At 39.8% G+C, this 72,089-nt stretch overlaps 4 protein-coding genes across 8 annotated transcripts; 1 reads left to right on the forward strand and 3 right to left on the reverse strand.

The window, feature by feature from the left end:
• Positions 1-3,604: 3,604 nt before the first annotated feature.
• On the reverse strand, positions 3,605-28,709 carry LOC140486367 (PEST proteolytic signal-containing nuclear protein-like). Its single transcript, XM_072585402.1, has 5 exons — positions 28,576-28,709; positions 25,885-26,123; positions 22,877-22,951; positions 14,263-14,318; positions 3,605-8,006 (listed from the first exon to the last, which is right to left on the reverse strand). Exons 1-5 carry the CDS (start codon positions 28,619-28,621, stop codon positions 7,883-7,885), a joined length of 540 nt encoding a protein of 179 aa, XP_072441503.1. The 5' UTR covers positions 28,622-28,709; the 3' UTR covers positions 3,605-7,882.
• A 14,434-nt stretch (positions 28,710-43,143) lies between these two features.
• LOC140486368 (tRNA methyltransferase 10 homolog C-like) lies at positions 43,144-46,841 on the reverse strand. 3 transcript variants are annotated; one of them, XM_072585404.1, is made up of 2 exons: positions 46,778-46,841; positions 43,144-44,720 (listed from the first exon to the last, which is right to left on the reverse strand). In XM_072585404.1, the coding sequence occupies exon 2, from the start codon at positions 44,635-44,637 to the stop codon at positions 43,324-43,326; it is 1,314 nt and encodes a 437-aa protein (XP_072441505.1). In that variant the 5' UTR covers positions 44,638-44,720; positions 46,778-46,841; the 3' UTR covers positions 43,144-43,323. The 3 variants fall into 3 exon arrangements, with proteins under 3 accessions (XP_072441505.1, XP_072441506.1, XP_072441504.1); XM_072585405.1 differs by lacking the exon at positions 46,778-46,841 and adding an exon at positions 46,311-46,414; XM_072585403.1 differs by lacking the exon at positions 46,778-46,841 and adding an exon at positions 46,174-46,411.
• txnl4b (thioredoxin-like 4B) lies at positions 46,110-56,958 on the forward strand. 3 transcript variants are annotated; one of them, XM_072585410.1, is made up of 3 exons: positions 46,110-46,218; positions 51,168-51,319; positions 54,958-56,958. In XM_072585410.1, the coding sequence occupies exons 2-3, from the start codon at positions 51,198-51,200 to the stop codon at positions 55,121-55,123; spliced, it is 288 nt and encodes a 95-aa protein (XP_072441511.1). In that variant the 5' UTR covers positions 46,110-46,218; positions 51,168-51,197; the 3' UTR covers positions 55,124-56,958. The 3 variants fall into 3 exon arrangements, with proteins under 3 accessions (XP_072441511.1, XP_072441508.1, XP_072441509.1); XM_072585407.1 differs by lacking the exon at positions 46,110-46,218 and adding an exon at positions 46,928-47,078 and having other exon boundaries at positions 54,958-56,948; XM_072585408.1 differs by lacking the exon at positions 46,110-46,218 and adding an exon at positions 47,038-47,148.
• Positions 56,959-59,364: 2,406 nt separating this feature from the next.
• LOC140486369 (putative protein ARB2BP) lies at positions 59,365-61,122 on the reverse strand. Its single transcript, XM_072585406.1, has one exon. It carries the CDS (start codon positions 61,120-61,122, stop codon positions 60,097-60,099), a length of 1,026 nt encoding a protein of 341 aa, XP_072441507.1. The 3' UTR covers positions 59,365-60,096.
• Between the last annotated feature and the right edge of the window lie 10,967 nt (positions 61,123-72,089).

A 72,089-nucleotide genomic window follows, 5' to 3' on the forward strand; every position in this document is an offset into this window, starting at 1 on the left:
GGTGGGGGCATGGAATGCGCTGCCTGTGGGAGTGGCAGAGTCAGAATCATTGGTGACTTTAAGCAGCAATTGGATAGGTACATGAATGGATGCTTAAGCTAGGATAAATGTTCAGCACAACATCATGGACTGAAGGGCCTGTTCTGTGCTGTATTCTATGTTAAGATGTTGTAAGACATGGCTCAGGACAGTCATGAAATTGGATTTTGAACTAGTGACATCTGGATTTTGGTCTGTGTATGAGGGAATACACTGATTAATCTGTCCATATTTTTTGAGCTGTGATTTCTTTTAAGCCTGTATGAGACACCCTGGTGTGTAATAGGGCTTTGTCTGCATTTAAAGTTTTACAAAGGGACAGTAAGTATTGAAGATCATTAGGCTGTCGTCATCAGTAGGACCAGTGATTGATTTTGTTTCTATTTAGGAGAAAACACCCATTATTGGAAAGCTTTGTGGTTCAATTCATAGCACCATAGAACCCTTAAAATGTGGCAGTAAGCCATTGAGTTCACACCGACCTTCCAAAAAGCATCCCACCCAGACCAACCCCATCCCAACAACCCTGCATTTCCCATGGCCAATCCACCTAGCCTGCACATCTTTCAACGGAGACAGAAAACCAAAACACCCGGAGGAAACCCACACAGATACGGGGAGAATGTGCAAACTTCACATAGACAGTCACCTGAGGATGGAATCGTACCAGGACCCTGGTACTGTGAGACAGCAGTGTCAAACATTGTGTCACCCTAAAGTGCATAAAAAATCTGGTGGAAATTATATGAATGAACGTTTCTCCTGAAGAAAGTAGGCAGTTCAGAGCTTTTCTGAAAATAGCCTATGGCGATGTAAAATGTTTTGTTTGAAAATTACAGCCAAGATGTGTATATTCAAACCCTGAAGAAGTTATTTCAAACTGGGAAATTCTAAGTTCAATTGTGTGAATGGCCAACGAAAAGGCTATCAAATTCCTAAATCAGGAACTAAAAGAAAGTCAAAAATAAACTTGTAGATGTGATAGAGAAGGGAACTTTCTCCGGTGTTTGGACAGTGAAGACTTGATGGGATAAATGGGAATGTGTTCTGAAATCTTTACATGGAAATAACTTTGTTTATTCTATTTTATCCTTTCTTTTGTGTAAATTTATTTTATTGTTAAAACCAGATGGCAGCACTGCATGTTTTTGTTTCCATGGGGGGGAGACCATCTTGTAAAATAAAATAGTCTTTCAAGCCAGAGCTCAGTCTGTAATGATTTATCTAGTGCTAACATCAGCAGGTATCATAACAAGCTTATCATTTACGAAATGAATCTGCAAATCTGGAATGGAAGTATTTTTCAATTTTATGTTCCATTTACAGGTAGTTTTCCTACAATGTTGTTGCTGCATTCCAATGAAACCTTGCTTAGTAGACATTTGCTTCATATGGGGCCTGTGGGAAAAGTGGGGTTAGGGCAGCCCAGCAAAACAAATATCACTCACCATCACTCAAAAATCTAACAAAGTATCACACATCCTGAGTGAAAGTTGAAATCATTTTTATTAATGAAACAAAAGTAAATTTAACACAGTACATTTAAAAATGTAAGAAAGCTGCTCCCTGTGCAGTATCTCTCACAGAAAGCTGCTCTGTCGGCAGCTGACTGCATGCACAGAATGGAGCAGACTTCAATGTGGACATCAACGTGTGCTCAGAATGGCGTGAGGATATCGCTGCATGTGCAGAATGAAGCACGCGAACCGATCCACACTGGAATTATGTTATTAAGAGGTAAGCATTCTCAAAAATACCATTCCCTAATTCTTCAGTGACATTGCAGCCAAATCGCGCTGTCAAAAAATGCGTTATCCCAGAACTACTTGTACCATGTTCTTGCCCACTCACTAAGCCTTTCAAAATCTTTGTGAAGCCACTACTCTCATTCTTCACGACAAAATCAGCTTAGCTTTGTGTTGTCCTCAAATTTGGAAATATTACATTTGTTCCCCAAATCATTAAAATTTTACAGTTCAGGCCATTCAACAAAATCACTGATACATATTTTGAACAGCTGATGTCCATGTACTAGCCCTCAGCCTGCCAATATGAGTGACCCATTCACTCCTGCTCTATTTTTTGCCTGTTAGCTAATCCATACTCCAGGTAGCATCTGAGGAGTAGCAAAATCGACATTTCGGGCCGGAGCCCTTTATCAGGAATGAGGCTGGGAACCTTGGGGGTGGAGAGATAAATGGAAGGGGGTGGGGCTGGGGAGAAAGTAAAATGTCAATTCTCCCGCTCCTCAGATGCTACCTGACCTGCTGTGCTTTTCCAACACACTCTCAACTCTGATCTTCAGAGTTGAGAGTGCAGACTTCACTTTCTCCTAATCCATAATCCATGCTAATCCATAATCTCCTCTCCCATATGCTTTATATGCCCCTGATACTCCATGGAGTCTTTACAAAAATGCACATTGCTCCCTGCAACCTTTTTTGGATTTCATAGAATCCTCACAGTATGGAAACAGGCCCTTTGGCCCAACAGGTCTGCACTGACCCTCTGAACAGTATCCCAACCAGACCCATTCCCCTACCCTATTACTCTACATTTACCCCTCACTAATGCACCTAACCTACACACCTTTGGAATGTGGGAGCAAATCAGAGCACCAAGAGGAAACCCATGCAGACATGAAGAGAATGTGCAAATGCTACAGTCGCCCAATGCTGGAATCAAACCCAGATCCCTGGTGATGTGAGGCAGCAGTGCTAACCACTAGGTTTTTCAAATGTTTCTTTTTAGAGGATCCAGTAACAAAAATGTTGGCCCGACAACACTGAATACCTGGCAATCCACTCAAAATTTGGTCCATGGCCTCTGGAAAAGACCTGACACTGGTGTGATGCCAAAAGGAAGTCGCTTGTAGTGGAACAGTCCCGTGTGTCACTATTGTCAGCAGTAGCTGGGACAATTTCACGACCCTTGTTGGCAAGTAGGCCTGCAATCCATTTTTGGGAATTTCTTTCCCAGCCAGTCCACGGAACAACCAGTCCATTGATGTAGATCAACTGTCAATTTCAAGCCTGAGACAGCTGGATGTTTTGTAAAGCAGAGGCACTGAGGAACTGGAGGTTAGGAAAAAAGTTAGGTCATAGACTATCCAGAATCTTAATGGTTAGTGGAGCAACCTCAAAGAATTAAACAGACTTCTCTTACAGATGGCATCAATTATTTAAGTGTTATCTGCACAGCAAACTGGTGAGAATGTATCCCTGTATTCGACTCAGTCTTTCATGATTCTGGACAGTAAAGAATTATACTTCATTCACAGGTCATGATGCACGACTGCTGTGATTTATCTAACAAGACTAGCAACCAGTATTAATTTGGACAAGGATATGTGGAAAAATCTAAAAGGTTGTTAAATTAGCTAATATACTGAACTCTGGACATGGATGCGGGCCTCTGATCAAAAAGTGGTTGGAAGAACATTAATTGGTACTTTCCAAACAGAAAAGGCTGCCTACTATAATTTCTGGTACAACATATTGCATGACATTCAATCATCAACTTACTAAACACAAATTATGCGAATTTTTAAATAATGACAATCTGCTAACCCAGAAACATTTTATTTTTCCTGCCCAACTTGCAAAATTTTACACTGTCAATACAATTAAAAATCACATTTCCTTAACAAAACCTCATATTGAAACAGACAACCAGAAGCTTCTTTATAAACAACACAAATCTTAGAGAAGATGAAATAAAACAATAACATACAAAAATACTCCAAGTCTTAATGTTCAAATCCTGCATATAGCTTGCGTTTACAATTGAGATTCCTTGCAACTCAAGTCATGAACTCATTTTGGTCATGCAAAAGGGGGCATGATTCCCACAGAATAAAAAGGTAACCTTGACTGTAGATTTACCATTGCTGGTCACAGCAACAGAGGATTTTAAAACAGATTACTATAGATCTACCTCAGTAATTATGAAATCATGCACTGTTTCAGTGACAAGGCAAAAAAAAGGAAAATTTATGAGCAGGTCAAGGCAACTATATTAATAAAGTTTGACCATATGAAGTCATTCTTCAATGGACAGACATTTGAAACAATCTGCTCACTTGGCACTACTTCAATTCCCATTTCATTAACTCTTACAAAGTAAAATATATTCTGCCTAGTATCAGTATAACACTCAAATTTGACCTCATAAGTAATGCAAGTAATCTTGTGCATTTACTACATTTTAAAGCAAATTGCATTTTGTAGGTCAACATTCAATATGGACTCCTGCCATAACAATTTCAATTATAGCTTTTCAATGTTGAATGATTTCCAGATTTGTTAAGTTCCTGCATTTGGTGGAACCTGGAGAATTACAAGAAACTGAAGAAATTTTTTTTCTCTCGCTGGGTAAAAACTTTTTCGAACAATTTACCGATTACCTGTTTTGGGAAAAGAGAAAGACATAGAAACATGTGCACACATATCTATCAAGGCAAATCAACTCAAACAGCCCACAGAAATATTAATATGAACAGATTGTCTAACAGAACTTCCACCAAAATTCAAATAATTGTGCTCAGCCCAATCTCAGATTCAGGTCTGTGATGTAGAACTTAAGTCATATGAAGAGATGTCTTTATAATGATAATAAGCACTGTAAAGCAATCCACTAAGAAGGCTGTAACCAACATTTTAAGCTTGCAGTAAAGAAGTTTCTATATCCACAAGAGTGCTGAATTGGAGAGATTGTTGTTGACAACGTACATGTTTCTGATGCTTTTGAGTGATCCAATTGATCCCATCTTACCGAAACAAGCGAAGAAAAGTTTTCACTACCTTTGATACTTCCAGAACAGTTCACTTGTTAAAAAGAACTTTAATTGTAAGAAACAAGCTCTTCCTGTAGTGTTATTTCCCTTTTATCAAATTTTCTTCCCTCTTTTCGACAATTCATGTGTGGTCATTATTCATGTGGGAGTTGACAGTGAGCATCAGCATACTATTGAATGGCAATGTATTTCAAAGCAAACCTGATTGTTTCCTTACCTGACATCCACATGTACATGCTTCTCAGTAGGGTCCATGAATAGTAATCCACTGAATCAAACTGATATGGCTAATGCAACATCCTCTATTGAGTGTTTTTGTACCAATTTATACCTCTCAGGCTGATTACTCAAGTTTGCTGACAAAATGTTCCCAGAGTCACATTATTAATCACACTGAAGATTATATCTCTTACACTAACATATGAGACAACTTATGAAACTTTTACTTGAGTGGTTTTAAAGTAAATACAAAGGATATGGAAAGGTTCTTAGAATGAGAAATGCCAAATTTCTTAGAGAGAACATTAGTCAACTTTGTCTCTAGTTTCAATGAACGACTAGAAAAGATTTCATTCAAATGTATGGTTATTGCTAACTCTCCGGTACATTCCCCAAGTGGATATTCCTTGTGTGAGTTCAGTGAATGTTGATAGGCTGACCAATAAGAGGGTAAATCATTGGCAAGCCTAATATTTTCCTCAAGTCACATCAATATAGTCAAATATGCCAGCATAAGCCACTCATTAATGAGCATAAAGCTTTGCTAATTCCACTCCTTCAGTGGTGGTACCATCACATTCTACGAGTAGCATTTCACATATCATGCAACTGCTTCTGACTTACCAGATGCTATGAAGATAATTCATCCCCATTGTATGCTACCCTGGCTACAAACTGCACTCAAATGGTCTACGAAAAGCACATACCCAGCTCTGAAAGAATGCAGATAGAGATATAGACCTTTTTGAGACACCATATTTTGATAATTAAATTAAGTCCTTTATATGTATTGGGTGAGAAAAGGTTATTAATCGCCACAATTACTATCCTAAAACTTGGCAATCCTGGTTTTCAAAATGTAGTGAAGCAACTATCTCAGCAAAAATTATTTTGCACAACCTTGGTATCAACTTAAATTCCAGAAAATTTTCCTCACATTAAGTGCAGAAATTTCAGGTACATTTCACTAAAAATGGCTTTATTAAAAAACGTTATGGCATGAACTAGGTTGCCCAATTTTAAATATACTTACACAATCCTATCAATCTTATGTAACGAGACAGTTTGTAGTGCCTGTAATGTACAGATTTGCAAAGAGAGATAAATATATATTTAGGTGTTGCATTGTCAGATGTTCTTATCGTGTTATGGCCTTCAGACTAATCAAAACAAACATTATATTGCAATCAGGTGATATCTTCTTGGTCAACCCCATACCATGAAAGCACAGTCTACTGACATGGGAAAATGACTACTACCCATATCACTATGTACAAATTTTTTTATATCACATTCAGGATTGTGAATAATCACAATACACTTTCCCTTGATTCATAAATGCTTAAACGGGAAATCATTCTTCACTTTTTGTAGCAAACTAACAAATGTAATTCTAGATAATCTATCAGAATTTTACTACAAATAGCAAACAGATAACATTTTTGGAGATCTTATTTATTCTCCAAGGATGTTATTCCTAACCTTCATATCTCTGGCAGATTTATACTACTTAAAATATTGAGCTGGAAAGTGGAAGAAAATAAATTGTTATATAGAACTTACGACAGATAGACTGCACTACAACAGATACAGGAAGGCCTTCCATTCTAATTTTTAAAGAGTCAATCCAAAGATAGAAATGAATGCTTATTTTAAAATGGGGATTAAACACACTAAAGAATAGCCTAAACCAAGTGCATTAAATTACTTGATTCAGCGAAAGATTAAGAGCACAGACATGAGCCTTCCGAACCTCTGATGTTTGAGTTATCAATGGAAGAATGCCACTTGGTGTACTGGGAAGAGTAACAAATCCCAGATTAGAATTTATTATTTATCGTGGGTGTACAGAAGAACTAATACAAGACTTGCAAAGCCTGAGAAAAGACAATAAGAATTTCAATGAAGCTGTGGATAGAACCACTTCAGTTAAATACAGGTTGAGCTTCCTAATTCGTATCAAATCGGCACTTCTACAGTTGTTGTCAACTGTTATTTATTAGACACGTCTTTTGGGAATAGAAGTGAAGATACTTACCACACACTAATGTATCATGCCAAAATTTGAAAGTTAGGTTAACATGACTCCGTTAATAATAATCTGCAATAAACAAGTTCAGTATATTGTAATATCAATGGGATTGAAAATAAAGGATATAGTTTGTCCTTCCCATTCCATACATACCGATTGCCTGTGCTGCACTGCTAGCAGGGAACAGTTGCCTGGCAAGTTACATTATTCCCATTTGAGCTCATATACAACCTAGGAATGCCTCACTAGACCATGTGTTTGCTGGAAAAAGGTGTGATACTTGGAAATCTGAGTCTCGAAATAATTCAGACAGGTTTTGAATTTTTTTTGAGTGACATAAAATTTGCTTAAACCAAAAGTACTCTCCTATTATAAAATGTAAAACAGTTTTCAGGAGCTTCGCAATTAATGACCATGAACTTTTCAATGAAGTGAAATTTAACTGAACTTTCCTTTCCGATTTTTAACTGATATGTAGATACATTACTTTACAGGACTCCAAATGAAATAACCACAGTGGCACACTGAAAATAATCAAATATAGCTACTAGAGGTGAAAGATCTTAACTGCAACTTCTGTGTTGAATATTTCTGAATGAAATTTCTCTGAAGGGGTCACCTACTGTTTACTAAACACATTGCACTCATTACAAGTTATAGTGAGAAAGTCTTTAAGTATACATTATACACATCACTGAAAATAGTTTCCATTTCAAAGCAATCTAGAATGTATCTCAATCCCTACAATTCGTTTCCACTTCCCACAGCTCACAATTCTGCATTTTCAATAATAGCATTTAGTCCTCATCGCCAAAGTTCCGCAGCTGACTTTTCATTTTCCGCTCCCACAACCTCTGGTTGTCAGAAAATCCTTGTTTTCCCTTGTTGAAAGAATTTGGTCCTGCTGATGTCGGTGTTTCTCTGAAGAAAGACAACGTAAATTACCAAAATATTTAATTTAAATATGTGCAAATGCAATAATCTGCTACTTCAATGCATAATGGAATGTCACCATCTCATTATGGGAGTTTGTAAACATTTATAGAAGTCACAGCCTACATTTTGCATAATTCATCATCCTTGAAACACTGTTTAGTAAAACAAAGGCATAAGATTAGATTAGATTCTCCACAGTGTGGAAACAGGCCCGTCGGCCCAACAAGCCCACACTGACCCTCCAAAGACTAACCCACCCAGACCCATCCCCCTATTCCCTACTAATGCACCTATCACCGTGGGCAATTTAGCATGGCCAATTCACCTGAATTGCACATCTTTGAATTGTGGGAGGAAACCGGAGCACCCAGAGGAAACCCAAGCAGACACAGGGAGAATATGCAAACTCCACACAGACAGTGAGGCAGCAGTGCTAACCACTGAGCCACAAGTTAATTATAGTATTTTAAAATTAAAGCATTTTAAAATTAAAGCGGCTCAACTGATGGCTTGAGGTAGCAATTTTAGCTATTTGTTTATCTAAACATTCAATTGAATACAATACGCAAAAATTGCAAGACAGTTTATCCTACACACAACAATCATGGTACTAAGCTGAAACACTCTGCCACACACAACAACCTGACTCAATTACAAAACCTAGTGACTCCCACAGTTACCATGACTATAGTTCCTCATTCCTTGCCTCTGGTACAGAGACTATTCCAGTCTCTCTATTTCTCCATTTCTGTTGTATCCATGTGAGTGTTTTTAACTATTGATTTATAAGATTTATTGCCCATCCCGAATTGCTTTCAAGTAGTTGGCTGTGAGTTGCCTTCTTCAACTGCCGGATTTAATGCTGTCAGGGAGGGATTGCAGAAATTTTTCCTAACAGAGAACTAACAGTGACATTGTTCCAAGTCAGGATGGTGCAGGAACTTGCAAGTGGTGATCTTCTCACGTATTTACTATGCGTCCTTCCAGCTGGTCCGGTTCACAGGTTTGGAAGATGTTGTTGAAGAAGTCTTGAGTTTTTGTTCTGCATCTTGCAGATGATTATACTGGCACTGCTGCAAATGACAGTCAGGCTCCCGATGTGGTCTCCTCTACATTGGGGAGACTGGGCGCCTCCTAGCAGAGCGCTTTAGGGAACATCTCCGATACACCTGCACCAATCAACCAAACTGCCCCGTGGCCCAACATTTCAACTCCCCCTCCCACTCTGCCGAGGACATGGAGGTCCTGGGCCTCCTTCACCGCCGCTCCCTCACCACCAGATGCCTGGAGGAAGAACACCTCACCTTCCGCCTCGGAACACTTCAACCGCAGGGCATCAATGTGGACTTCAACAGCTTCCTCATTTCCCCTTCCCCCACCTCATCCTAGTTTCAAACTTCCAGCTCAACACTGTCTCCTTGATTTGTCCGACCTGCCTATCTCCTTTTCGACCTAACCACTCCACCCTCTCCTCCTTGACCTATCACCTTCATCTCCTCCCCCACTCACCCATTGTACTCTATGCTACTCTCTCCCCACCCCCACCCTCCTCTAGCTTATCTCTCCACGCTTCAGGCTCACTGCCTTTATTCCTGATGAAGGGCTTTTGCCCGAAACGTCGATTTCGCTGCTCCTTGGATGCTGCCTGAACTGCTGTGTTCTTCCAGCACCACTAATCCAGAAGTCAGTGGTACAGTATATGCTGAAGGTGTTGGGTGCCAACTGAGCAAACTGCTTTGTCCTGAATGATATTAAGCTTGAGTGTTGTTAACCTCCGTTTAATTTCCGTTAACCTCAACCTCCTCTGCTCCAGTGAGAAAAGTCGCAATATTTCAAGTCTACTTTTATATCTCAAACCCTCCATTCCTGATAACACTCTGGTAAATCTTTTCTGAATCACCTCCAGTTTAATAATATTCTTCCTATAACAGGGTGAACAGAATTGAACAAAGTACTCCAGAAGAGACCTCACCATTGTCCTTTACAACCTCAGTATGACACCTCAACTCCTGTACTCAAAGGGCTGAGTGATGAAGGCAAGCATGCTCAACACCTTCTTGACCATCCTGTCTACCTGTGACACAAATTTCAAAGAACTATGCACCTGAACCTCTCCGTTCTACAACATAACCTAGGGTCTTACTATTAATTGTATAAATCCTGCCTTTGTTTGTTTTACCAAAATGCAGTTTCTCAAATTTATTCAAATCGAGCTCCATCTGCCACTCCTCAGTCCACTGGCCCAATTGATCAAGATCTCTTTGTAATCTGAAATAACCTTCTTCACTATCCACTATATCATCAACTTTGGTGTCATTTGCAAATTTACTAACCACTCTCATCCAAACATTTATATAAATGACAAACAAAAGTGGATCCAGTACTGATCCCTTTCAAACACCGTTGGTCGTAGGTCTTCAGTCTGAAAAACATGCTTCCACCATTACCCTCTATGTCCTACCATAAAGCCAATTGGCAAGCTCACCCTGATTCCCATATGATCAAACTTTACTAATTAGTCTACCTTGCAGAACCTTGCCAAAGGCTGCAAGTAAACAACAAGTACAGGACCAGTTTGCCCTCATCAACCTTTTTGGTTACTTCAAATTTCCCACATTGTTAGATAGATGCCAGTATTGTAGCTTTACTGGGACAGCTTGACTAGAGGTGCAGCAAGTTCTGGAGCACATGTTCTCAGTACTACTGCCAGAATGCTGCCAAGGCTTAGAGCCTTTACAGCAGCCAGTTCCTTTACTCATCTCTTGATATCACGTAGAGTGAATCAAAATGGCTCAAGACTGGCAACTGTGATGCTAAGGATCCAAAGAAACCATTACACTGTGGAAACCAAATGAAGACTGAGTGTCTCCTTTGTGGAATATCCACATTCAGACCATATGCATAACTGCAAGCTTCCAGGAGCATCTTAATTTAATTCTGCACACACTCCCACTCTGACCCCATTGTTCCCAGCCTCCTCTACCATAAGCTTGAGGAATAGCATAATCAATGTAATGGACCAAAACTGTCCTGAAAATAAACTTCTAAATCTCCTAGAAATGCATTATTTTCATATTCTCAAATATTTATTTAATCTTAAAATGAGCACCTCCTTTAGAGGAAATCTCATTTCTATTGATTTTTTAAAAACTTAATGTGATGTGGGTGTTGCTGGCTCACTATTTTGGAAGTGAATTGCTTGCTTTGCCATTTCAGAGGATAGTTAAGAGTCAACAATACTGATGCAGGTCTGGAGTCACATGTAGGCCAGATGAGGTAGATAACAGATTTCCTTCTCTTAAGGACATTAGTGAATCAGATGTCTTTTTTTTTACAGCAGCATTTCAGCATCTGCCCCAATAGGATTCAAACCCAAGGCCCTGGGGTCCTGGATAACCAGTCCAGTGACATTACATCATACAACCACCTCTCCCCTCAAAGCTTATGTAGGTTTACACATTTCAGTATTTCTTCCATCCATTTGAATGCTGTGCTTAAAGTTTAAAATTTAAAACAAGTTATTTGGAAACTGTTTTCATGCAATTTCTGCAAAAGATTCTTTGTTTTCATTCAACTAAATATAGATAAAAATTTAGTCAGCTTGTTATTAAACTATGCCACCTAGAATTAAGTGAGCATTGATCACTGGATTGAAGTCATTTGGTTCTGACAGCAGTACTCTTGTGAAATAAACAGCTAGTGATATATAAAATTTTTTTAAATCAAAATTTCAAAACCACTTAATTCATTAGTAAAAGCACTCAGAGTTCAGCCACGTGGTGTCTCAGGGAGAAAGGTGAGGCTGGATGACCTCTACTTTAATGCCAGCGGTATAGAGGTGAGATAGATGAGTTAAGGGCATGGACTGACAAATGGACTGCGATGTTGCTGTCATCACAAAGAGGGAGGGACATGACTGTTAACATTCCAATGTATAGAATCTTCAAGCAGGACAAGGAGAGGGTGTGAAAGTGGAGGTGGTGTAACATTATTAGTTACTAGTCAGTGACTACCATAAGATGGTACAATATCTTGGAAGGGTCATCAAATGGGGCTTTGTTGGTAAACAGAGAAATAAAAAGGGGGCAGTCATATTGTTAGGAGTGTATTATACACACCCAGTCACTAGTCAATTCACTAAGATGCATAAAAACGATTCACAACGATACTGGGGAAAGTAATGAGCTAACATATCCATTTGAGGCTGAAATGTAGGAACCAGGCATCTATATAAGGAATAGGAATTTCCAGGAAATAAAAAGGAAAAGAAACATGTATGTCAGGTCCAAAGGGAGCAAACTAGCTTGAGATCCTAGAGGATCATAAAAAGTGCAAGGGGAGCACTCAATAAAACAATTAAAACAGATGCGGGCAAGATTAGGGAAAATCCCAAGATATTCTACAAATATATGAAGGGGAAGAGAACAGCCAGGGAAAAAGTAGGGTTTATTAGGGGTCAATCTGTGTTTTCAGCCAAAAGATATTGGAAAAAAGTGTTATATGAGTATTTCACATGTCTTTTCCTGGGAAAAGGAGGATGCAAGTACAGAATTCAAGATAGACTGCAAGGTTTTTCAGCAAATTGATATAAGAAGCAAAGAGGTATTGAAGGTTGTGGCAGATTTAAAAGTGGACAAACACTCTGGTCCAGATGAACTGAGACAAGGGAGAAAATTACTGAGGCCCTGACCCAAATTTCCAAATCATCTCTGGCCACAAAGGAGGTGTCAGAGGACTGGAAGATAAGAAGGGTGGAAGAGATAGAAAAGGGAACTAGAACCTGTGGAAAGGAAACTATTGGAGAAAATGAACAAAGAAAAAATTAATCTCCTTGCAGAGAGGCAAGGTTTGATCAGGGATGGCCAGCATAATTTTGTCAGAAAGACCCATGACTAACAAATATATTGGAATTTTTTTGAGGAGGTCACTAAGTACTTGGATTAAGTTGGGACAGTTGATGTAGTTTATATGGATTTCAGCAAGGTCTTTGACAAGATCCCACATGGGAAACAGAAGGTATAAGCTCATGGGATCCAGGTTAACCTGGTACAGTAGATCCAAAATTGGCCAGAGCTTGCTATACAATGGTGTATCACAGGAATCGATGCTGGTGTGTGTGTGTGTGTCTGTGCACACGCACATATTGCGGGGATTGTGGAGCTGGGGAATGATAAGTAGGTTCACATAGAACTCAAGTGGTTGACAGCAAGGAGAATGATAAACAGATTGATCTGATGGACATTAACACTGATAAATGCCTTTGGAAGAACGATCAAGACAAGGGAATGTTCAATGAAATGGCAAGACACTAAGAAGCTCAGAAGAATAGAGGGATCTTGGAGTGCTTGTCTAAAGATTTCTGAACGTGTCAGAACAGGTTAATAGAATAGTTAAGAAAGCACAGTTTTATCAATTACAGCATAGATTAAAAATGAAGGGAGGTCGTGTTAGAGCTGAACTTTGGTTAGGCCACAGCCGGAGTACAGTGTACAGTTCTGGTCACCCACTACAGGAAGCATGCGATTAGACTGGAGAGGATGCAAAGGAGATTCACCAAGACGTTGCCTGGGATAGAGCACTTCAACTAATGAGAAAGGCTGGATAAGCTTGGCTTGTTTTCTTTGGATTCAGCAAACTTAAAGTGATGTTGAAATTGCATTCAAGCTGCAAGAAAAATGACACACGCTAATATTGATTGATGTCAGAGTTTGTCTTCTTTTGAAACACAAAGAAACTAACTCCAAAGCAGCTTAGTTTCACTAAACTAACTCTTTCTAATTCAATAGCTTTGGAAGCAATTGCTTGGAAGGACTCTATTTTAAGGATTTCCAAGTGTTTAATTATCAGTAAAGCAAGTTTAAAAAGGCACAAAAACAACCGCAATCTCAATTTTAATGCATGTGCTTGACATGGAATTAAATGTCTTGTGGATAAATACAGCACAAAGTAGAGTTTGATAGGACAGCATGACATTAATAGAACATTCAAAAGGATGCAGTTAAAACCGATTTTCCACAGGAGCCAAATCAACAAATGACTGCTCGGGGGACAATGTGAAATATAATTTCTTTTGATGTGTTTGTGAACAAGTGCATTATACTGCTAGTTGGTATTCCTTCCAAGCTTTAATATGGGCTTACAGTATTATTTCATTATTTCTTCTGTCTAAACCGAAGAGTAGCTTAAAAATGTCTTGTTCCATATAATGCTTAGAACATTTTAAAAAATTATTAAAACATACCGTCCCATATTCTTCATGCGCATTTTTGCTTCAGGAGGCATTTCCTCTGGTTCACTCTGCAAGTAGAAATAAAGGATTCAGTTACCCACCAATCAACGTTTTTGTATTATATTTCAAACCCAACCTTAGTTAACTAAATTGGAAGAACTGGATTGTTCAAATTCAAGCCATCATAATGAGCCAGAAGGCAACTTGCACACTTACTGGATTTCTGATGCAAAAGTCCAACTGAGCCTCATCACAAAAAAAAACTCCACAGGAGTTCTTTATATCCTGAAGAACATAACTATTTTTCTGTGGCACCATGTACACACAAAATTGAAGCTCTCCCAAATACAAAGGGGCATCAAAATGCAGGAAAATGCAATTCTCAAAAAGAACATTCACTGGTTCTCAAAAAGAACATTACATAGAAACGATGCAACATCTAGATGGATATTCATACATTCAGAGACCATAATCAGCAAATCCAATGATAAGTAAATATTACTTTCAGCCTTAAAAGTGATTTTAAAATGGTTTAAAAATAAAGTCAAATAATAAAATGAAATACTGTTTTAGGAGTGCCAGACATTATTTTTCCGCTGTGGGTGGGCTATATATAAAATCCACTATTTTAGAGTCAGAATTCAAGATGAGGCCCCAAATCCCAATTCGGATTCAGAAGTTCTCACAGCACAATTCAAAGAGAATCCCCCATCCCCAATATTGTGGTCAACATTCGTTTCTCACCAAAAACAAACCAATCATTAATCTTGTTATCTATCTACAGAACCTTATTCATAAATTTATGTTCATATTTAGCTAAAGAAAACTAAAACGATAAGTAAATACATCAAACACTTCTGGATGTTCCAACATGTGAAAGGGGTTACACAAATTCAAATTATTCATTAAAACCAGAATTAGACTGAAAGATTGACTTCAAAAAATGTATCTGAACTTCTCAAGCAATCCAAGTAAAATAAATCATTGTTTGGAGTTAAAAAGACTGCATACAAATAGAAAATGTTTTGCTACAATTGATCAACAAGACTACTTTCTACCCAAAAGCATACTGAAGGATGTAATACAAGAACAGAAATTGCTGGGTAAACTCAGCTGGTTGGCAGCATCAATGGAGAGAAAACAGAGTTTACATTTTGTGTCCAGTGACCCTTCCTCTGAACTGATACTGACTAGGTAGAGAAGGTACATATGATGAAGACAGGTTTGGGAGGAAAGGAGTGTGGTAAAGGAATGAGTGGATAGGTAGAGCCCAGAGAGAAAGAACAACAGTTAGGCAGACAAAGGGATGCATAATAGTATTCCAGGGAGAAAGAAAAGCTGATAATATTTTATTACATTTAGTTTGGATTTGAAAAACATATAAGATAAATCACAAGTACCTTGGCCCACGAGTATTAGTTAACTTATCCTAAGCACTGGCAATCAGAACTATTATTCACAGTCAAATATGCATTTTTTGACAATACTCATCCATTTTTAAAAGGACATTGTAACAGCTAACATTCTAGTACAGCCAGGAAACATAATCAACTACTAGTGAAGAGCATAAACTGACCATTCCCATTCTTGAGAACATCACAGCAGCCAGACTTCAAAACCACTGCAATTCATCTGGGAAAGATTTTGAACCAGCAACTCTAATATATTTCTAAGTCAGAATGGTGTGCTGTTTGGAGGGGAACTTGCAGATGGTGATGCTGTGGTCCATTTGTTCTTGTTTTAAAAATGGTAGGATTAAAGGCATGCAAGATGATACTTAAGGAGATCTGGCATATTGCTGAATGCATCGTGCAGATGTCCACAGTGCTGCCACTGTGTGCTGGTGAAGGCAATGAGGATTTAAGGTGGTGGATGGCATGTTGATCAAGCCGTTCTTCAATATTAGATAATATCAAGCAGAGTGCTGTTGGAATTGTACACAACAAAACAAGTAATGGATCAGAGGAAAGGTTTCTGCTAGTTAAAGTTATACATAGCATGAAGGAAGGCAGTTATGGGTTTTGGAGGTCAATCATATCAGCTCCAGGACATCCATACAAGAGCTTGTCAGGGTACTGTTCTTGGCTTAATGACCTTCAGCCAATTTATTTGGGACTTTTCCTCCATCTTGAGAGTAGAAATGACGACATTCACTGATAATTGCATAATGTTCATGACCATTTCCAACTCCTGAGATACTTGTGCCACACAGTGTGAATCAATGATCATCTCCGACCAGAAAAAAAACAAATCATCATCATGCTTTGCCATTCAGTGGCGTTACTAATGCTGAATGCCGTAACTGCCAACATCCTGGCAGTTACCACTAACCAGAAAAATACTGTGATTACAAGCTAGTAACTAATCTCCAGGTTCCCCAAAACCTATCCACCATACACAAGTCAGGACAACTCACCAATGCTCTTTAGACAGTTGCTTCCAAATCTACAACTACTGGAAGGGTTACAGATACATACTGCCCTCTAAGCCCTGATACGGACATAAATCTCTACACCTTCAGTGTCACCAGGTCAAACTCTGAGAACAAATTCTATGGCAGCACTCTGGATGTACCCACAGCAAATGAACGGGAGAAAATCAAGAAGGCAACTCACTGCCACCTTCTCAAGAACAACATATGGTGAAGATTGGGACAGCAAGGTGATTCAGTGGTTAGCGCTACTGCACCACAGCGTCAGGGATCTGGGTTCAATTCCAGCCTTGGGCAACTCTGTACAGAATTGGCATATTCTTCCTGTGTCTGCGTGGGAAGGGTTTGGAGGGATATGGGCCAGGTGCTGGCAGGTGGAATTAGATTGGGTTGGGATATCTGGTTGGCATGGACAAGTTGGACTGTTTCTGAGCTGTTCATCTTGATGACTCTATGTGCAGGTTAAGTGGACTCATGCTAAATTTTCCATAGAGTCCAGCAATGTGCAGACCAGGTATGTTAGCCTTGCAAAATCGAGTGGGGAATCTGGGTAGAATGCTCTTCGGAGGGTCATTGTGGACCCTTTGGCCTGCCTCCACACTGTAGAGATGCTACAATTAGCTGGATGATCTGAACCAGTTTAGCAAAGATTACTCTTAGTGGTTGCAATGGGGTGCTTATGTTTTAAAGATGGTGGAAAGGCTTTGGTGAGTGAAGCACACGAGTAATCTAGGCACTGATCTGTTGCTGCTCCAGTTAAATGTCCAGTTAGTGGGATGACACAGGTTGTCAATGTGGGAAATTCAGCAATAATAGTAACTGTTAAACGTCCAAAGGTGACAGTTAAATTCTCTCAGATCGGAAACAGTCATTACCTGACAGCTGTGTGATACAAATGGTTTTTGCCACACATCAAAACAATGCTTGAATGTTATTCAGGCTTTTCTTTATGCATGTAAAGATTATTTCAATACTGTATCCGGAAAGTTGTCTATCATATTGTACACAGTGCAATTATTACCATTTTTGACACAATATGATGCAGGAAAGTCATCAATGAAGCAATCGAAGATGGTTGGCTAATCGGAACTCTTGCCATGATGCCCAATGGATATGTTGATTAGCATCCAACAATCACAATCATTATCCTTTCTGCAGACTGACTGCCACTGACTTCAACATTGCTAGTTTTCCCTGAGGCCACACTCAATCAAATGCTTTGACATCAAGGGCAGTCATGCTTATCCCACCTCTTTATCCATATCTGCAACAAGACTGTAATGAGATATGGAGCCAAATGACTTTTTCAAAACTGAAAATAAGCATCAATCAGCAGATTATTGCAGACCAAATTGCTATTTGACAGCAATGAACTTCAGCAATAAACATTGAGTGGATAATCCATTTAGGAACCCAACATACTTTCACCATTCCGGGATGAACAGTAGACCCTGGGGCTTGCAATTGGCTATAGAATCCCTACAATGCGGAAGCAGGCCATTTGGTCCCTCAAATCTATATATTCTGAACAGCATCCCACTCAGACCCACTCCCCTACTACTCTATCCTCCTAAACCTGCATCTCCCATAACTAATCCATTGAGCCGACACATCCCTAGACACTATGGGCAATTTAGCATTGCCAATCCATATGACCCACACATCTTTGGGTTGAGGGAGGAAACCGGAGCACCAGAGGAAACCCATGCTGACACAGGGAGAACATGTAAACTCCACACAAACAGTCACATGGCTGTGATTGAGCCCAGGTCTCTGGCATGTTGAGGCAGCAGTGCAAACTACTGGGCCACCGTGTTGCCCTGTCAAGAGCACATTGAATTTGTCCCGCATTTTGTGGACCTGACAAACCAGGTAGATGTCAAAGTTATGGCAGTATTGGGACAAGTTAGCTAATGGCTAACTATTGGTACAGAGAGTCAATAGCTTCTGTTATATCTAGTGCCTTCTGAATTTTTGCATACCACCATGTGATTCCAAGACATCAGGAATTGTCCTAAATAGATCATTCACTCGAAATTTCTGGCTGAAGGTGTTTGCAAATGCTTTATTCAAGTTCACAAAATGATGCATCAGACACTCCATCACTGAGGATGAGAATGTTTGTGAAGCATGCGCCTGCAGTAACCTATCCACTACAATTCACAACAGGTGGCAGCCATGAAGAAGTTTGGTTTCTTTTCTTTGTCTATTGCATGTTGCTTTTGATCACACATTTATGCTTATGATACAGTTTCATCAGGCCAGCAACTCATTCCTAGGTAGCTTGCTGCAGCACCTTACATGCTGTGCTCAGCCCTCATTAAACATAAGTTGATCACTTGGCTTGATGATAATAATAAATGAAAAATATGCCAGGACAATGGGGTTACAACTATTACAGCTATAGTCCAGACCATCTCATGGCTATTCAGTAGTAAATTGTGAGACCTGCCTTGAAGCTACCCAACTTAGTATGGTGTAGTACCATACAATACAATACTAGGCATCCTCAGTGCGAAGCAGGTCCTTTTCCACAAGGATTGCCCATTCTTACCAACACTATCATGAACAGATACATAGCATCTGGTGACAGGTAGACTGGGGAAGATGAGGTCAAGTATTTTAATCCCCCCCGAGGTTCTCTCACCACCTGACAGAAGCCTAGTCTAGCAGATAGGTCCTTCAGAACTGACCATTTCATAATCAATTTCAGTGTAATTGAGAAACTCTTGGTGGACTTGGATCTGACTCCCAGATTATATTCTCTGTTATTGCTTTTGTTAATGACAGTGCTTCTTCTAAGTGGTGTGCTGTGAAGAAATGCAAAGTCAGCATCTGTGGATGGTGGAAAATTGTAATCAGCACAAAGTTTTCTTGCTCATGTTTGTCCAAAGGATTCCATGAAGTCTCAAGGCAACACTAAAGATTGAAATAGCCTTTCCTTTGGGTTTACCATTGTGCCCCCACCTCTGGTGGGGACAATGATGGAGAAACCTGGAATATTTAATGAAAGGAATGAATCAATAAATGTGATTACATTGGGTCATTGTTTGATTTCTTTTGTAGGGCAGCCTTCCAATTCTGCAGAAGAATCTGGATAGGATGAACCTTAGTTGTTTCCAATGCCTATGACAAGACCACCTGGTCTGACAGTTTTATTTCTTTTGACTTTGGTGGAGACGTGTGATACAACTGAATGGCATGTCCAGTTCTTACATGTCCCTAACAGTTGACAAACGGCCTGTTATTGCACTGTTCTGTTTGACGCTCTAAAAAATTCAGGTGTTACCAATGTGAAAAATCCCTGCCTTCCCACAAGACAAATCAAGGCAAATGATCGAAGCAGGTTCAAATTCGGACTGAAAAATCTGTGTCAGGAAATGTTGGTTCACGTTTATGAACAGAAACTCTTACAGACTAATCCACCTGTCTTGGAAAATGCGAATTCCCACCCCCCCAACCCGCCTAGTGCAAATGAACAGCATGATGCGACACATGAAGATCATTTACAGAAATCAGCCTTTATTGGTTCGGCTACCACTCCAAACATTCCAATTCAATCTGCTTCCTTAGAATTGCAAAGCAAGATTCAAATGCTAATTACAGCGTTAACAGCAAGCTAATGGTTTGATAGCTGCTGTGCAATCAAAATGCTAGATCTAAAATACAAAATAAAGCCAAAATCTCAGTAAGCAAAACCTCAGCATCTGTGGAGAGAAAGCAGAAGTAACGTTTCGCATCTAGTGACCCTTCTCCCAAAGGGTCCAGCAATTTCTGTTTCGTCTAAACATTAGAACCTGGAGCACCACGCGTGAAGTCAGTGATCAACTGCACCTTTACTCGATTGGTAGCTACTGAACACGTACATCAATGCTTGTATCAGGATGAGACGGAACCTGAAACAAAGGATGAAGGCTCTGAAGCTCTCTCCCATCCTTTCACACTCTTACGTTCAATGTGCACTTGATCCAATTGCTCCACACAAGCATCAGTAGTGCAGCCTCAAACAACAAACAGGAATCAGAAACCTTCCCCACACAATCACACAGTACAGAAGAGGCCCTTTGGCCCTTCGAGTCAGCACTGACAGAGCTACTCTAAGTCTGCACTAGTCCCACTTTCCAGCACTTGGCCAAGTACTTTTTCAAGGTTTTGAGGTTTCCCACCTCAATACCCTCCCATGCAGTGCATTCCAGACCCCCACCACCTTCTGGGAAAAGGCTTTCTATCATGACCATAAGACCACTGAAGGTGGCACACTTGATAAAATTGCTCAACCATTTGAACAAAAGCATTTCTTTAAATAAGATGTAATTAAGCACCTTGTTTCCCACTCTCAACAACAAACATGAAATTAAAATGGGGACTCAATTCTGCCAACAGGATGCACATTGGGAGAGTGGTCCAGGAAATGGCTGATGGAATTTAACGTGAGCAAGTGCGAGGTCTTGCACTTTGGCAAAAAGAATAAAAGCATGGAATACTTTCTAAATGGTGAGAAAATTAATAAAGCCAAAGCACAAAGGGATCTGGGAGTGCTAGTCGAGGATTCTCTAAAGGTAAACATGCAGGTTGAGTCTGTGATTAAGAAAGCGAATGCAATGTTGTCTCTTATCTCAAGAGGGTTGGAATATAAAAGCAGAGATGTACTACTAAGACTTTATAAAGCTCTGGTTAGGCCCCATTTGGAGTACTGTGTCCAGTTTTGGTCCCCACACCTCAGGAAGGACATACTGGCACTGGAACGTGTCCAGCGGAGATTCACACGGATGATCCCTGGATTGACAGGTCTAGCATATGAGGAACGGCTGAGGATACTGGGATTGTATTCGTTGGAGTTTAGAAGATTAAGGGGAGATCTAATAGAGACGTACAAAATAATACATGGCTTTGAAAAGGTGGATGCTAGGAAATTGTTTCTGTTAGGCGAGGAGACTAGGACCCGTGGACACAGCCTTAGAATTAGAGGGGGTCATTTCAGAACAGAAATGCGGAGACATTTCTTCAGCCAGAGAGTGGTGGGCCTGTGGAATTCATTGCCACGGAGTGCAGTGGTAGCCGGGACGCTAAATGTCTTCAAGGCCGAGATTGATAGGTTCTTGTTGTCTAGAGGAATTAAGGGCTACGGGGAGAATGCTGGTAAGTGGAGCTGAAATGCGCATCAGCCATGATTGAATGGCGGAGTGGACTCGATGGGCCGAATGGCCTTACTTCCACTCCTATGTCTTATGGTCTTATTTCTGCACTTATGTCTTGAACTCATAGCAGGAGAACAGAATAGGTTATTCAACCTGGCAACAGTATGGCGTAAAACTACTTTGTACAAATCCTTAGTGTCACATTTGACCCTAAAATGAACTAATGAACAAATATTCATGCCATCACTAAGGTAGGCTAATTGTATTTTTGTTACATTTCCCAAATTCAACCTGGTTCAGCCTACCTGCCTGCAGAAACTCTTTTTTTGCATCTTGACCATTCAAACCCCTCCGTATTGGTTGGTTTCCACATTCCCACTCCTCTAACCCCACAACTCTGACTTATCTACTCACCTACTTCTGTCTCAAAAATTCAAGATCTCAGTCACACAACCATTTCTTGCTTTGTCGCCAGCTACATAGGCCAGAGCTGTGGATTTCTCTCTCTCCACACATCTTCATCCTTTTATCTTTCTTTCCCTCCTTGAAGCTACTCTGTATAAGCAACCAGGCTTGACCAAGATTTTAGCTGAAAATGTGTTGCTGGAAAAGCGCAGTAGGTCAGGCAGCATCCAAGGAGCAGGAGAATCAATGTTTCGGGCATGAGCCCTTCTTCAGGAATCCTGAAGGGCTCATGCCCGAAACATCGATTCTCCTGCTCCTTGGATGCTGCCTGACCTGCTGCACTTTTCCAGCAACACATTTTCAGCTCTGATCTCCAGCATCTGCAGTCCTCACTTTCTCCTTGACCAAGATTTTAGTCATCTAACCCAATAGCTCCTTATGGGGTTTAGTACATTTTACTTCATAACGCTCATGTGAAACATCTTAGAATGTTTCATTAAGTGTAAGTTGTTCTTATTAGACTATTAAGTTGATCCAGGCATTTTTATACAATCTTCACTCACAATATATTTTCCTCTTGTTTTCTCAGTGAGGGAACAGTATGACTCCTAACAGCTAAAATCTTATAGATGATTTAAAATTATGTACTTACATCTTCATCTTCATTGAATACAGCTGCAACTGAAGGTTTCTTTGGAGCTAAAACAGGTGGACTTTCTTTAGGTTTCTGGGAATAAAATTAAATTATAAGATTTCAGTTCTAATTGCTCACTGTAGGTTAAATAAAACAAATATGGAGGTGTCTTAAATCAGTTTCCCAATCAGATGTAAAGGGATTGTGTTTTCGGTCTTAGAATAGCCCAGATATAATAACCTTAACACAATTTGCATAAGAAAATCATTCCTCACGCATAAAATGAGCACAGCGAACTTATTTGATTATTTCCACTTGCAGGTGTTTTCCCCATTGCCTTCATTATATTTCCCTTCACCTTCTTATCCAAATGTCTTTTGAATGTTCCTAACGAATCTGCTTCCATCATTCTTTCTGACTGTGCATCTCAGATCACGAGTTACTTTGTGTAAAAACAAGATTTCTTGGTACTCATTCGACAAACACTTTAAATGATGCTCCCTAGTTTCCATCTTGTCACTGGAAGGTGTTTATTTAATCAATTAAAATCATTCAAGGCTTTCAAAGTCTGCATCAGATCTCCTCTTAACCTGCTCAGCTTCAAGAAGAAAAATCCTAGCTTATGCAGTCTCCTTACATGACCAAAATCTGTCAGTGTTAGTAACGTTCAGTACTTTAGCACTGTCTCCAAGGTTGTCACATCATTCCTAAAATATGGTCTCCGAATTGAATACAATACTCTAGTTAAGGCCTAAACAATGTTTTTTAAGGTTTAACATGATTCTTTCTTTCTGTACCATATTTCTTCAAATAATAAAGCCTAGGCTTTCATATGCTTTCTGACTACAGTTAACAAACTTACATGCTCTCAAATGAGTTCTGATGTAAAGCCACAAATAATTCAGATTGAGTATTGCAATGTTCCATATAAAACAAAACTACTGCACTAATTTTCCTTCTTGATGCTTAACCAATGATTCTGAGTTAAGACATACTCACCACAGGGAAAAACTGTGCTTTGTCTCCTCTATCAAACCACCTTGAAAATCTATATTATACCCTCTCCGAGCCATTTCATTTCAAGAAGAACAATCCTAATGTTTCCAACCTTTCTTCAGAACTTGGCGACATTCAGGTAAACCTCTTCTCTATATTTTCTCATGTTTTTACTGAATCACGCTGTCCAGATTATTCACAATACTTCAGATGAGATTTTCAAAGTTCAAATATAACTTTTCTATTTCATTTATTCTATCCTTTTCACCGAGCCTGACAATTTGTCCTGAAGCCTTTAAGAATGTGTGCATACGGACAGATCAACTACTCTTCAAAAAACCAGGCCAATCAGAATAGACTACCTTTCCTACTAATCCTCCCAATGTGCCAGTCAGGCAGGTAACAAAAACCTAATATTACCCAACTATAAGAAACTGCATGAAAAGGACCATTCTTGGCCAAGTGACGTAAAATTACATTGAAGTAATTTGGTCAGAATGCAAAAACATGCTTCACATCTTACCTTTCAACTAGTTATCTAAATTTTCTTTTTCTCTTTTGGCCATTGTGTCACTGCCAAAAGAAGTCCTTTAATCTAGTTTTTAAGTTTAATGTGCAAAATGGTTTCAAATTCTAATATTTCTGACCAATAAAGAGAGAGCAAATGTGATGGTGCCAGTGACTTCCATCAGTGAAAGCATCTCCACTCCATATATGCAAAAACAAGTGGAATGGAATGTGCCAGGTTGGGTATTTACAACAAGTGTAAAAGAGTACAATAAACTGATACACAGTTTTACATAAATAGGTAATGGCTACTCATTTTGTTTTTACAGTGGTTACTAGCAGATTATTCAAAAGTAGAGATTCCAAGAATTATCAAATCCTAGTTCAGTGCCTCAACTAGAGTTGAGATAACTTAACTCAAAGTTCATGGATCAAGTTTGTGATCTTCTTGGGTTATAATGTGCAATGATATAGAAGATTAACCAGGCTCAGCTATTTAGAAAAAGGATTTCTTAAAGGAAGATGCAGCTAAGCACCTCTTTCCTCACCCTCAAAGCAAATATGAATATTAGCACTAGGTACTCATCATTCTGTTAATGAGGAATAAATCTTTGCACTTGAATGTCTCTTAAGTCATTCAATCACTCAAACTTGTTTTATAATTCAATTACCTGTGGCTAAGCTGTTCTACATGTATTCACCTTTGCTCAATATTGCTTGATATCTTTTACCTATTAATAATCTACTGATTTCCATCATGAAAATGCTCGGTTTGTCCTATTTTATTATGTATTCATTAAAATAATCTAGAGGAATGCAATATAGTTTATGAATATTTTGAAAAGAATATTCCACTGTACGTGTATATATTCAACAGTAAAGTAGGCATGATTCAATATGAAACTGCACACATCATGTCAGCATCAAAAGCATGTTAAAGTGAATAAAGGTCTTATTATAATAGTATACTCCTAATTCAAATGTGTAGCTCTGTTTGCAATTCCTTTGTCCTACATGCTACATTTACTAAAGTTAAGCAAAGCATTTAAAAGGTAATATTCAAGACTTCTACTGAGCAAACCCTCACCTAACATCAACTGCCTACAAACATCCTAGAAATAAACTTCCTGACAATTCTCAGCACAACTGTGTATTACCATTTCTAATCCTTTACCAATTAAATTTCTCTTAAGTAGAAGGCCGTGAAGAGAACAAGGTAAAATCGTAGCAAGTTCGAAATAAGTATATATTTTATTTGATGCTGAATACAAGCATTTAATATGGCTTTAATGTTCATATGAGGGTCAGACTTTAATTAACTGCCCCATTCCAGAATTACGACTTTAGCTAAATTTCTGATCTAAATTCTTCCTCCCTTTTGGTGCTGAACATAATCAATTCAATGCTGCAAAAACGCCACCCATTTAACATCATATAAAGAATGAATCTGCAATTAGAAACATCCATTATGATAAACTGTAAATATCCATTTGACACATAGAAAGCAAAAAAACATTACTTACATTTGCTCCTAATTTGATGGATATTGGGGCTGGTTTCTTTAAGGTCATACTTCCTATTGAAAATCCAATTTTGGAAACTTTTGCAGGGGTTGGTTTGTTGTTTGCATCCCCGGAAGCAGAATCATCTTGATTTTTCTCGTCAGCTGCTCTTTTCTCTGCACTTCGAGATGAACTTTCGCCTTCATTACTGGAAGAAACAGTCTTAGTTTTCACAGTTTTCTCTTCCTTCTCTTCTAGTCCTGGTGGAGTCGAAACAACTTACCAAGATGAGATACTTTTATCGAGCACTTTGGTGGATGCAGCAACCTCATTAAGTATTAGGGAGCTTCTGTGAGTATGCACTGACTGAACCAGTAGTCTCTTCCACTGTTTGTCAGATACAGTAGATGCAGGCACCGAGAAACCATTTCATAGATGGATGGACTCTATATTTCAGTTTCAGGGCAGGATTAATCCAGTGCTCCTGTTTCTTGGACCCCAAAGGAAAATTCACAGGACCAAAACAGTACATATTTTGGTAGACCAAAGGTCCACAATGAGGAAATATTCACCAGTGACTGTAAAATTGCAGACTTTCAAGTGTTACATTATAAGCCATGTTGGGGGAACACCAGAATGACAACATCCTAAAATAACTGATGACAAATATAGTGCCAAGATGGGCCGCATTTCAAAAACAATGATTCACATATGATCAATTACTTTAAGACCTATAGTCCGAGCAATTTCAGTTTCTACTTTGTGAATTTTAAAGTCATTTGTTTTTCATTTCTTACTCGTCAATAGTAACAGCCAACAGAATATACATTGTTCCAGTGATCAAATATATTAGATAATTCTTCAAATCTCTAATATTTGAGTTTGAATTTTGATTAAAGTTAATTTTGAAGACAAAGTTCAGAATGGCAAATGAGGCAAAAGTTTAATAAGATTAAATAATTTAAACCAGAGAGGTCATCTGCTCCAGAATAAAATTTATTCCAAATAGAATAACTTTAGTTAGGCTTGCTAGTTTTCAAAAAAAAGTTCCACCTGGTTTTGAACAAGTCACTTGCACAAATGTTTCAGGTTCAAATGGTTTAATACATGCCCTAACTATCAGCTTTTATTTCAAAAGCACATACCCGTTATTAAATAGCTTCTGCAACCCTGATGTGGAATCAGCTATTGAGCCAAAATATTTTCCTTTCATTAGCCTTACAGTTAGTCAGCCAGAAATGAATACTATGATAGAGATTGATACCAATTATATGCATACACATAATACACAGAACATAATTCTAACGGTTTGCTTTCAACTAATCACTGTGGTTTTTGGTATTTATTTACTGCTTGGTAGCTTTGTTGCCCAAGACTGAAAAGACAACAACAATTTAAGAATGCTAATCAGAGTGGTTTAATAAGAGCGAGGTTGGTAACAGGCTAACTAAAAATGGCAGTATGTTAAGAGCCTAACACATTTTTTAACAATTATTTAAGAGGATAATCCTACAGCTAACAATTGGAAATACATTATTTGTGAATTAGATGTTCTAAATTCCAAATATGTCTGCTAACATGATTTACCTCAGCCAGATTAGATATTGTAATTTTTATATACACTGTTATATTCAATTCTAGAGCAACGCAACAAAGATGCACTAATTTAATGTTTACTGATTAAACATAACTAGTACTGTATTGGTCCTACTGGATTTTTCATGTTGCCAAAATCCTGAATCACTGAATGCATCCAGCACTATTTTCACATGGCATTTTGTTATGAGTTACCAGTCATTACATATAATAAGATATTTAAACATTCCTTAAAAAAAACATAAAATTTATGATTACAAATTATTACAGATATAATAAATTGTGCTGTTGTTATATTGCCATGTGTTATTCTTGATTGGGACTTTCATGCTTTTAATCAGGTGTTTGATTTGAATTTCAGATACTATTTAAAAATCATGAATATACCCAATAAAAATCTGCTTCAATGGCAATTGGCAAAATTAGATCAATTATCAAAAATGTATATGGCAACAAAACTCTATACGTACTCCATGCTGTCTTTATCTACTTTTTAATCAGAATCTCAGCCACGAATATGTACACTAGGTCACAATAAGATTTCCTTCTAGTTTCCATTTCGCTTTACAAGACTTTAGCAAGAGTTGGATTGCAGATTTCATAGCTTTAAGTTCTTTTCATAAAAAATAGCCAGATCTGTGTATTAACACACACAAGAAAAATTGCGTTTCCCAGCTTAATTTGTTTAAAAGGTCCAAAATAGTTATCGTTCTCATTGAATGTTTTGTTAAAATTTTTCGCTCGAGGACCAGCAATTTAGTACTTAGGAAATTAACACTAATAAATCGGTATTTAAAAATTGAGTTTGAGATTTAAAATATTTAAGGGTGATGTAATTCTGCAAACAGGATTAATGTATTCGAACAAAAAAAAAGACCCTAATTGCTCAGGGCTCGGAGCCTGTACACAGTGGCGAGGTGGAAAGAGACTCGAGGCCCGGCCCAGTCCGCCCGCCTACTGATCCCGCACTGGCTGCACAGCCTCCTCCGGAGCGGGGCAAGGGAACCTCGCTTTATGCTTTTTATTATTAATTTCGTCCTTTGGCTAATATGGAAACGTGTGGATTTGTACATCCTGCCGCGCTGTGTGCGTAGTTAAAAGAGTATGAAGCGGCACCTTCATCTTGCAGTTTCTCGAGCTCCGATCGCGTTTCCTCCGCCATTTTCAACCAACTTCAAACCGCCAACAGCACCCTGGGAGGGGCGTGACGCCACTTCCGGCGCCTCCCCCCGCGCCCCGCCCCCCGCGGGGCTGGTTCCTGTTTGAGGAGAAGGGGAGAGAGGTTTCACAGTTGAGAGGAGGAGACGATGGGTTGCTAACCTTTCCCACTGCGTGATGAACTAGGAGCACGAGTAGGAAGTTTAGCTCCTCGACCCTGCCCCGTCACTTGATACTATAATGGCTTAGCCTCGACTCCACTTTCCTCCTTGCTCTCCAATACATTACTCATTAAAATCTCTTCCACTCCTACTTAAATTTACTCTCAACGTCCAAGGAGCCACTAGGGCAGTGCATTCCACAGATTCATGAGGATTTTATTGTCACGTGTACTCAAGTACAGGTAAATGTATATCATGTAGCCACATATGGTGACATCTTAGGTACCTAGGTACAAAAAAAGCTGAGGTATAAAGTAGTAAGAGAAACGAGAATTAAAAAGTTAACCATAAAATAGTGGAAAATTAAAGGAAGAGGTGACAGTTTGCATTAAAGTCCTTCATGGTTCCAACAATAAAAAAAAAGTAATAAGTTACAAGTTCAACAGTCTTTCTCTTCAACAGGACCCTTTGAGGGAAGTTATTAATCCTCATCCTTGTTTTAAATCTGCTACCCCCTCTCTTAAAACTATGACCTCTCATTTTAGACTGCCCTCCAATTGTGAACATTATTCCAACAATAATGACAAGATGTACATTGATTACAAATAAATTATGTAAATTTGCATTGGAATGTCAGATGGCCAATTGGGAAACTCAGGACAATGCTTCAACTAGCTTAATTAGAATGGAACTCACTATGACAAAAGTAACAGTTCCAACAATTTTTGTTTCAGATTCCCAAAGTGTTACCACTTTTTGATTTATAGTACTTAAAACAGTTTGAGCCCTTCGGCCCTTGATGTTGTGCCAACATTTTATCCTACTCTTAGATCAAACTAACCGACATACCCTTCATTTTACTATTATCCATGTGCCTATCGCTTAAATGTTCTAACGTATCTGACCCTACTACCATTGCTGGCAGTGCATTCCATGCACCCACCACTCTCTGTGTAAAAAAACCTACCTCTGACAACTCCACTAAACCTTCTTCCAATCACCTTAAAATGCTGTCCCCTCGTGTAAGCCACTTCTGAGAAAAAGTCTCTGGCTATCCCCTCTGCCAATGCCTCTCATCATCTTCTACACCTCTATCAAGTCGTCTCTCATTCTTCATCACTCAAATGACAAAAGCCCTACCTTTTCTTCATAAGACATGCCCTCCAGTCTAGGCATGGTAAATCTCTGCACCCTCTCGAAAACGTCCACATTCTTCCTATAAAACGTGATCAGAACTGAACACAATATTCCAAGTATGGTCTAACTAGGGCTTTATAGAGCTGCAGCATAACCTCGCGGCTCTGAAGCTCAATCCCTTTGCTAATGAAAGCGAACACAACATATGCCTTCTTAACAACCGTATCAACTAGGGTAGCAACTTTGAGGGATCTGTGGACATGAATTCCAAGATTTCTGTTTCTCCACACTGCCAAGAATCTTGCCTTTAATCTTGTAACCTGCATTCAAATTTGACCTTCCAAAATGAATCACTTCACACATTTCCCATTTGAAATCCATCTGCTACTTCTCAGCCCACCTCTGCATCCTGTCAATGTCCCATTACAACTTACAACAGCCCACCACACTATCCACAACTGCACCAACCTTCATGTCATCGGCAAACTTACTAACCCCTCCTTCCACTTCCTCATCCAAGTCATTTATAAAAATCGCAAAGAGCAGAGGTCTGAGAACAGATCCCTGAGGAATACCACTGGTCACTGACCACCAGGCTGAGTACTTTCCATCAACTACCATCCTCTGTCTTTTATGGACCAGACAATTCTGTATCCAGACAACCATGCTTCCTTACTTTCTGAATGATCCACCTGGACCCCTCCCTCCAGCCTATCAATTTCTGTTTCTGTTTACGATTTCCAGTGTCCACAATTCTTTGGCTTTTTGGTTAGTCCAGAACTAACCTGGTTCTTGGATCTATATTGTCCCTGTCCAATTTAACAAAATTCTTTTTCTTTCTTTCAGGTGCAAAGAACTGGGAGGACAGTTAGAAAAGTTGGCTGGTTAGCTGGGTTTGCAATGCAGAGTGACAGCAACAGCGTGGATTCAATTCCCACAATGGCTGAGGTTCCCCATTAAGAACTCTCTTTCTCAACCTCTCCCTTTGACTGAAGCATGGTGACTCATTTTTTTTAATAGATATTTTTATTAGAAATTTAACATTTTTACAAGTTTACAAAAATAAACAAAACTCTCAAGTACAAACATTGATATACAATTAAATCTTAAATATATAATAACCAAAATTTAACAAAAGAAAAATACCGAGAAAAATAAACAAAACTCAACTAACTACTAATCTAACCTACAACTAACCAGAGTGTATATTTAAGTCTCTTATATTATTCAAATAAGAGAGAGAAAAAAAAACAGCGAATAACATAGAAATTGGGTAGTGAGATACATGCTCGGATTGTGTTAACATCAAATGTAACAAAACCCATATTCGTGCGGGATTCCTTTCCCAAGGGGCCCTGGACCAGCCAGGTTCGTAATCTCAATTAAATAAAAGCCCTTGTTAGGATAGTCGAAATATCTGTACTCATATAATTCAAGAAGGGCTGCCATATTTTATAAAATAATTCGGTCTTTTGGTGCACCATATTTGTAAGGAAGTCAAGGGGAATACATTCCATAATTAATCTGTGCCAGTTTGAAAGTCCAGGGGGGCCCTCAGCCACCCTGTTTACCAAAATATTTTTCCTTGCACAGAAAGAGAGAATAGAAGATAGTCTCTTCCCATGCATGTCCAGGGAGGATAATTTCGAAAAGCCCAAAAGGAGAGATACGGGGTCCATTTTAATTTCCGTTCCTAAAATTTCTGTCAGGGTACTTGCTACTTTAGTCCAGTATCTACGGATCTTATGACAGGTCCATAGACAATGTACAAGAGTGCCCACCTCTATTTTACATTTGGGACACATTGGAGATGCCCCGCCTTAAATTTTGCCAATCGATCCGGTGCTATATGGGCCTTATGAAGTATCTTCAGCTGGATAGCCTGAGTTCTGTTAACAGATGGTGATTCTTCTGGCGTTTTCCCAAATGTCATTCCACATTTCTATAGAGATTTCTAGTCCCAATTCCTGATCCCATGTTTTAAGCAGATTGTCCATATCTCCTGATACTTCATCATGTAGTAAATGATAAATGGTACTGATGGAGGATACTCCCATTGGTCGTAGTACTCTACATTCTCTATCTGATTTATAAAGACTATCTAATAACGTAGTCTTCTTCTGTATATAGTCTCGAATTTGGAAGTATCGATAGAGGTCTCCATTAGGTAATCCGAATTTCTGACGCAGCTGTTCAAAAGACATCAAGACCCCATCTTTAAATAGGTCCCCTAGACATGAGATACCCCTGGATCTCCAGAGTTTAAAAGTGGCGTCTATAAACTCCTGTTGGAATCCACATGCTCCCACTATCGGTGCATAGGGGGATGTTTTATGTGAGTTGCCCTCATTTTGCCGCATTATATTCCAAGCTTTAATTGTATTTAGTATTATAGGGTTTTTACAGTAATCCGTAATGATTTTCCTCTTGTCTGAAAATAAAATGTTAATAAGTGGGCATTTTACTTGAGAAGCCTCGATGTCCAGCCAGATTGATTGTGGATCAAACAAGACCCAATCAGCTATGTAACTTAATAAGGAACTTAACTGATATTTCCTAAAATCTGGGAAGTCCAATCCTCCCCTTGCCTGTGGAAGCTGTAGCTTCTTCAGCTTAATGAGGGGCCATCTATGATTCCAGATAAAGGAACCCAACCAGCCATATGATTTACGTAGTGCCAGCCTCGGCAGCATCACTGGAAGTATTCTCATAGGGTATAGGAGACAGGGCAGGACATTCATTTTAATTAGTGCTATTCTACCCAACCAGGAAATTGGAAGGTCTCCCCATCGCTGGAGGTCCTGCCTTATCCTTTCCAAATGCACAAAGTTAGCCTTGTATAACTGACCAATTACTGGGGTAATAAAAATGCCTAAATATAATAAACCTTCCAGGGACCAATGAAAGGGAAAATGGGATCCATCCACTAAGTGGGGTATCATAGCATTGGCATAGCCTCCGATTTTGAGAAATTAATTTTATAGCCTGAGAATGCGCTAAATGTATTAATAACTTGGATTAGGCGAGGTACGGGCATCAGAGGATTACTGAGGAATAGAAGAACATCATCTGCATACAGAGTAATTTTATGTTTACCTGTACCAATCCTCGGGGCCGTTATATTAGGATCAGCCCGTATAGCTTCTGTTAGTGGCTCAATGATTAGCATAAATAATAATGGCGAGAGAGGACATCCCTGACGGCAGCCCCTGCCCACACTGAAGCTATCCGAACCTAATCCATTGGTAACCACAACTGCTTTGGGATCACTATACAATGTTGAGACCCATTTGGTAAACACCTTTCCAACGCCAAACCTTTCCAATGTGTAAAAAGAATATGACCATTCAACCCTATCGAATGCCTTTTCCGCGTCTAATGAAACTACTACTCCTGGTATCTTTCCCTGATGGCAGGCTTGAATCATATTCAAAACCCTTCTAATATTATTGGATGATCTACGGCCCTTAATAAACCCCGTCAGTTCCTCCTTTATGATATATGGCAGTACCCTTTCTAGTCTCAATGCTAACGTTTTAGAAAGGATTTTAAAATCTACATTTAGCAAGGATATTGGTCTGTATGACGTACAATCTTCTGGATCCTTTCCTTTTTTAAGGATGAGAAAGATATTTGCCTCTTTCAGCGAAGGCGGGAGACAGCCCTGACTATATGCATAGTTATACATGTCCATAAGTGGACCAGCCAATATTTCTGTAAATTCTTTATAGAATTCAGCTTGAAAACCATCTGGGCCAGGTGCCTTACCGCTCTGAAGTTGCCTGATTGCGTCAAGTATTTCTTGGACTGTTAGGGGAGCATTTAAGACCGATACCTGTTCCGGAGTTAGGCCCGGAAAGGTCAAATTTTTAAAAAATGATTGCATCTTCCTAGTCCTGTCTTCACAATCCTGCGATTTATATAAATCAGAATAAAATTTTCTAAAGGTTGCATTAATCTTTTTATGATCATGAGTCAAAATACCCGTACTTTCTTTGATAGATGTGATAATTTGAGGGGCCTTTTTTTCCTTTGCCAGAAATGCTAAGTATCTACCCGGTTTGTCGCCAAATTCATATAACCTTTTCTTTGCAAATAATATTTCAGCTTAGCCGTTTGGGTAAGCATAGTGTTTAGAGCTGTCCTAAGGGCCATAATCCTTTGCAATTTAATAACAGAAGGTCTATCAGCGTATACAGTTTCAGCTGCTTTTAAGCAAGCTTCGAGCAGACGCTGTTGTTCTCCCTTTAATTTTTTCTGGGTCGCTGAGTAGGAGATAGTCAAACCTCGCGTGTAAGCTTTGATGGTCTCCCACATCATTGATGGGTTGCTAGCCGTACCTAAGTTAATTTCTAAAAAAGTTTTAAATTCTTGAAAAAAGTACTTTATAAATTTACTGTCTTTCATTAGGAAGGGGTCCGTACGCCAATGCCGAGGTGATGTCCCATTGTTCCTCGCCTTGGTTTTCATATATACAGCAGCGTGGTCGGAAATTGCTATACTACCTATTTTACAGGATGATATGGAATTTTAAAAAATCGAGGGGTCAAAAAACATATCAATTCTGGTATGGCATTTATGTGGATTGGAGTAAAAAGAAAAATCTCTGCCCTGTGGATGAAGACATCTCCATACATCTACTAATCCTAATTCTTTGTTCAGATCCACCAATTGTCTAGATCTGGGAGAGACTCCTGCAGTACTCTTGGGAATCCTATCTATTTCCGGATCCATAATACAATTAAAGTCTCCCCCTATGACGGGCACCAAGAGCCATCAATTTTGAGAAGGCTTCTGTTATAAATTTAAAGGGGTGTGCCGGGGGACAGTACAAATTTAAAATCCCATATTCTTCTCCATTTATAAGGGCTTTAATCAGAATATATCATCCAGATTCGTCTTTTATCTGATTTAGGATTTTGAAAGGGAAATTCTTCCCAATAAGAATAACAACTCCCCTGCTTTTTGAGCTAAAAGAAGAAAAAAAGGCCTGATCAAATCCACCCTGTTGTAATTTCAAGTGTTATTTATCCGACATTTGGGTCTCCTGTAGGAGAGCTATATCAACTCTTTCTTTCTTAAGATTTGATAATATTTTCTTCCTTTGGACTGGCGAATTACCCCCCTTGACATTTCCAGGTGCACCACTTAACCGACTGATCAACCATAATCATCCGGGCAAATCCGAGACCCCTCAGGAGGGGAAACCCTATTCAGAACATCCCGAGCATAGAGCATATAAAATTCACAAAAATAAAGGCTCTCTAATACACTCACTACAGTATAACAAAAAACTATTTCTAAATAATAAAAAAAACATATAAAACGTATTTAAATAGAGATTTTCTCCCTTGTTCCCAGGGGGTGTCACTTCCTTTCCAAAGGTCCATCGTATCCTCTCCCAACTAATGCCCCACACTTGACCCAGGCGCTCCTCAATAGGATGAGGAGAATTCAGATATAATACAAAGCTAGAGTTAACAGTGAGCACCCTACCCCCACCCCTCCCCCCCTCACCCACACCTGGATATATTTGGTAATGTTAATACCATGTATAAACATATATAACGATAAAATTACAACCTCAGCAAATAATAATTAAATATAATAATACAAAATAGCAAGGGAAAAACAACCCCGCTCCTAGAGACGAGGTAAAATAGAATAAGGTAACCACCTCCCCCCACCAACATTAACTAACATATATATATTTTTATATTTAATATATATATATATATATATATACACACACACATATGTACACATACACACCCACATACATAAATAGTTAAATAGAGAACAAATAAATAAATCCCTCTCCCCACCCCCCAAGATAATATTAAACAGTAAGGTAAGAAAATAGAAAAAGGGGGGGGGGTATATAAACCGGAGTGGGGGAAAGGCAAACCAACATCCATTGTCTCTTACAATTTATCTAAGAGAGTCCAAAAATTCCTTAGTCTTTTCTGGCGATCCGAAGTTATACACGGATCCTTCATGGTTAAAGCGTAGCGTCGCTGGGTAGCTTAAGGAGTACTGAATATTTAAGTCCCTTAAACACTTCTTCGCCTCATCGAATGCCTTCCTCTTTCGGACCAGGGCTGGGGAAAAGTCTTGGAATTACATGATCTTGGATCCTTTATAGATCATGGCTTGGGAATCTTTTCCAAGATTTCTAGAGGCTTCTGGGAGTATCTGCCTCTCCCTATAGCTCTGCAGTTGGAACAGGACTGGGTGAGGGTGCTGGTTCGAGCCGGGCCCGTGTATTGCAACCCGGTAGGCCCATTCCACCCCTACCTGGCCTGATCCAGCTTCCAGATTTAAAAGCTGTGGCAGCCACTGCTCGAGAAAAGCTGTGGCAGCCACGCTGTAAGCTGGCCTTCCTCTTCCCGTTCGGGAAGGCCCAGCAAACGAATATTTTTTCGACGACCTCGATTATCAAGGTCATCAATATGATTCTCTAAGGTCCGGACTCGCTGTTTGAGAGTCCGGACCCGATCCACAGTCGATTGTGCTGTAGTTTCGGAGGTCGTGGCCTTTAGCTCCGCCCCTCTGACTCGGCGCTCGATTTCTTTAATGTCTCGGTCGTGCTTTTGCAGCGTGGCCAAGAGTGAGTCCCATCGACTTCGGGATTCTTCAATGAAAGCGTTGATCTTCGCATCGAGTTTAGAGATCATTTCCACGAGGCTTTCCAACGCAGGTGAGTCCCCCGGGGCGGCTGCGGACGCCTCTGCTGCAGTTGGAGAGGGTGGGGGAGGGGTTCCTGCTTGCTGAGAGCTGCGGGCTCCCTTCCCTTTCGTCATTTTTGCTGAAGATTAAATTGTTTAAATTCAACACTGAGCAACTAATTAAATTAAACAGTTATTTTAAATGATTTGGTGAGTGTGGTGGGGGTGGGTGACCCAGTTTGCCCAAGTCTTGGGAGGAGGACTGTAGACTCAGACTTGCTGGGTCACCGCCATCTTGGATCCCTCCGGTGACTCAGATTAAACCACGACCAGTTGTCTTGCTTGGTTGAGAGAACAGCCCTTCTCAGCCCACTGTAGTGTCTGGCAACACTATGGTGACTTTACCTTTTACCTTGCTAAGAACTAAATACTTGAACAACTGTTGATTGTTAACCTATGTTCTGATTCTTCTTACTTCTAACATTCTTGAAACTCTGTTGCACCTTCCAATGTTATCCCTTGTCATATTTTCCCTACCTGCTCAAATCTTGTTCTCATTCCGTTATCTTTACTCAACTTTATTGCTCTTTGACTCCACTTCAACAACTTCTGAGCCTGACAATGTTGTCAAGGTCTTCTCCAAATGTTTTTGCCTTACTATTTCTGTTCTTGGACCTGAGCTTTCATTGTCTTGCCATACATCTGACCATTTCTTCTGTTTGTAATCTTTTTGATCCACTTGGACCCCTCCCTCCAGCCCATCAATTCCTTATAATTATGAAATGCCAACCTGATATTGGCCACATTAATTTTTCCTAATCTGTTCAAACTCTTATCAGTTTCCTTCTTAACTTTCAGACCTAATCTCTGCATCATCAAACCTACTAATAAGGTCATATAGTTATATAACGGAAGTGTTGCTTTCTTTCCAAGATTTAGCACTAACTCTCCAGGGTAATGGTGGAGGGTAGTTTTTCAGACTGGAGGCCTATGACCAGTGATGTGCCACAAGGATCGGTGCTGAGTCCATTGCTTTTTGTCATTATTTAAATGATTTGGATGTGAATATGGAAGGAATGATTAACAAGTTTATAGATGACACCAAAATTGGTGGTGTAGTGTACAATCAGGAAGGTTATCTCAGAGTACAGTTGGACCTTGATCAGGTGGGCTGATGTGTTAAGAAGTGGCATATGGAGTTTAATTTAGAAAGAAAATGTGAGGTAATGCATTTTGATAAGGCAGATCAGGGCTGGACTTATATGATTAATGGTAGGGTCCTGGAGAGTGTTGCCAAGGGAACTTGGCATGCAGGTTCATAATTCCTTGAAGGTGGACTCACATGTAAACAAGGTAGTGAAGAAAGCATTTAGTACGTTTTTCTTTCTTGGTCAGTGCATTGAGTATAGGAGTTACAATGACATGTTGCTGCTGTATAGGACATTGGTTAAGCCATTTCTGGAATACTACATTCAGTTCTGGTCTCCCTGTTATAGGAAAGATGTTGTTAAAATTGGAAGAGTCCAGAGAAGGATGTTGCCAGGGTTGGAGGGTTTGAGATATAGGGAGAGGTTTAATAGGCTGAGGCTATTTTCTCTGGAGTGTTGAAGGCTGAGGAGTGATTCATAGAGGTTTATAAAATCATGAGGGGCATGGATAAGGTGAATAGCCAAGGTCTTTTTTTTCCAGCATATGGGAGTCCAAAACTAAAGGGCATAAGTCTAAGGTAAGAGGGGAAAGATTTGAAAGAGGCTTGAGTGGTAACAATTTCTCAAAGAAGTGCATGGATGGAATGAGCTGCCAGAGGAAGTGGTGGAGGCTTACACAATTACAACATTTAAAAGACAACTGGATGGGTACATGATTAGGACTGATTTAGAGGGATATGGGCCTTTGGTAGGTGTGTTCGTTGAAGTGTTTCATTCTGGCTCTCTTCCTCAAACTTTAACTCAGGCATCAATTTATTTGCTTATAAAGAAAGGCAAAGATCCCTGACCATGTGGTTCATACCATCCTATAAGTCTGCTAAATGTTGACTTTAAATTATTGTCAAAACTATTGGCCCGACATTTGGAAACCATCATTCCATTTATCATACACTTGGATCAAATTGGATTTACTCACAACAGGCACTCCTTTTTAATCTTAGGCAGGTATTTAACATTGTTTACAATTCTTTCTTATCCACTCTCCCTGAGGTTTTGATATCTTTAGATGTTGAGAAAGCCTTTGATAGAGTGGAATGGAATTACCTTTTTTTACCTTTGGAGAAATTTGGCTTTGGGAAAAATTTATTTATTGGATCAAACTACTCTATGCATCACCGCAGGCCTCTGTTCAGACCAATAAGATGAATTCTGATTATTTCTACCTTTATCATTCCACTAGACAACGTAGTCCTTTGAGTCTTTTGTTTGCCGTTGTAATTGAACCTCTGTCTATTGCTCCACAGACTCATCCTGATTTCTTTGCCATTATTTGTGGGCAGCACGGTGGCACAGTGATTAGCACTGTTGCCTCACAGCGCCAGAGACCTGGGTTCAATTCCCGCCTCAGGTGACTGACTGTGTGGAGTTTGCACATTCTCCCCATGTCTATGTGGGTTTCTTCCCACAATCCAAAAAATGTGCAGGTTAGGCAAATTGGCTATACTAAATTGCCTGTAGTGTTAGGTGAAGGAGTAAATGTAGGGGAATGGGTCTGGGTGGGTTACTCTTCGGCGGGTCGGTGTGGACTTGTTGGGCCAAAGGGCCTGTTTCCACACTGTAAGTAATCTATTAGAAATGGTGTGGAGTTGAAGGTTGCCCTATTTGTCTCAAACTTATCTCTCCATTCCCACCACACTTTCAGTTTTAGAATCTCTCAGTAAGATTTCTGGGTATAAGTTGAATTTTAGCAAAATTGAGATATTTGCGATCAATAAGCCTGCCAGAGAATACCCGCTAGATAATTTACCATTTAAAATTGCCAACTCTGGTTTTGTTTATCTTTGTGTAAATGTGGCTAATACACTAGGCAATTTGTACAGGAAAAATGTTGAATCATTACCGGTACAAATTAAAGGAGACTTCAAATGATGGTCTCTCCTTAATTTGTCTGTTGCTGCTAGAATTAATCCCATTAAAATGAATATCTTTCCACAATTTTCTTATTTATTTCAATTCATACCAATTTTTCTCCCTCTTTACTTTTTCCGTACTTTTTCTTTCTTAAATTTATTTGGAATAAAAAAACCCACAAGGTTACAAAAACAGTTGTTACACAGGTGAAATGGCACTGCCGAATATTTTGTTTTATTGTTGGACAGCAAACAATAGAAATTTGAATTATTGGCTCCAATATGAGAACCTTGATGCTCTCCCAATTTGGTTGACTATTGAAGCAAATTCCAACCATCCTGTAATATCACCTCTCCTTTCTTCAACTTCTACTTACATGAACATTGTAATTGTTTTTTCCTGTCTTAAAATTTGGTTTCGATTTAGACGCCACTTGGGATTTCATTTATTTTCTACTAGGGCACCATTGGCGGCAAATTATATTTTTCCTCCATCTTTAGTGGACAGTGCCTTTTCTGGTGGGCTAAGTTAGAAATAAAAACTGTATAAGATTTATATGTTCATGGCATTTTTGTATCTTTTCAACAATTAGTTGATTAGTTTTCACTTCCTAAAAGCCACTTCTTTAGATATCTCCAAGTTTGCAATTTGTCTGTAGTTCATTTCAGGTTTTCACCGCTCTTCCTAATTAGTCTGATATTGACATCTTTCTAGAACTGCTTTCTTCATTAAAGGAGGCTACTTCAGCTAATTTTTCAAACGTTCATAAAATATGCTCAGATTCCCTTGATTCTATTAAAGCAGATTCTATCTGAAAAGCAGATTTGGAAGAGGTAATTCCAGGTGATGCGTGGGATGAGATTTTACAAAGGGTGCACAGATCTTCTATCTGTGCAAAACATTGCTTTATTCAATGCAAGATTCTACACTGTGCCCACTACACCAAAGTTCAACATGCAAAAATATTTGAGGAGGTGTCTCTGTCCTGTGATTGGTGTCAACAAACCCCAGCAAATTATATGCACGTGTTCTAAATTTGCCCTTCTTTAAGTAGATATTGGACTGATATCTTTGACACCTTATGTAAGGTATCTGGTGAAAATCTTATTTCTAATGCTATTACTGCTTTGTTTGGGGTGTCACTCTCTTTACCTAATCTTCCTTCCTCTAAAAAAAGACATGATAGCATTCACTAACCAATTCGCCAGAAGATTGTTATTGTTAAAATGGAAATCCGTAATTCCACCGACCTATACACACTGAGTTAGAGATGTACTATATTTTCTTAAATGAGGAAAGGTTAGATTATTTTTATCTGGCACCTCTAATAAATTTACAAAAATCTGGAACCCTTTTCTTTCATATTTTAAGAGTGTTGTCTTTTTAACTATTCCAGACTGAGGTATCTTCTGTTGTGGAGATTTTTTCTTTTTTCACTAATGCAGTTATTTTACTGCTGGTGTAATTTATTATAGGTTTGTGCTTTGTTTATGTTTATATTTATTAGGGTTTTTTTGTCATTTTTTCCTTTGTATTTTGGGGGAGGTATGTGCCGTGAGGAGGGTGGTCGGAGATTTCTTTACAGTTGTTTTTTGCTCGTGTTTGCACCTTGTTCTGCTGTCGTTTTTTGGAGAAAAATCAATAAAATTTTTTTAAAAAGACGGTTATGGGCCAACTGCCAGCAAGTGGGACTAAATTAATTTCGGATATCTGGTTGGCATGGATGATTTGAGCTGAAGGGTCTGTTTCTGTGCTATACAATTCTATGACTCTGTTTGAAGCATAAGCCCAGAAGGAACAACAATGTACCACTTCCCAGACTGTTACTGGTTTTACTTCCTCCAGAGTAGGGTGGCACAGTGGTTAGCACTGCTGCCTCACAGCACCAGGGTCCCAAGTTCGATTCTGGCCTCGGGTGACTGTCTGCATGGTGTTTGCACATTTTCCCCGTATCTGCGTGGGTTTCCTCCGGGTACTCCGGTTTCCTTGTGCAGGCCAGGTGAATTGGCCACACTAAATTGCCCGTAGTGTTAGGTGCCTTAGAGGGAAATGGGACTGGGTGGGTTACTCTTTGGAGGGTCGGTGTGGACTTGTTGGGCCGAAGGGCCTGCTTCCACACTGTAGGGAATCTAATCTAGTATAAAAGTTACCATCCTTTGTCTCTGTCCTCATTATTCGACAACCTTACAGAGCCTGTTTATACCTCTACCTCAAGGTGATTCAATGTAAATACACCATTATTTGTCTGCACTTGTTCCACTAACCTAACTTTCGCCCAACTTTATCCTGATTCCTTATACAATCCCCCTCACCTATATCCATGACATTTCAGATGACCTCCAATCAAATCAATTTCACTTTAGTGGTCTTATTCAACTCCTTTCTATTATGGAAATCCACACCTCCACCCTCAGAAGACAACCAGCAGGTCTCTGAATCTTCCTTGAATAACAACCCAAACGGCATCACATCTCTCCGTGCAGGTGAACTTGCTATTACATTGAACAGCTTTTTCTTTAATCCTACCGATTTAATTCTGATGGAGAGTCTGTATTTGAAATGGTAATTTGATTGACCACTTCACAAATGCCACTTGACTTCACTGCAGTAGCTATGGTTTTTAGGATGAGATGACAAACTGACCCTTCATTTCACTTCTCTCAGGGTGATGTAAGGATTTCATAGCACTACTTAAAAAAAGAGCAAGCCCTCCCCCTCCAAATAATTTGTTTCACTTCTTTATGTAATTCTACCATTCCTAAAGAACATGGTTCATACTGCCATGAAGTTCCAAAAACCACAAGTCCTCAAGTACCTTAGTTATTCTACTGCTTTTACTTAATGAATTGCAGCAGGGGGAAGTGATTGCATAAATTATTAAATATAATCCCAATCATACGCTCATTCAAAATTCACACCCAAGTAATCTCAATAGTAGATCCTAAACAACTATCAACAGTGAGGAGCTGATTTACTTTTTAATCATTGTATTTGACCTCGCCATCCCTCAACCAGACAATGTTCTCAGTTCCCCACTGAACTATTCTGTGAAAAATATGACTAACTCAATCCAGATACAATTTGTTAAAGGTGCCATTTTATTTCCTACTAAGGTTGTCTGCAATTTATCATTCTGCATAAGATATGAAATGGAATGGAAATGATATGATTCTCACCATTGGTTGTTTAAGTGGTTGCCATTGGTTCTCCAAGTTGTCAAATTAAATTCTTGCCAGAGTATTTGCAGGATGATTGGGTATGTGGAAAATCAGTTTGCCTAATCCTGTTCTTGGTGCCAGTAAGAGTTAATGGATTCCAAATTGGTGAATTTTGGCTAATCTTTACACAATCAAAGTCCTGAAGAAGCAATCTAATTTGGAATATTGCCAACTGCCATGGCAGAAATCAGCCTACTGACACTAGCGAGGGATTAAACTCAGAATGGCCCTAGTATGTATGCTTCAGCTAGACAGTGAATAATTGTCTATTTGACCTGTGAGCTAAATATACAATTTTTATTTTAGTTTTTTTTCTCACAATTATCATCTAGAATCAACACACAGTGATGGACAGGTATGCACAATAGTCAGACTTGCATCTTCTGATATTTCAATGCAATATGAAAATCAGTGTACTAATTTCTTCCAGGCAAGTCAGTACTTCAAAACGTTTTAAGGATCCTTAATCTTCATCCAGCCACCATCTTTTTTTATTTGATGATTTTTCTACACCTTGGTTTAAATTTAAAGTTGACTTTTGCCTCCTGGCTTTCTTTACTGGTCCATTGTCAATTCTTGTCTTGTTCTGGTGATTTTTAAATTGATTGCAGTATTTCTGTTCTGGAACTGGTAAAAATCCTTCATGTTTCCTTTTTGGAACAAATTTGAGAGCTTCTTGCCAGTTACCAGTTTCTTTCACAGTGAGCAAAATGCTGATCATTTGATTTAATGTAAGGTTTTTTGCACCAACATCCCACTTCAAATACTCGTCCAAAGGAAGGCGTGCAGTTGCCAACTTTAAACGCTTTGCATTTGCAAGGGACAATCCTGTCTGAATTGACTTATCAACAATTGACCCAATGATGTAGATTTTATCGTGATGAAAACTCTTCAATACAGAAGGTGAATCTGCAGTTAAGTACACAAGCTTGTCTTTGGGAAAAATGTCAACATACGACTTTTCTGTTACTGTTATCAAGAGTCTATCCCAGGCATCTCCATAACGTTTCAAAAGCTCCTTATGATATGATCCCTCTGGCATCATGTTACAGAAATATAAGTGGAATGGGTCTAAAGATTTTCTGTTGAACCCCTCACACTCCAGTAGCTGAGAGACAGTATTCTCCATTTCTCGACGTGCCATGTTGCTTTCATAACTCATATCAAATACCAGTGGCTGACCAAACAGCATAGACTGGGCAGCCCTCCAATTGTACATTACATCAAAAGACCGCTGCCAGAATTGTAAAAGGAATGTGTTCTTTAATTCAACTCCTCCACCATTTTGTTTTTCCTTTTGAAGATACTCTGCTCCTTCTTGTTTTATTTTTCGTTTCTCCTTTGTTGCTTTCTTTTTGCCTTCTTTGATTGCTAGATACTTCAGATATTTTTTCTTTGCAGATTTGGAAGGTAGTTCTTGAACTATGCTCAGTTGCTCTTCAGTTATGTTCTCTGGCACAGCCTTTCCAGCCAGTCGCCACATTTGAACCATTTCTCTTGTAGCAGCAGAGAATGCATCCACAGGATCTTCAGAGGGGCATGTTTTGGGAGCTTCTGATGCAGTTTCTTTCATGATAGTCTTCCAAATATCTAGGTCCAATTTATCAGGGCTGACTTTTTTTTCCTCATTCTTTTTGCATGATGTTAAAACCAGCATCCTGTGGTGTGGCATAAATTGGCATCTGATCAAAGGCACTTTGTTCTTCACACAAGTCTTTAACTGCAGACTGTAATGCCCAGCAAAAGTCTGGAAAATATGGGCAACACGGAACCACATAATAAGTTCCAACAAAATTCAAAAATTGCTGCAACACAAATATTCTCCACAATGTTCGAATAAATCCAAGGAAATGTTAAAACCTGTCATTAGAAACAGAAAAGTATTAGATGGATTATGAAATACATTTTCGAAATTAAATATAATTTCTTGCTAAATCTATTTGGTCCGAAACAAAACTCTTCATTTTCACAACCACCTGATGAAGGAGCGGTGCTCCGAAAGCTAGTGTGCTTCCAATTAAACCTGTTGGACTATAACCTGGTGTTGTGTGATTTTTAACTTCATTTTCTAAAACTGTGTTAAACGACTGCACACAGCACTTTTTAAATCCCTCCCAATTTTCTTCATTCCTTCCTTGCAGAGACCTTGCCTCAATAAAATGGACACTTTCCCCCCACTTGAGATCAGAGTATAATGCTTTCCGCAATTAACATCAACCCAGATGGACTTCCTAGTAGGTGTCACTGGTTTACGGATTAGTGGTGCTGGAAGAGCACAGCAGTTCAGGCAGCATCCAACGAGCAGCGAAATCGACGTTTCGGGCAAAATCCCTTCATCAGAAATGAAGGCAGTGAGCCTGAAGCGTGGAGAGATAAGCTAGAGGAGGGTGGGGGTGGGGAGAAAGTAGCATAGAGTACAATGGGTGAGTGGGGAGGCGATGAAGGTGATAGGTCAGGGAGGAGAGGGTGGAGTGGATAGGTGGAAAAGGAGATAGGCAGGTATGACAAGTCCGGACAAGTCATGGGGACAGTGCTGAGCTGGAAGTTTAGAACTAGGGTGAGGTGGGGGAAGGGGAAATGAGGAAACTGTTGAAGTCCACATTGATGCTCTGGGGTTGATGGGGTTGAAGTGTTCCGAGGTGGAAGATGAGGCGTTCTTCCTCCAGGCATCTGGTGGTGAGGGAGCGGCAGTGAAGGAGGCCCAGGACCTCCATGTCCTTGGCAGAGTGGGAGGGGGAGTTGAAATGTTGGGCCACGGGGCGGTGTGGTTGATTGGTGTGTGTGTCCCGGAGATGTTCCCTAAAGCGCGCTGCTAGGGAGAGCGCAATGTAGAGGAGACCGCATCGGGAGCGACGGATACAATAAACGATATTAGTGGATGTGCAAGTAAAACTTTGATGGATGTGGAAGGCTCCTTTCGGGCCTTGGATAGAGGTGAGGGAGGAGATGTGGGCACAGGTTTTACAGTTCCTGCGGTGGCTGGGGAAAGTGCCAGAATGGGAGGGTGGGTTGTAGGGGGGTGTGGACCTGACCAGGTAGTCACGGAGGGAACGGTCTTTGCGGAAGGCGGAAAGGGGTGGGGAGGGGTGGGGTGGGGTCTGTTTGGAGGTGGCGGAAATGTCGGCGGATGATTTGGTTTATGCGAAGGTTTGTAGGGTGGAAGGTGAGCACCAGGGGCATTCTGTCCTTGTTACGGTTGGAGGGGTGGGGTCTGAGGGCGGAGGTGCGGGATGTAGACGAGGTGCTTTGGAGGGCATCTTTAACCACGTGGGAAGGGAAATTGCGGTGTTTACGGTTAACTTCAAGAACTTGCCTTGCTCGGTTTCCTTCTGACGTCAGGCTACAGGGGTGCTTACAGGTATTTGATTTCAATGAGACTAATACACAATAAATTAACAGACAAACGATGTCCAAGAGCAGAGGTTGCACAATAGACAATATCGCGTGAACCTCTGAATGAAAGAATGAAGTCCCAGTTCGAATTCGGAACGTGGTGTAGGACCTTGCCCGGATCTCATTCAGAGAAACAGCAACCGCCTCAGAGAAGGAAAGGTCACTGCGCCTGTTCATCTCTTTCCCCACTCCCTGAACATATCCTGTCTTAACATTTAAAACAAAACTTGCACTATACATTAAAAATGCAGATTTATATTTAAAGTATAGTTTTTAAAATTCTGAAATGGCAGGTGATTTGTAAAACCATTTTTTAAAAATCAGCAACCGATCATAAAACACCTCCAGGGTGATATTAACAATAACATTGCACGCGTCCATTTTAATTTATTCGAGATGTTTTCAATTCTCACTCCTTGCTCACCCACAGAGTGCCTACAACTGGCATTATTTTGTGATGTCATTTCTTATCGGATAATATATAGCAAACTTTGAGGCTTTATTTAATCGCGCTGCTTGATTACCATCGAGAATTTCTTTGATAAATCTTGCTTAGTGTTTGAGGGGAGTTATTTCGAAGTGGTCCTATGACAGTTTACATCCGGTTCGTGGCTGGCTTCTCCCGCCCGTGCCGCTTATGAATTTACGTTTAACCGTTTATTTCGATTCGCTTTTTCTCTGAACGTCGAGAAAATGAGCTTCTTGCTGCCAAAGTTGCAATCTAAGAAAGACGTTGACCACGTTATAAAGACCGTGGCAGAAAGGGTATTGGTTCTGCGTTTCGGCCGTGATCAGGACCCTGTGTGTTTACAACTGGATGAAATTGTAAGAATTGTTACCAAAGCTGCTTCACTTATTTTGAATGATTACTTTCATCGTGTTTCACTGTTAGCAGGTAAAATACTTTAAACTGTCAGCTTGGTTCAGTTGGTAGAACTCTTGGCTCTTAATCATGGAAGTGTAGGTACAGTTTCCAGAATCAGGTGCTGTGTAAATTAATATTTCATTGTTATTTCGGAAGACTAGTCTGAAAGAAAATAGTACCATTCCTAAAAAGGCTGAAGACACTAAAGAGATTAAGTGTGTGTCGTGCTTCCTATTACTGTGGTGGTGCGCGCAGGTTGTGTTTACAACATTTAAAAATAGATTGTTAGGGGTCAAGTTTTGAGGTGATAAGGTGCTTGAGCTCAGGTTATTGCTGAAATAATTTGCTGCCAGTACAGTAAAGCCTTCTTTGTTTTTAGATGCTTTTACAGCTTCACATATCCCGATCTCTACGACCTTTTCCAGTCCAACTGTTTACCCTGGTCTGTACCCCTTCAGTTCTGACTTTTTTTGTGCTTTTAATCTTGCTACCGTTAATAGTGGTGCATTCAGTAACCCAAACACTAAGCTCTGCATTTTCCCCATACCTTTTTTGTTCACCTCTTTTTAAATGACTCCTTAAAAGCCACCCTGTTGACCAAGCGTTTGGTCATCTGTCCTTATATCTACTTCTGTCCCTTGGTTTCAAAAGGTGTTTGTTATCTACTGTGACAAGCCTTGAGGTACTTTACTGTGTAATGCTGCAATATAAATATGTATTGTTCATTCAAAGATTGATCCATAATATGCTGCATAAGGACATCTCATTGAGTTTGCCAGAAGTTAACTAGTGGTGTGCCTCAGGGACCAGTGTTGGGACCACAATTATTTACAATTTATATAGATGATTTGGAGTTGGGGACCACGTGTATGGTGACAAAATTTGCCAATGACACTAAGATGATTGGTAGACCAAAGTGTGCAGACCACTGTGAAACTTTGCAGAGGAACATAGATACATTGAGTCAGTAGGCAAAGGTCTGGCAGATGGAATATAATGTTAGTAAATGTGAAAGTCATACATTTTGGTAGGAGTAACAGCAAAATAGATTATTAATTCAATGGTAAAAAGTTGCAGCATGCTGATTTGCAGAGGAGAAAGTGAGGACTGCAGGTGCTGGAGATCAGAGTTAAGAATGTAGGGCTGGAAAAGCTCAGCAGGTCAGACAGCATCCAAGGAGCAGAAGAATCGACAGTTCAGGCATAAGCCCTTCATCAGGAAAGAGGCTTGTGGGTCGGGGCTGAGAGATAAATGGGAGGGGGTGGGGTTTTTGGGAAACGTAACTGAGAAAGCGATAGGTGGATGAAGGTGAGGGAGAAGGTGATAGGTCGGTGGGGGGGGGGGGGGGGAGGGGGGAGTGATGGACAGGTCCAGAGGGCGATGCCAAGTTGGAACCTTGGGAATGGGATAATGTTGGGGAGGGGAAATGAGGAAGCTGTTGAAATGCACATTTATCCTGTGTGATTGCAGGGTCCTGAGGCGGAATATCAGGCGTTGGGTGGAAAATGTTTGGCGGTGAAGGAGATCCAGGATTTGCATGTCCTTGACGGAGTGGGAGGGGGAGTTGAAGTGTTCAGCCACAGGGCGGTGGAGTTAATGGGTGCGGGTGTCCTAGAGGTGTTCTCTGAAATGATCCGCAAGAAGGCGTCCTGTCACCCTGATGTAGAGGAGACCACACCGGATGCAGTAGATGACATTGATAGACGTGCAGGTAAATTTCTGATGGATGCATAAGGATCCCTCGAGGCCTTGGATGGAAGTGAGGGGAGTGTTGTGGGTGCAGGTTTTGCACATCCTGTGGTGGCAGGGAAAGGTGCCAGGAATGGGGTGTGGGCTAGTGGGGAGTGTGGACCTGATGAGGGAGTCGTGGAGGGAATGGTCTTTTCGGAACACTGTGTGCAGATTTGGTCTCCTTACTGAAGAAAGGCTGTACTGGCACTGGAGGGGATGCAGAGGAGATTCACTAGGTTGATTCCGGAGTTGAGGGGGTTGTCTTATGAGGAAAGGCCGAGTAGATTTGGATTATATTCATTGGAATTCAGAAGAATGAGGGGTTGTATCTGATAGATACATATAAATTTATGAATGGAATCGATAAAATAGAAATAGATAGGATAGTAGGTGAGACTAGGACAAGAGGGCATGGCCTCAAGATTAGAGGAAGCAGGTTTAGAACTGAACTGAAAAGCAACTTCTTCATCCGAGGGTTGTTAATCTATGGAATTCCTTGCCCAGGGAAGTAATTACACAACTTCAGTAATCGCTTTTAAAGCTAAGGTAGGTACTTTTTTGAAAAATAAAGGAATTAAGGGATGTGGTGAAAACACAGGTAAGTGGAGCTGAGTTCACGAAAGGATCAGCCATGATCTTATTGAGTGGTGGAACAGACTCGACGGGCCGAACGGCCTACTCCTGCTCCTAGTTCTTATGTTCTTAAGTTTGCATGTTTAAATTTTTAAATGTTCGGAATACGTTTGAGTACCTTTTGGCAGAGGAAAATATTGATTGGAAAAGATGTCGTGTATTATCACTTACGATATAGAACAGATGACAACATACTGAAAAAAGAATAAAACTGGTTTAATGACAGCAGTAATGATCTTAACAAAAACATTTAGAAAATCTTTCAAGGTTTGTTATTGTATTTTAAGATCCATAAATTCCTTAGTAAATCAAACTTGGATGTATTGTTATGAAGGTGTAGCAGTGTGCTGTATCTTTAAGAGGATTAAAGGACTTAGCAAATACAGAGAGTACAGGAAAATTTGAAATGTAACATTTGGTCGAACAACTAGATTAGTTGGGTTGCCTGGATACAAAAACAAATTTGAATTCATCCAATCAGTTTAAATTATGCCCCAAGATATCAAACTCCAATGAAGTTTGAATTTAGTATTTTGACAGTATTAAAACCAATGAAATGATCCGATGTTTTGGGAGTATAAAGTGGGAAAAAATTGAACAGTTAAGGGAGAACTGCCAAGCCACCACAATCTACAGACTGCCCGCAGAACAGCTGTCTTAAAAGGTACCTTTATGCATCAAAGACCTGTGAAACAGATCCCTAAGAAGAAATCTACAGACGAAGATACAAAGAGAAGCTGGCTGGTTTTGGAATATGAATTTTTCGGTAAATCTTAATCAGGGGTTTTATCAGACCAGTATTGTAGAGGGGAAAGTACAAGATAGGTTATAGAAAGGAATTGAAAATAGTTGTTAGTTAATTATTCTCTGTTAGACTTTTTTAAAAAAAAAGTTGTTAATTTTTCTTTTGGATAGTCCTTGGTCTCTAGAATTTTCACAGATTATTGCACGAGGTAAATCTTTTCCGTGTTGCTAATTTAAATTGGCAGAGGCAGGTTTGCCCCATGTCGTAACACTATTGGCAAATTATAACAAGGTACAACAGTTCATCATAGATTATAATCTATTTTAAAATCATTTTATTCATATTAATAAATCATTTGTCTAAAACTAAAATTATTACCTCAAAATACCCTCAGAAGTGAGTGAAGATGTTCTTGAAAATATGCAGTCAAAAGAATACATTTCATTTTTGGGACAATTGTCATTATGTTCCCTGAAACTAGTTTCTATGAAAAGTTCTGACTTGAGATACCTTCTTGATCTTTGCCAATACAACAACAATCGCTGAAATATATGTTATGTTAAGAAGTGTATTTCTTTCTCTTTGTTAATTCAGCAGGTTATTAATGTCTGGTTAATCCCATTGTTGTTGTCTTTATTTTAACATTAAGAAACAGGTAATGGCTATTAATTGTCTGAACATATACTGTGTATATATGCTTATGGCACACCTGTAATGCTGATGTGGAATAAAGAATAAGACTGAGCAAGTCCATAAACAGTCACCACAAAGAACAAGATTTATGAAACATAATTTCAATCTCTTCAAACTTGATCCAATTTGTCCAAACCTGTTGTTTAAATTCCGGTGAATATGTTTACATTAGTTTTCCTTCTGAAGCAAAATAATTATATTGATTAAGTTTTCAATATTAAGTTTTTTTTTGCCTTTTTTTCACTAGCTTTCAAAAACTGCTCATGACCTGAGTAAAATGGCAGCTGTTTACCTGGTGGATGTTGACAGTGTCCCTATTTACACTCGCTACTTTGACATCAGTTACATTCCTTCCACAGTTTTTTTCTTTAATGGCCAACATATGAAAGTGGATTATGGGTAAGATATTTTGCTTTATAAAACATTTCTGATTCAGTATGTGGATGTACCTACTGGAGAAGTTGCAAAACTAGACCTACTCTTGGGAAATAAGGCAGGGCAGGTGACTGAGATGTCAGTTGGGGAGCACTTTGGGGCCAGCGACCATAATTCTATTCATTTTAAAATAGTGATGGAAAAGGATAGACCTGATCTAAAAGTTGAAGTTCTAAATTGGAGAAAGGTCAATTTTGACGGTATTAGGCAAGAACTTTCGGAAGCTGATTGGAGGCAGATGTTCGCAGGTAAAGGGACAGCTGGAAAATGGGAAGCTTTCAGAAATGAGATAACAAGAATCCAGAGAAAGTATATTCCTGTCAGGGTGAAAGGGAAGGCTGCTAGGTATAGGGAATGCTGGATGATTAAAGAAATTGAGGGTTTGGTTAAGAAAAAGGAAGCATATGTCAGGTATAGACAGGATAGATCGAGTGAATCCTTAGAAGAGTATAACGGAAGTAGGAGTATACTTAAGAGGGAAATGCGGAGGGCAAAATGGGGACATGAGATAGCTTTGGCAAATAGAATTAAGGAGAATCCAAAGGGTTTTACAAATATTATTAAGGACAAAAGGTTAACTAGGGAGAGAATAGGGCCCCTCAAAGATCAGCAAGGCGTCATTTGTGTGGAGCCACAGAAAATGGGGGAGTTACTAAATGAATATTTTGCATCAATATTTACTGTGAAAAAGGATATGGAGATATAGACTGTATGGAAATAGATGGTGACATCTTGCAAAATGTCCAGATTACAGAGGAGGAAGTGCTGTGGATGTCTTGAAACGGTTAAAAGTGGATAAATCCCCAGGACCTGATCAGGTGTACCCGAGAACTCTGTGGGAAGCTAGAGAAGATTGCTGGGCCTCTTGCTGAGATATTTGTATCATCTATAGTCACAGGTGAGGTGCCTGAAGATGGGAGGTTGGCAAAATTGGTGCCACTGTTTAAGAAGGGCGGTAAAGACAAGTCAGGGAACTATAGACCAGGGAGCCTGACCTTGGTGGTGGGCAAGTTGTTGGAGGGAATCCTGAAGGACAGGATGTACATGTATTTGGAAAGGCAAGGACTGATTAGGGATAGTCAACATGGCTTTGTGCGTGGGAAATCATGTCTCACAAACTTGATTGAGTTTTTCAAAGAAGTAACGAAGAGGATTGATGAGGGCAGAGCAGTAGATGTGATCTATATGGACTTCACTAAGGCGTTCAACAAGGTCCCCCATGGGAGGCTGATTAGCAAGGTTAGATTTTATGGAATACAGGGAGAACTAGCCATTTGGATACAGAACTGGGTCAATGGTAGAAGACAGAGGGTGGTAGTGGAGGGTTGTTTTTCAGAGTGGAGGCCTGTGACCAGTGGAGTGCCACAAGGATCGGTGCTGGGCCCTCTACTTTTTTGTCATTTACATAAATGATTTGGATGCGAGCACAAGAGGTGCAGGTAGTAAATTTGCAGATTACACCAAAATTGGAGGTGTAGTGGACAGCGAAGAGGGTTACCTCAGATTACAACAGGACCTTGACCAGATGGGCCAATGGGCTGATGGAATTTAATGCAGATAAATGCTAGGTGCTGCATTTTGGGAAAGCAAATCTTAGCAGGACTTATACACTTAATGGTAAGGTCCTAGGGAGTGTTGCTGAACAAAGAGACCATGGAGTGCAGGTTCATAGCTCCTTGAAAGTGGAGTCGCAGGTAGATAGGATAGTGAAGAAGGTGTTTGGTATGTTTTCCTTTATTGGTCAGAGTATTGAGTACAGGAGTTGGGAGGTCATGTTGCGGCTACAGGACATTGGTTAGGCCACTGTTGGAATATTGCGTGCAATTCTGGTCTTCCTATCGGAAAGATGTTGTGAAACTTGAAAGGGTTCAGAAAAGATTTACAAGGATGTTGCCAGTGTTGGAGGATCTGAGCTACAGGGAGAGGCTGAACAGGCTGGGGCTGTTTTCCCTGGAGCTTCGGAGGCTGAAGGGTGACCTTATAGAGGTTTACAAAATAATGAGGGGCATGGATAGGATAAATAGACAAATCTTTTCCCTGGGGTCAGGGAGTCCAGAACTAAAGGGCATAGGTTTAAGGTGAGAGGGGAAAGATATAAAAGAGACCTAAGGGGCAACTTTTTCATGCAGAGAGTAGTACATGTATGGAATGAGCTGCCAGAGGATGTGGTGGAGGATGGTACAATTGCAACATTTAAGAGGCATTTGGATGGGTATGTGAATAGAAAGGGTTTGAAGGGATATGGACCAGGTGCTGGCAGGTGGGACTAGATTGGGTTGGGATATCTGGTCGGCATGGATGGGTTGGACCGAAGGGTCTCTTTCCATGCTGTACATCTCTATGACTCTATTCGTAAATGTTGATTATTATGTTAAATATCTTGTTCAATGTGGAGTGAAGAAACACTTTCTCTTTGCCTTATCTGTTAGGGATAGCAATCACTTAAAATTAGGCTATATTCAGCAGTTTCTTTCAATTGAAAATGACTGCTTCAAATCTTTCCTTTTAGTTGTTAGCTACTCCACAATCCATAATTCTGCTGAAGCTTACATTTTACCTTTTAGCTGTTAAATCATATCTTAAGCTGTCACTACTTCTGCAGTATTTAATGTCTGCCTCACTACCTCCTTTTGATTCTCTTGTCTCAAATAAAACCACTTTCTTCTCCAATCCTCATGTCTCCATTGCTTCATTTGCCAGTGACCTTAAATGTGTACCCCAACTTTCTCAATTCTTACAATAGTGGAAACTGTCCAGAATTACTGCTTCAGAAGCTTCCCCAGTAGCAAAGTTAAACTTACTGACACGCAGTTGCTAGGTTTATTTCTATACCTGTTTTTAAACAAGTGTATAGCATTTGCAATTCTGAAGCCATCTGGCACTGCCTCCACCCTGGCATCTGAAGAGGACTAAAAAAATGTCAATGCCTCTAATTTCCAGTCTACCTTGCTTCTGTATTTGGGTTATTCTAGTGACTTGGAGAACTGCAGTGAGGACTGCAGATGCTAGAGATCAGAGTCGAAGAGTGTAGTGCTGGAAAAGCACAGCTGGTCAGACAGCATCCGAGAAGCAGGAGAGTCAATGTTTTGAGCAAACGCTCTTCATCTGGAATGAAGACCCCCATTCTCAATGAAGAGCTTATGCTCAAAATGTCAGCTCCCATTCATGATGAAGAACTTATGCTCTAAACGTCAGCTCCCCTGCTCCTCGGTTACTTCCTGACCAGCTATGCTTTTCTAGCACCACACTCTTAGACTCTTATTCTAGTGCCTTATCAACTTTAATTGCTGAGCCATTTTGTAAAATTCTCCTCAACAGTCTGATACATTTCCCATCTCTGAACCACATTGTCTCTTACCTACACAACATATTTTTCCTTGGTAAAACTAGATGAAAAGTATTGATTTAGTACGTCAGCCCTGAACCTCCAAATGTAAATTTCCAAGTTAATCCCAACTGTTCCCAACATAGCGCAATCCTCCTTTGTGTCATCTCTCTTATTTATAAAAGTATATTAGTGTAAATTATTCAATTCCATTGGAATTTTGAAAGTAAAATTGTGAACATTGGCAAAAACGTGTTTCCATTCTGTTTTGGTTTAGGTCTCCAGATCATACGAAGTTTATTGGATGTTTCAAAACAAAGCAAGACTTCATAGATTTAATTGAAGTAATATTCCGTGGAGCAATGCGAGGAAAGCTAATAGTACACAGCCCTATTGATCCAAGGAATGTCCCAAAGTATGACCTTCTTTATCATGGCATCTAAATGGACTGGCAGGATGCTGTGTTTTGCAAATATTTAAACAGAATGCAATATCAAGTCATCAACTGTTCTTCATTTGTTAAAGAATATTGAGATTTGATGCAAAATGGATAGTCCACAACACCAATCGGCAAGAAATTTCTTGTAAGAACCGCGGTGAATGGACTCAACATGACAAGTTGTTCTTCTATTACTTAAAATTTCAGTATCCTACAGCTGCAAATCTCAGCTCATTGGCAGGTCTGCCATCATAAATTTGCCTTAAAGATTAGCTTTGGAAAATTAGTTCATTTGACTGAGAACTGGTGTTTTCCAATTAGCACTTGATAGGAATTCACTAAACAGGAGTTTTTCCAGGCTGTGTTTTTTTGAAAATTATATCTAAGAAATAAACACTAGAGCTGGAAAACGCTATTGGAAAAGGAAGTAATAGTTAAAACAGGCAAAGGAGAAATAGGAGTAATGCTGTTTCTGCATGATTACACATCGTTCTCGTACCAAGGTAATAGGTTTCTAATCCATTTATACACTCGTGCTCCTTGGAGTTCATTGGTGAATTTGTTTTTCATCTCCAAGTTTTACTATGGTGTAGAAGTGCTTACTTCTGGTACAGGAATTTGAATCCAGTTCATATACAGTTCTAATGGATAGACAGAGTTTATCACAAAATAAGTCACCCTTACTGATTGTGGTTTCTACCCTCAACCTTATTTTTCTGTCCTAAATAAGGTTGCTCCTACAGATTTGGTTCGCGATGGAACAGTAATTTTGTGATGCATTGAGAATATAACTATTCAAGTCAAAACCTACTGTTTCCAAATTATTTAATCAACAAATGCATTATGTTCTACTAATCTTGTCCTCACACCTGGTTCTGTATAACACCTGCATCTTTTCTATCAGAGTCATGAACAATAAGTTGGTGCTTTCTTCAGACTGTAGATGGGGCAAGGTGTAAAGCCCCTTATCACTGAGCCAGCTGATATCAGTTAACTCAGTATACACCTGAAACTTTGTCGGACATTCAGTAATGGAAATAATGTACTTTGCTCACCTTGCATGTGTTTTATAAAAAAAGTGTATTCTGTATAATTTTGATTTGTATGGTGGCTCTTCTAACCAACTTCACATTTGAAGGATAAAGTAAAATATTGCAAACATTAGAATAATTGTAGATTGATTCCTGATTAAAGGGTTTCCAAAAGAGAGAGAGCCTGGAATTTGGTAATACAAACATCATCAGGACTTATACTATTAATGGTAGTGGGTAGTGTTCTAGAACAGAGACCTAGGAGTTCAGGTACATAATTCTTTGAATTTTGCATCACAGGTAGACAGGATGTTTAGTATACTTGCCTTCATTGCTTAGATGTGAGCATAGGAATAGTGTAAAGAACATTGGTGAGGCCACTTCTGGAGTAGTGGGTGCAGTTCTGGTCACCGTGTTATTGGAAGAATACTATTAAACAGCTGAGGGTTCAGAAAAGATTTACCAGATGTTGCTGGGAATAGAAGGTTTGAGTTACAAGGAGAAGCTGGATCAGCTGGAACTTTTTCGCTGGAACATAGATTGAGGAGTGACCTTATAGAGGTTTATAAAATCACAACAGATATAGATACTGTGAAAGGCAGGTGTCTGTTCCCAAGCGTAGGGAATTTCAGGACAGGGGGTCTTTAAGGTGAGAGGAGAAAGATTTTTTAAAAAGGGGGCTTTTTTTTAAAGAAAGCAATGGTTTGTGTGAAATGAACTGCCAGAGGAAGTAGCAAATGAAGATACAGTTACAACATTTAAGACATTTGGATAATTATATAAGCAGCGTTTGGAGGAATGTAGGCCAAGCACAGTCGAGTGGGACTAGTTTAGTTTCGGCTAGTGGTCAACATGGACTGGTTGGACTAGATAGTCAGTCATTCAGCACAGAAACAGACTATCAACCCTTAGTGGGAGTACTTAAAGGTTGATAAATTTTTCACACATTTAGAGATGCATCATTTCTTAAAACATTTAGCACTTAAATATTTAAGAATTAATGTAGTTACAGTTTGAATCTATCATTTTTGACCACAGCACACACCTTTTAAAGAGGTATAGTCTGTGTATGTCTAACTTTTTTCCTGGAGATGCTGAGCTTTCCATCCAAATGCTAAATTTGTCACATGTAAATTTGTTTAGTGTCATTGAATGACAAACTTACAATCGCATGGTGCTGTCAGCATATGAACCAATCAAAATGATATCTCAGTGGTGTAATCAGACAATAGTGAGAACAACATATCAAGTAGATTTTGAGAGGGTATGGGGTTAGGCCTAGGAAGGAATTTTGTAGCACAGCAGGTCAACAACTGAAAGCACAGTTGCTAATGGTAGGGCCACTTTGTTTTATCATTTAACCATTTTCTTAATCCAATGGATCAATTCAATGTTAAAATCACTGGATTTTAAATATTTTAAGCTTTTAAAGCAACAGAATTGTAAAAATTTACAATGGCTTCATCAACTCCACTGACAGATTTTCTGTTGTCATTATTGGGGACTGTGGAGAGTCACAGATAGGTCTTACAAGTTAAGACTTATCTAGTATAATTATTTTAGTTTGGATTCTGAGAAGGGACACTTGTAGCTTTTTAAAAAATTAACTGTTTAATTATAATAAGTAAAATTTACTAACTTGAACAAAGGGAAGAGGCAGTAGCAGGGAAGTGGGGTTTCCTACATAGCCATTTTTTATTATACAGGTTAGTCACCAGCAGTGTACACATTCAATAGTTTTTCATGATCATTTGGTTCAAGTTACAGAACAAATAGCTATGATTTTAGAATTTTTTTTCTAAATTCACATTGTTGCTTCCAACTAAATTTGTGTTAAATAAAAACACAATCTATGTTTCTTCCTAGATGATGAACAGTACAAGCCCGTTGGCCCACAATGTTGGGCCGAGCATTTATCTTAATCTAAGATCAACCTAACCTACACACCCCTCAATATACCACCATCCATGTGCTTGTCCAGCAGTTGCTTAAAAGTCCCTAATGTCTTTGACTCTATGGGTGGTCTTTAAGTTATAAATCAGGAGCCAAACCTAGAACTAGCCCTTATTCAGTTACAATTACATGCTGCATCTACTGGTGTTGCCATTTTAATGCCTTTTTCCCTTCCTTAGCAAGCACAGATACGGGAGAAATGAATTTTCCATTTACAGAATAGGAACATGGAATAAATTTGTCTTGTCAGCATCTTGTTTCCAATACCTATTTGCCCCTTAGAGGTTTCTTGGATTATAACTGCCAGTGTTGTGATGTTGATTCCTTAATGCATTTAGTTTGTGCCTGAGTCAAAATTCTGATGCACCCAAAGATCTGATGATAGATCTAATTCAGATGGTATATTTCCACACACCTGGTTCCCTTGTCCTTCTCTGGTGAAAGTTTCAGACTTGGGGAATGCTGCTGAAGATGCCCTAGTGACTTTATTGCTCTAATTACTTTAAAGTGGGGATGTAGTACATTGAGAAGGAGTGGAACAGCAAAACCAAGTCCAAGCTACTCTTCAAATAATATCCATTATCCAGAAACATGGTGTATAGTAACCATGTGCATGAAGCATGAGATTTTCACCTTCCTCCATCAGAAATGGAGGCCAATTGTTTCTTAGTCATAGAATCAGATATTTTCAGTCCAACCACTGATCCCAAACTAAATTAGTTCCACATGCCCATGCTGGCCCATAATCCTTCCAAACATTTCCTATTCATGTACTAATCCAATTGTCTTTTAAACATTGGAACTGTACCTGCCACTTCATTTCCACACATTAACCAAAAAAAACTGTTTAAAAATGTTTCTTACCTTAAAAAGTATGCCAGGTCTTGAACTTCCTACTTGAGGGGAAAAGACACTTGCCATTCACCTTATTTATGCCCCTCATGATGTTAGAAATCTCTTAAGGTTTAAAATCTCCTCAGCCACCTATGCTGCAGTGAAAAAATCCCAGCCTGTCCTTATAATTCAAACCAGCAACATGCTGGTAATTTTTTTTTCAAACCCTCTCCATTTCTATAACTACAAGATCAGAATTGGAACTACTCCAAAAAGTGGCCTCACCAACATGCTAAATTACTTCAACATAACATCCCAACGCCTATACGCAAAAGGTGATCACACTAGGATCTCATGATTCTTTTATAATATAAAATCCATTAAGTGTTCATTTTGTAGTAATCAGTCAAAAGAGAGATTGGTCAAGTTTTATTCCAGTCAAAAAATTTAAGATACAGCATAAAGGCAATGAATGTAATACAGACCATTCTAAATAAACTGTCCAGTTGGTCAGAATTATTGTGGCCTATGACACTACTGAGTTACATTTCTTCTCAAAGTGGTCTAACATGTATCACGCAACGCAACTGACATACTATAAAAGTTCAGAACAAAAAAAAAATTCTCGGAAGTTCACATGAAACCAAATTCTATAACAATCCGGTGGCGGCTAACTGAATACAGTTAGTGGCACTCAAACACATGGTTGTATTTCGAAAGGACAGTTAAGAAGCCGTTGAACATTCACGCAAGTGGTAAAATAGAAAGCTTTAAATTTCGTTGTAGAGGGGAAGTGTTGAAAGATACCGAAAATTCGAGGTTTTACAGCAATTCCCCCCTACTACTCCGGCTCCTGTATATAGGAGCAGGTCAAAGATATCAACATGAACAATCGAGTGACCAGGAAGAACATGACAAAAATCATGTCTCCCGAATGTACTTTCACCGTAAAGTAAAAATCTTCGTTGGATAGTTTGGAATTTAGCCTGGGCACATGTTTACAACTTTGCTTTGATTAAAGCAATCAATAGTTAGATAGCCCATAGTATACTCGAGAAAACATCAATAGAGAAACACGTTTCTGTTTAGAGTGCTTGGCATTCATGACTTCAAGTTACCAAATATTGTTGATGTATTTGACAAAATTCGGGAAACAACTCTACATCTTTCCTTGTTTTCTATAGTTTTTCTTACTTAAACTTCTTGTAAGAATTGGCGATCGAATGATGCGATTAGCTTTCTGCATATTTGAAACTTTCTTCAAGTGCTTGAAAATGGAGTGAAAGCAGGTCATCGGTGCCAAGTGAGGTTTCTCAGTCCCGGCGGAAACCTGCGTGCAGCCCATCCTCAGGGAGGGGACAGGCTTGTCCAAAGGTTTGGGACTCGGTAACCAATTCCGGCAGTGCTTTTCAATCCAATCCCGGCCAATTTGCCCAACGTTTTGGTGATCTGCATCATGAACGGAATTTATGAAGGCCACAGCATATACTTTACTCATGACATCTCGACGCTCATTTAGGAGATTAACAAATATCAACCCGCCATAGCCATGCGCTATGAAAGCTACACTGTTATCCGGACACTTTGATATAAACTGGTCCCAAATGTAGATGGTGTACGCTTCTACACTTTCAACGATTAGTGTCTGTTCAAGCTTTAATTCTCTTTCATCGGAATCAGGTTGCTTTTTCTTTTCGGCGTCATCGTCTTGGTTAACAGCCATGAAGTCATTAGAATTTAACACGATTACTTCATACCGCTCACTCAAAGCTTTCTTAATAAAAGGGATTTGAGTGCCGGTGTCCAGGCAATCATGTAGAATCAATTGCTGGGACCAGGTGCCAGCCCTCATCACTCCACGGTCTTGCATCAGAACAATCAATTTGGAAGGATTGCTCAAAGCCCTTTCACTCATGAAACAGAAACTTCTGCCGCCATCAACAGGAATATAGACCCGTTTCAGCCGACATTCTTTCTCCAAGAGTTCGTAGACATACTCGGCCAAAGTTGTTCCAAAGGCTTTGTACCATTGGTGGTTCCAGTTGGTTGCATTACTATGCTGTTTAAAGACAAATGGCTCGTTTGTTTCAGTGTGCCTCAGCTGTCCTTTTTCATTGAAATAGTATTTGAACTTTTTCAATTTTTCAGCACTTTCTAATTGCTGATGAATCGCTGGTTCTTCCATTTTCTTAAACAAATTCAATCTAATCTTTCAAATTACCCAATAATTCAGTAGATGGTCTACATTAAACAAAATATACTACTAATTTCTGCATTTCTACAATACGGATCAGTTTCGGGGTGATATATACCGTGGCCCATTTGCTTATATCATTGGTTTAGCAATTGTTTAATTAGTTACTGAAAACGTGACGGTTTTAAAGTTCTTCAATAACTACTAAGTGAAAAGTGTATTTGAGTTTAGATCAGTCACCAATTAAGTTTTTACTTAAATGAATATATTAACTTGTCCCCCTGTCAAAGATTTCAGACTCAGATGTTGCCACTTATTCAATTCTTCAAGAGCAAATTAAATGCAAAATTAAGGACATTTTGATCTAACACTCATTAATGCTACTTAAACAATTAGTCAAATAATAAATTCAGCTGAACGTAAATAGATTTTTTAAACTTAATTTTATATTAATACTCAGCAGACAGACATTAATGGTGCAGTGATAGTGTCCTTACTCCCAGACTAAAATACGTAGGTTCAAATCTTGTATGCCTCGGAGTTTGTAGGTTGCTTTTTAAAAAAAACAAAACTGAGTACTTACTTGCTTCCCCTCTTTTTCTACTGTTTCTACTAATTTCTATCTGAAAATTCATTTTGTATTGAAATTTGAGTGTAAAATGCAACTAATTTTGATGAATTACATTACATGTAATAACTAGTCCATTATAACTATTAACATTTTTGTCAATCACATTACCCTTTTAGATGCTTAAAGCAATGGGGTTTTTAGAGTTGCTTTTTGCCCAACTAAAAGAACAAAATCCCCAAGCCTCGGGTGGCCCACATCTTTAACTGAATTCCTGGGCCATGGGAGCTGTGTGAACTTTGTCAGATTGTTGAACTCATTTAAAAAATGATTCCTTACCACTGCACAGCTTGTTGTGTGACCAATCCGGTAGATTGACTATCCACTTTTCTGGTCAGGATCAACAGACTCTGCTTGGTCTAATACAGCAGAAGAAAATTGCTTTTTCGTCTAACAAGAAGAGATCATTATCTTAAACAAGATATTTATCTTATGGTTATTATTTGCATAGTACACTGATATAATATCCATTGTTACAGGGACAATGAGGAAGATAAAGATGGTAATTATTCCTCTTCCAAGATCTGAAGATCATCTATCTGTATGACATTGTACTAACAATGAAATAGGAGCGGAAGTAGACCATTTGGCCTCTATAGTTTGCTGTGATTCAATAAAATCCTGGATGACCTGTTTGTGTTTTGAATTCAGAATTTTGAATGGGGAGAGTATTCTGGGAATTTGACCCAGTGACAGTGAAGAAATGGTGACTTATTTCCAAATCAAGATGAATGTCTTGGAGGGTTACTTGCAGGATGTCATGTTCCCAAATCTGCTGTCCTTATCCTTCTAGATGGTAGTGGTTATGAATTTGGAAGGTGGTGTTTAACAAGCATTCCTGAATTTCTGCAGTGTATCTTATTGGTATATTGTTCTAATAGATGAAAGTGAGGACGGCAGATGCTGGAGATTAGAGTCGAGAGTGTAGTATTGGAAAAGCACAGCAGGTTAGGCAGCATCCGAGGAGCAGCAGATCTGATGTTTCAAACAAAAGCCCTTTATCAGGAAGCCTTTCATCATATTGTCCTAATCCTGAGTGTCAGTGGTGGAGGGAGTGAATGTTTGTGGGTGTGATGCCAATCAAGTTTTGTTCTGGAGAGTTTCAAATTAAGGAATGTATTTTTTAAAAAGGTTATCTGACTCTATGCTTGAATGGTGGGATTATCCTATGAAGAGAGATTGGGCAAACTGGGCTGGTATTCTCTTAAGTTTCAAAGAATGATGGGGATCTTATTGAAATCCACAAAATACTTAAAAGATGTTGCGACTGTATGGGAATTAGTTAGGCCACTTTGGAATACTGCATTCAATTTTGGTCATCCCTGCTACAGTAAGGATGTTGTGAAACTTGAAACGTTTCAGAAAAGATTTGGAAGGATGTTGCCAGGGTTGGAGGGTTTGGGTCGTAGGGAAAAGCTGAATAGACTGGGGCCATTTTCTCTGGAGCGTCCGAGGCTGAGGGGTGACCTTTATAAAGGTTTGTAAAATCATGAAGGGCATGGATATCATAAATAGTCAAGGTCTTTTCCCTGGGGTGGGGGATTCCAAAACTAGAGGGCATAGGTTTAAAGTGAGAGGGGAAAATTTAAAAGGTATCTAAGAGGTTTTCATGTAGAGAGTGGTGCATGTATGGCATGAGCTGCCAGAGGAAGTGGTGGAGGCTGGTACAATTACAACATTTAAAAAGCATCTAGATGGATATGGGCCATATGCTAGCAAATGGGATGATTTATTTAGGATATCTAGTCAGCATGTACAAGCTGGACTGAAGGGTCTGTTTCCATGTTGTATATCTCTATGACTCTATGAATATATAAGTTAGGTGCAGGTAAGGTTTTTTCCTGGTGCTGCGTTTTGAACGAGGGTGCACCATTTAAAAATAAGGGGAATGCCATTTAGGACTGAGGTGAGAAGTTATTTTACTCAAAGTGAGGTGAATCTTTGGAATTTTCTATCACAACGCTATGGTGGTTCAACCTTTGAGTATATTTAAAGTAGAAGTTGCTCTATGTTTATCAATGGCATGAAAGGTTATACGGACAGGTGTGGCTAAAAGGCAATGGTTGGTTCAATGAGCTGTGATTGTATTACATAGTGAACAAGCTTGATCATAGAATCCCTACCTTGGAAAGAGGCCATTTGGTTGATGAGTCTGCACTGACCCTCCAAACTACCCTATCCCCTAACTCTGTATCTCCCATAGCTAATCCATCTAGTCTTCACATTCCCAGACAGTACGGGTAATTTACCATGGCCAATCCACCTAAAGTGGGCTGTGGGTGGAAACCAGAGTACCCGGTGGAAACCCATGCAGGCACTGGGAAAATGTGCAAACTTGACATAGACAGTTGCCCAAAGCTGGATCTGAATCCTGGTGTTTTGAAGCAGCAGTGTGAACCACTGAGCCACCATGCCTCTCTGAGATCCCTGATGGGCTGAATGGCCTACCCATTCCTATCTTACTTGCAGTATGTTTCCTAGCCCTGGCCTCCAACCTATTCTTATTGCCACAGTATGTATATGGTTAGTTCAAGTCAATGGTAGCTCCAAGGATATTGATAGTAGGAGATTCAGTGATAATAATGCTATTGAATGTCAAGGGGTAGTGGTTAGACTACCTGTAATTGGAGATGGTCATTGCTTAGCATTTGTGGACACAAATGTTACTTGTCAGCCCTAACTTGGCTATTGTCCAGGCCTTGCTGCATTTGAATGGCTTCAGTATTTGAGGAGTGATGAATGATGCTAAATGTGCAATCATTTCCCGCCTCAGGCGACTGACTGTGTGGAGTTTGCACGTTCTCCCCGTGTCTGCGTGGGTTTCCTCCGGGTGCTCCGGTTTCCTCCCACACTCCAAAGATGTGCAGGTCAGGTGAATTGGCCATGCTAAATTGCCCGTAGTGTTAGGTAAGGGGTAGATGTAGATGTAGGGGTATGGGTGGGTTACGCTTCGGCGGGGCGGTGTGGACTTGTTGGACCGAAGGGCCTGTTTCCACACTGTAAGTAATCTAATCTAATCTAATCTAATTAGTGAACATCCCCAATTCTAATTTCTTAGAAGGAAGGTAGTTGAAGCAGCTGAAGATGGTGGGCCTAGGAGACTATTCTAAGGAATTCTTGCAGAAATGACCTGGAGCTGAGAGATTGATCTCTAACAACCACAAGCATCTTTCTTTATGCTAGGTATGACTCCAGCCAACAAATAATTTTTCCCCGATTCCTATTGACTCTAATTTTGCTGGGGTTCCTTGATGCCACATTCAGACAAATGTGTCCCTGGTGTCAAGGGCAGTCACTGTCACATCACTTCTGAAATTCAGCACTTTTCTACATGTTTGATCCAAGATTGTAATGAGGTCAGGAGCTGACTGACCTTGGCAGAATTCAATGTGAAGTAAATGCTTCTGATGTAGCCCTTGACACCTTCTATTGCTTTACTCATGATTGAATAGACTGAAGGGGTGATAACTGACTGAGTCAGATTTGTCCTATGTTTTTTGTCCAGTACATAACTAGGACAGTTTTTCGCATTTTTGGGTATGTGCCAGTATTGGCGATGGGCATGACTAGTTCTGGAGCTCACATCTTCAGTACGATTGCCAGAACGTTGACAGGACTTATTGCCTTTGCAGTATGAGTGCCTACAACCATTTCTTGATATCACTTGGAATAAATTGAGCTGCCTGAAGACTGGCATCTTCTGGAGGAGGCTTAGTTCAATTATCCACTTTGCATTTCTGGCTGAAGATTGCTGTAGCTGTATCCTTTGTACCGATGTACTGGGCTCCCGCATCATCGAGGATGGGGATACTTGTGCACTCCCCTCCACAGAGTCCACCACCATTCAGAACTGGATGTGGCAGGATTTAAGAGGTTAAATCTGCTCTGTTTGGTTGTAGAACTGCTTATCACTTGTTACCTATAATGTTTAGAGGTATTCCTGTTTTGTAGCTTCACCAGGTGTATATCTAATTTTTTGGTATATCTAATGTTCCTCTTGGTATGTCCTCTGTACACTTCATTGGACCAGACTTGATGGTAATGGTAGAGTTGAAGATGTGCTGGGCCGTGAAGTTGTTGTTTGTGTCAGTACAACTCGGCTGCTGTTGGCTCATGGTTCCTCACGGATGCCAATCCTGTGTTGCTTGATCTGTTTTGAAGTTCAGTTATCAGTGGTACTACCACACATAATAGGGGGCATCCTCATTGTGAAGATGGGACTATCTGTGGTAAGCAAATTGGTGAGAATGAAGTCAAGTATGATTTTTCTCTTTTGCTAGCTCCTTCACCACCTCCTGCCAAACCCATTTGTGGGATATAGGTAAATTAATGTTACTTCTGCAATTCTGCAATTCCATCTTACAAAGTAAAATGAACTCACACCAGTGTGTAATTGTTTTAGCCAAGAGCTGAGTCAACAAGAATGGAAACGATGTGGAGGAAATATATAATTGTTTTTGTATTAGCTAAAACTGTATGTCAGAAGGTAGACATTATGGGCAAGTAGATAAGATATTGTGAGGGGATGAAGTTAAGCTAGATACGCCTGTACAAACAGTAGATATAAACATGTGCTTCCCACTTTTACAAAAACACAGGAACAAACCCCAATTAAAAGGGTCATAGGGATCAGAACGGCCTCGGGAAAGGCATAGATGAAGGGGGTAGATAATGATGAAGAAAGAATATGCCTAACAATGACCTACAGCAGGATGAGGTCAAACAGCCTTGAGAGGCCCGGAATAAGCATTTTGTCACAGACAAGGCCGGATAAGGCAAGAGATAAACAGGGGTAATGGGGGCAGGTCTTAGGGAAGTGGAGGATGTAAACAGGGGAGGGAGCAGTGTAAAACAATAGACATCAAATCATATAAATGTTGTGTATGAATTGAATTTGGTGTGTGTATGTCCTCTACCTTATAGGCACTAGACATCACACCCACTTGCAAGTGTAAAATAAATGGCACTACTGATTCAGATCTTGTCTCGGACTGAAATTATTGAAGTGAGTGGGCTTTGTTTCTCACAATTGGGGGCTGACCGGGATTTTCTTCCATCACTGGGGGGAGTGGCTGGCCTTGGACACTGGGAAGACGCGTCCTGTTCCCCATTCAGGAGCGGTCTCGTGTCCTGGTTTGGTCTGCTCCCTTGGGAGACTGGTACGAATCCCACAAGAGAGACATCTGAATCAGACAGTGATAGGAGCTCGATAGACAATACGGCACAAAGGGGCCAGGCAACTCTGTGCACAGACCAAGGTGAGAAACCTGACTTTTAAGTATTGCCTTGGTGGCCGGGATTGAGTTTTAGTAGTTAATAAGGGACTAACGAAGGAACTCAATATGGGTTGTGCCGTGGGTAAGGAAAAAGCCTCCGGGAAAACAAAAGAAGGAAAAAGCAATGGAATTGGAGGCGGGATCCCTTACAACATACCTCCAGAAAGTCCTTTGGGGAGGATGTTGTGGAATTGGCAAAATAATACTTGTACAGGGGAAAAAGATGATTAAATATTGTTGCTTCATATGGACTAAGGAATCCATTCTTCGTCCTGCCTCTTTTGGCCAAAATTCAGGTCGGACAAAGACTGGGTTTGTAAATATCTGAATTTATTTGTCAATGAGTGAGAGAGAGAGAGAGAGAGAGAATGAAGAGAGCTGTACAGCTGGTAGAAAGTTTAACCCTTTGTGATTTGGTTTGAATGCACATTTGTTTGTTGGTGATTGAATGTTTGCGTTTTATTCCCTGGAGCTTGAGTTCCGGGACTGTTTTGAATCTGATTTTTATTATGGAAACTTAACATGATTTCTTTTAAGGTTAAGGATTCTATAGAGATTATGAAAAAAAAAAGAATGATAACTCCTGTTCTTCTTACAGGTCATGACTGCCTTACTATCAGTTTCTAACTAATCTCTTTTATCTTTCCATGAAAGCGATTTATGGAGGACAGTTGAAGTTTCAGTTCAACATTAGATTGTAGTAAAAACAAGATCCTATGGCTAATATCTGTGACCTTGGATTCGGCCATTGTTCATGCATTAGAAGTTTTTTTTTTAACTTGAGTAGACAAATAATTTTAAGGCAGCTCTGATTATTTCATGACCTATAGTATTGTAATTGAGCAATGATTGGTCAGCACTACTTAAGAAAACTAATTTTGGATTTAAATTAAGGGACTAAAACTGGGTGATTACAGTGGATTTCAAAATTGGGAACTGTATGCATTTTACATTTTGAATATTAAATACTGAATAAATGAATGTAAATATATAAATATATTTACAAGTTTGGAACAGGCTTTAAAGTTAGTCAAGCATGAATTGATGAATTGGTGTTTGAAGTTATGGGGAGCTAGAAATATTGCAATATTTCTTTAAAAAAAAAGAAAACGGAGAAGAACGTAATGACTTATCCCCTTCGGGAGGTACCAATAGGGGACAAAGAGATTGGGTTTGTAAGTGTCCCCCTCAGCAGTGGGGAGGTCATAACATTTAAAAAAGAAATGAAGGTCCTGGTTGAGGATCCGGTAGGGTTGTCTGAACAAACTGATCAATTTTTGGGGCCCAGTCTGTATACCTGGGCTGAGTTAATGTCTATTTTGAATATACTATTTACTGGGGAAGAAAGGGGACTTATATGGGGAGCAGCCATTAAAATATGGGACAGGGAACACCCCATTGGAGATGGGGATGCTGGACAGGGAGAGGTGAAGTTTCCCCTCCGAGACCCCCAGTGGGAAAACCAAAATCCGGAGCATAGAGAAGAAATGAGGGAATTGAAAGACCTGATTCTAAAAGGTATAAGAGAGGCAGTTCCGAAGTCACAGAATTTGACTAAAGTCTTTGAAGTTAGACAGGAGAAAGATGAGACTCCTTCAGCTTTATTTTGCAGAGATTAAGAGACTCAATGTGGAAATATTCTGGAATGAACCCTGAGAACCCCAGTGGCACAGGGTCTTTTGAAAGTACATTTTTTGTGACAAAGGAATGGCCAGACATACAGAGAAAGATACAGCAAATAGAAGGGTGGAGTGAAAAGCCATTAGATGAATTGTTAAGAGAGGCACAGAAAGTGTTTGTAAAGAGAGAGGATGAGAGACAGAAACAGAAGGTGAAAATGATGGTAGCTGCAGTTGATGAGGTAGTTAAGAAAAGAGTAGAACCAATAGTGACCAACCGGAGCGGCGGGTGGCAGTATGTCGGACAGAGAGGACAAGGGGGAGCGTTTGATAGAGGGTTCGAGCGACAGGGGCAGAGCTGGAGGTCTCCACAGGCAGGATGCTATTATTGCGGAAAGATAGGGCACTTTAAGCGGGAGTGTCCTGCTCTGAAAAGGGAAGAGAGGGCAATTCCGCTTATGAATTTTGATGAAGAATAGGGGTGTCAGGGGTTCCTGCCCCCGGGGACCCACCAGGAACCCTTGATAAACCTGAAGGTGGGACTCTGTAGGGAAGAGGTAGTCTTCCTAGTAGATACGGGGGCAGCATGGTCATCACTGAATTTTAAACCAAAGAAAGTAGGAATGTCAACACGGTCAATTACTGTTTCGGGGGTAAAAAGGGGAAGGATTTACTGTTCCAGTATTTGAACCTATGATGATAGAAGGTCCTAAGGATAGGGTCACAGGGGAACTGTTGTATATCCCTGATATAGGAAGTAACTTATTAGGGAGAGATTTAATTATCCTCTTAGGACTGGGGATTGGAATTCAGGAAAAAGAATTAGTTGTACAAAAGGCAATGTTGACAGAGGATGTGGAGAGAGAGATAGACCCTATTGTATGGGCTAGGGAAGGGAATTGTGGAAAACTACAGATCCCTCCCCTTGAAGTAAATTTAAAAAAAAAGGAAAGGGGACTTTGTCTGTGAGCGACAATATCCCATTTCCATAGAAGGTAAACGAGGACTGCAGCCAGTAATTGAAGGATTGATTAGAGATGGACTGTTGGAGCCATGTATGTCTCCTTATAATACCCCAATTCTACCAGTGCGGAAATCCGATGGAACTTATCGATTGGTGCAGGATTTGAGAACATTAAATCGAATAGTACAGATCAGGCACCCAGTGGTGCCAAACCCCTCTACGTTATTAAGTGAGATCCCTCATGACCACAAATGGTTTAGTGTGATAAATTTAAAGGATGCCTTTTGAGCTTGTCCCTTGGCAGAGGAAGGTAGGAATTTGTTTGCCTTTGAGTGGGAAGACCCTAAGACAGGACAGCAACAGCAATACCGGTGTACTGTGCTTCCCCAGGGGTTTACGGAATCCCCGAATTTATTTGGACAGATGTTAGAACAAATATTGGAGGAATTTAGCAGCCCCAAGGGGACTACCCTGTTGCAGTATGTAGACAACCTCTTAGTAACAGGAAAAAGAAGAGAAAGAGTAGTAGAAGCCACTAACAAATTATCGAATTTCCTGGGCCAGCAGGGACTGCGAGTATCTAAAAACCAACCACAATATGTGGAGCAAGAAGTGAAATACTTGGGACATTTAGTTAGTGAGGGAAAGCGAAAGATAAGCCCGGAACGGATAGAGGGAATAGTGGGAATGCCGCTGCCCAGCACTAAACGGGAGTTACACAAATTTTTGGGTCTCACAGGTTATTGCAGATTGTGGATTGATTCCTATGCACAGAAGACTAAGAAATTATATCTCAAACTATTAGAGGGGGAACCAAAATGTCTAAGTTGGGATGATGAGGCAAAAGAGATCTGATCCATGCCCCTGTGTTAGCCTTACCTTCCCTAGATAAACCTTTCCACCTCTTTGCTACCGTGGATAAGGGAGCAGCTTTGGGAGTATTGGCCCAGAGGTGGGGGAAGGAATTAGTACATGAAGAATTGATTAAACGAGTCTTGGAGTCCCTATTACTTCCCCGAGAAATAGCAGTAGTGCATGTAAATGGTCATCAGAAAGGAAATGAACTAGAAGTTAGGGGAAATAGATTAGCCGATGAAGTGGCTAAGGAAGCAGCCCTGAACCCACAAGAAGTGGTGATTCATTCCCTAATACCTACTGTCCCAGGTCCTCGGGAAGCTCCTATATTTACTGAAAGCGAAGAAAATGAATTGAAAGATTTAGGGGCTGTAAAAACAGCAGACGGGCATTGGAGGTTACCTGATGGAAGGAGAATGTTAAACAAAGTGATGATGCGAGAGATTATGGCTGTCCTACACCAAGGCAGCCATTGGGGAGTACAAGCAATGTGTGATTTAGTTCTTAGGGAATATGGATGTAAAGGAATATATACAATTGCTAAACAAGTATGTGAGGGATGTATCATATGCAGAAAGGTAAATAAGAAAGTCTTGAGAAAACAGACCCCGGGAGGAAGAGACCCAGAATTGAGACCTTTCCAGAGTATACAAGTAGATTATACTGAACTCCCCAGGGTAGGGAGACTAAAATATATGCTAGTCATAGTAGATCATTTATCTGGTTGGGTTGAGGCATACCCCCTAGCTACTGCCACTGTGAGTGGAGTGTCTAAAACAATATTGGAGCACATAATTCCCCGATATGGGCTCGTGAACCATATTGATTCCGACCAAGGAACTCACTTTACCTCTAAAGTGTTACAGGGGGTAATGAAAGGGTTGGGAATTTCCTGGGAGTTCCATACTCCATGGCACCCGCCATCATCGGGAAGGGTTGAGAGAATGAACCAAACACTCAAACGACAGCTCTCTAAATTGATTATAGGAATCAGACTCCCTTGGATCAAATGTTTACCTATAGCTCTCTTGCGAGTACGAACAGCCCCAAGGAAAGATTTGGGACTATCCCCCTATGAAATCTTATTTGGATTACCTTACTTGGGAACGAATGGAGAATTGCCAAGTCCCGAAACTAAAGATTTGTTTTTAAAGAAGTACATACTGGGCTTGTCCTCCTCTTTGTTTTTCCTCAGGAAACAGGGTTTATTGGCACAGACTCCACCCCTTGAATTCACCGTTCATCCCATCCAGCCGGGCGATTGAATCTTAGTAAAATCATGGACAGAGACTAAATTGCAGCCAGACTGAGAAGGGCCGTATCAGGCTCTTTTGACTACCGAAACGGCAATAAGGACAGCAGAGAAAGGCTGGACTGACTACACTCGGATCAAAGGGCCAGTGGAATCTCCAGTTGAGGAAGAAGTCTGGACAGCCGAATCAACGCAAGATCCGCTGAAACTCAGGCTAAAGAGACTTTGAGTAACTGATTATACAGTGGCGACGCGAGCGCGGGATTATTTCTGTAAGATTGTATATTCAGCATGATGTTTAGAATACTGGGAATGCTGCTAGAGATATGATGCTAGCCCTTTTAGTATTGGGATTTCGTCAAAT

Source organism: Chiloscyllium punctatum, chromosome 15, assembly GCF_047496795.1.
Source record: "Chiloscyllium punctatum isolate Juve2018m chromosome 15, sChiPun1.3, whole genome shotgun sequence".
In the NCBI taxonomy this organism is placed as follows: domain Eukaryota; kingdom Metazoa; phylum Chordata; class Chondrichthyes; order Orectolobiformes; family Hemiscylliidae; genus Chiloscyllium; species Chiloscyllium punctatum.

Coding starts and splice junctions, on each gene's coding strand:
- LOC140486368 (XM_072585404.1), bottom strand. CDS start 44,637: ATGTGGTTCCGTGTTGCCCATATTTTCCAGACTTTTGCTGGGCATTAC.
- LOC140486367 (XM_072585402.1), bottom strand. CDS start 28,621: ATGGCGGAGGAAACGCGATCGGAGCTCGAGAAACTGCAAGATGAAG. Junction 26,124..28,575: donor CGAGAAACTGCAAGATGAAG/GTGCCGCTTCAT, acceptor CGACTCCACCAG/GACTAGAAGAGAAGGAAGAG. Junction 14,319..22,876: donor TATTCAATGAAGATGAAGAT/GTAAGTACATAA, acceptor TTCTACTTGCAG/AGTGAACCAGAGGAAATGCC.
- LOC140486369 (XM_072585406.1), bottom strand. CDS start 61,122: ATGGAAGAACCAGCGATTCATCAGCAATTAGAAAGTGCTGAAAAATTG.
- txnl4b (XM_072585407.1), top strand. CDS start 46,947: ATGAGCTTCTTGCTGCCAAAGTTGCAATCTAAGAAAGACGTTGACCAC. Junction 47,079..51,167: donor GTTTACAACTGGATGAAATT/GTAAGAATTGTT, acceptor TTTTTTCACTAG/CTTTCAAAAACTGCTCATGA. Junction 51,320..54,957: donor CATATGAAAGTGGATTATGG/GTAAGATATTTT, acceptor GTTTTGGTTTAG/GTCTCCAGATCATACGAAGT.